Below are 72,089 nucleotides of genomic sequence, written 5' to 3'. Positions count from 1 at the left end.
TAATTGTAGTGGAGTAGAAGTAAAAGTACTGAAATTTGGAAATACTCCAGTAAAGTAAAAATACCTCAAAAGTGTACTTAAGTACAGTACTTGAGTGTACTTAGTTACTTTCCACCACTGGTACATTTAGGTCTGATAATGAGCTACCGTGTGTGTTCACATCATGTATACTTTACATTATTTCAGACCATTTTCCAAAGCATACTTTTATTTTATTTACTTACAAACCCTAACCCTTTGAAAAAAGAAAAGAAAGGGCCATTTTAACATTGAGGAGGCCACAATGTTTACCTAAACTCTTCCTTTATCCAAGAAGAACAAGACTAAAACACACAAGGATCAAACACTGCTGTGATGTACAGTAACACTTTAATGTTCATCACGTGGGAAGAAAGCGCTTATTATCCTTAATGTTTACATTACAAGTTCAACTTTTTAACACTGGCCTCTTTAAATGAATGTGATTGTGACACAATGAGATCGATGAGTTATTGTATTTATTGTCGCTGTTGGGCAGAAAACTAATTTCTCCACATTTAAGCATGATTTTTGTTTTTAATGCCCCTACTGTCCTTTGTCATACTACAGTGTCACACAAAATTAGAAAGCAATGCCTATCTACGAGCTCACTTACTGCAATTTTCTATTATATTTTTTTAAGTGGTTAAGTGTGTCTGTGGGTTTTATAAATAATTGGATCCATTGGAACGCAGGCAATGTTTTTTATTAGGTTTTGGACAAAATGTTTCTGCCCGACAACGACAAAATGATGAGAAAGTATGAAGAGAAAGGGAAATTAGTTTGTCAGTGAATAAAAAAAAACGTTTTTAAACCGAGTCAAATCCTCATTCCTCTCTCTCAGAGAGATATGTCAATTTTGTCAAGTATCCTGTGGTTTTGGTGAGTTGTTGTTCAGCAGTTTTGAGCAACTTGTGTCTTTGAAAATGTTGTTGTCGTTGTCCCTGTTGTTGCAGGGAAACCAAATACAACCACCACAGTTGTGTTAGTTATATTGTATTAACATACAGATTGGTAAAACAAATAACAGCTTATTCACATGGTGTACCTTTAAATGTGGTGATTGCTGGACTTTTATGTTTGTGTCTCATAAAACAACGAGGCTGCCATTGTTCCCGCCTCAACTGACTGGCGGAGACATGGAGTTATGTGTGACGCCAAACCAAAGCCTGGTGCCCAAAAACATGCTCTCCAGAAGGGTGCGCTAATCCCAAACATATGGAGCACACTGATACAGAAAGACACGCAATTAGAGAGGGAGAGGTCAGCTCCCCTTTGCACATTAGAACCAGTGAAAAGAATCGGTTGAGAGAAAAAGCCGTGAGGTTAAAAGCACAGACACTGGAAGAGCAGTCACATGAGACAATTTCACAGGGTTTTGCAGCTTAAGGGCCATCCAAGAGTGCATGTCTCATATGCATGGTGATAATTCCGTTTGCTGTCGGGCAGAAACGTTTTTTTTTCCCAACTTCCGTTTCTCAACAATGTCACGCAAAAGTACCACAAATAGCAGATCTACAAGCTCTGCTATATACAAGCGTCGCAATGAAAAGGCATTGCGACCTGTTGTGAGCTTGTGGATCTGCTATTTTTGGGAGAAAAAAAGGGGTAAAGTGTGTCCATGGATTTTTATAAATATTAAACCAATAAAGTATTAACAAGATCTTGTGACTAAATAATAACTACATTGGACCCATTGTGAACACAGGCTCTTTTTTTCCTCCCATTTCCCGAAAAGTAAGCTTGTGGATATATAAGGTTTTCCCACCCGACCGTGACGATTTGCCATGGGACCGCCGAGGGCCCTGCGCAGGCATCTCATAATTTCTTCTTCAAATAAACTCCGTGGCATTCAGCTGAGACTCCGTCCCGAGGCCCTGTGTCTCAGCACTCCAGGTAAATTGAGTGAACTCAGAACAAACCACATTCACCTCCTCTCCCCCAGTCCCCCGCTCTATGGAGACAAGACTGTCGGCTCGCAAACAGTTTTCAGAACGCTTGTGCTCAACCCTTTAAGACCGGGAACGCATTTCTGTGTCATTCTTAAGATTTTCTTTGGCTATTCAAAAATGGCAGATCTACAAGCTCATAGCGCGGCACCGAGTGCCGTGCTATGAGCTTGTAGATCTGCCATTTTTGAAAAATCGTGAACATTTGTGCAAATCATTGAATATATATATATATATATATATTTTTAAGCAAAATGTTTTAAATTAAATCTTTTGCTTTTAGGGGGTCCCTAGAACAAAATGTTTTGAGGTGGGGTCCGCAGCCAAATACATATCATTTTGGGGGTCCTTGACATGAAAAAAGTTTGAGAACCACTGCAAACTCATACGTTTTTTCCAAAAACTGTTAGGATTTAGAAGACGTTTGTAGATTCCCCCAGAAGCAAAGATTTAAGTTAAACATATTTAAAAATATATATATTTGGACACATTTTCATGATTTTTCAAAAAATTGGAGATCTACAAGCTTATAGTGCGACATTCGGTGCTGTGCAATGAGCTTGTATGTCTGCTGTTTTTGAATAGCCAGAGCAATCTAAAAATGACAGAGATGCTTTCCCGGATTGAATGGGTTAAAAGGAGTAGTTCACCCAAAAAATTACCCGATTTTTATCAATTATACATTCTATGAAGCCGCCAATAATTTCATGACTGGGTCATCCGTCAGTAAAAGACTCTTTGTAATTCAAATTATTTGAATTAGGAATGCGACAAAAAAAAAAGAATTCAAGGCTTTATTATGGGATGAATTAATAGGAAAATAAGTATTTTTTTTTAGTAAACTCCTTTATAGGTTTTAAAGCTTTAAGGTTCTAAAGGGCTAAGGCATTTTTAGCAATTAAAAGTGAAATATCTCTGATATTACAATTGTGACTGGCCTGATCTGGAATCGTACCCAGGACATCCAGGCCTACTAACTAACTCAGAGTCAAGCTTAAAATAAGTCTGATTATACTAAGTTGTTAAAAAATTTAAAAAGTTACATTATACTAAGTTATTATTAATTGTTTAAGTCAGACTATACTATACTCAGAGTCATAAGTTTACTAAATGTATAGTACAGTGAATGTCTGTCTCCATCACTGAAAATAACATACATGTAAACAGACATAAAACTGTTGTCCTGTGCAATTGGGGTGGGAAAAAAAACACCATTTCACTGACTTATATGTGTCTGTCTGGCCCGGTGTCTGTCTGGTGTAAGAGCCTGACTGAGAAACAGAAGGTTGTGAGTTCAATTCTTAATGTAACTTTTTTCATTTTTTAACAACTTAGTATAATCAGATTTTTAAAATTTATTTTTTACAACTTGCATTTTGTAATGCTTGACTCTGACTTAGTTAGTGGGCCTGGATGTCCTGGGTACGATTCCAGGTCAGGTCAACAATGTGGCAATGTGTGTGTCCTTAAAATGATTTGAGGCTGCTAGTTTTTAAAGTGCTGAGGACAGTAGGCATAACAGTATATATACTTAGCGAGCACACTGATGTTATTGCCACTACTTATTCCTCCCGTTTTTTGACCCCTAACTAGTCATTCAAACTTTCAGCTACAAACTCCGTTCGGCATACTTAGGACATATCGGCCAAAACAATTGTAATTTTAGAGATATTTCACTTTTAATTGCTAAAAATACCTTAAACCTTTAACACCTTTAGAATCGTAGGCCTTTAGAACCTTTAAAGCCTCGAACACTACTAATACTTTAAAATTAAAACCTTTAACACTTATACAACGATCAACACTCGATACTATCAATTTACTTATCGATCTTCTTCACTATTTATCATTATTAAGCTTGCAGCGCATGATGAGAGGGGAAGATAAAGAGAGATGGTGGGGGGGGGGGGGGGTGAGAAGGGCAGAGAGAGAGGGAAGCTATTAGAGCTGAATGCATCAGATAATATTTAGGTCATCATGCTAGCTGTAACAGCTGCTGGCTTAGATTGTAATTTGAGATTATAAAGCATCACAGAAGGCTTGCTCAGCGATTTCAACCCCTATCCCAGGGACAGATCCCAATTGCGTAGGCATAACGGACCCTTAAGCACTGACACCAGGTCAGCTGTTATGTCACACTGCACTGCTTATGGTTGGGATGTGAACAGAGAGCACTGGTTCCAGATCTGTGCTGGAGTACAGGAGAGACAAAGGCCCTGTCCTTCATTAACTGAGGAGGGAACCCTTTACTGGCTCCCTCTGCTGGTCAATCTTGGGAAATAATGTTATAATAATGAGAATATGTACAGTATGTGTGTGTGTGTGTGTGCGCGCGCACACACACACACACACACACACACACACACACACACACACACACACACACACACACACACACACACACACACACACACACACACACACACACACACACACACACACACACACACGTGGGTGCGTGCGTAGTCTGCAATTTGTATTTGTTCACTGCCACCACCCCCACTATACATCATTACATCCATGAGTATTGGCTTTGGTGCCTACCTAGGCTGGACTTGAACCTGTGGTCTTGCTCGCAGAGACTGGAATTGAACCTGTGGCCCTGGTCGCCGTGTGGCCCTATTTGCCAAAGACCACAGAGGTGTCCACCAACTATCTGCTGCCCTACGGCACCTCCACACATTTACACATGTTTCTTTTCGTGCTTTTAAGTGTTGTTTCTGGATGTTATGTTCAAAACATGCTTCAGAGTAAAAAAGCAGGATGATTTGAACCCACGGTCTTTGGATCATGTAGACAGCTTTTACTAACAACAAACAACCAACTATACAAACAAAATATATCAAGATATGCAGTTGAATTTATTTTTGTTGTTTATATATATCGTTGTTTCTTATGCTGTTGCTTGTCTGGATTGTTTATGGAGCAGTTTGGAGCACAATGGAAACAAGCCTATGGCTTTTTTTGTGATGGATCCAATTGGCTTCTGAAGAATAGCAAGTTCAATACCTCACTGTGAAAAGACACTCAACATGAGCCAAAAGTCCTGGGTTCAAATCCAACAAATAGCTGGTCCACCTTTTGAAGAATCTTGAAATGTCTTAATACTTTTGAAAGTTTTCAAATCTTTCTTATGGGGATGTGTAGTTTACATTTTTTATTATTAACTTATGACTTTCACTCCATTACATTTCAAAGACAAATATTGTGCCTTTGACTCCATTACATTTGTAGGAAGGGGGAAACATTATGAATTCCACTTAAGCCCTATTTCAAATATAATAAACATAGATCTAATATAGTGAAAATAGCTTATCTACAAGCTTACAAAACAAATGTTAGACGTGTTGTGAGCTTGTAGATAAGCTATTTTCACATTTATTTTTTCTTGGAATTTTCCCTAGATTTATATGAATCAGATTTGAATCACATTCTTAAGTGTTTGACTTGAGATTATAAGATTTCTGAGCACTCATACACTGAAGCTTGATTCATACTTTGTCATACAACAAAAAAGGGGAAATGGTTAAGTTTGTCTGTGGATTATATAAAATTGAATTTCAAGCACGTTCTGTATAATTTCAATGTTAGGTTTCAACATGGATTCAATATTTCTGCCTAACCATATTTCAACATTGATTCACTCATATTTTGCTATCTGGGCGGGCGGGCGGGCCAGACAGACAGACAGACAGACAGACAGACACAGATAGATAAATAGAGCTATCCATGGTTACAATTATGATATACCAGAAACAGAATGGAGGAGAATTGCAAGCTAATGATGCACAGATTGCTTCACATTTTAGTGTCACTTCTTCCAGTCTGTCTTTCATTGTCCACTCATGCAAACGATTAAGACACTCACAGTAAACAACAGCATGGATGCATGTGATTGAGACCAGATCAGCGCGGCCATCTGTATACTGTAGTCTGCAGGGAGCGAAAAGTAAGAAAGAAAAACTAATAAAGAGAAAGCTAATGAATTCACTTGATTTGCTGTCCGCTAGCCAAATGTACTATGAAATAGATCAGGGTGCTCATTAAGCAATGAATGATGATTGGCTATTTTAACAATTTTACAACATTTTAAAAATAATGAAAAAGGACCGGTTTTGCATTTTCCAACCGACAGCAACAGTATATTACATTTTTGTGTTCATATTTCCATATTTGACGGAATCTAGATTGAAACAAATCCTCGATTAATTCCTTTTTTGGGGGGTTGAAAAGTTGGAGAAGTGTAAATTAAAGATCACTGGCCACAATTTATTCAACATGTGAACTATCTTCCAACACGTGAATAAAACATGAGCTCTGTGGAGCAGCTGTGGCCTCCTGGCTGCAGCCGATAGTGACAACTTCCAAATCATCCGCTCCCTCATAACCGGAGGTCATCGACATGCCCGTACATGCACTAATGTGTCCGTGGCAAGACATGTCCATGACATGTCCGCGGCAAATGTTTCATTTAGGAAAAAAACTTAACAGTTATCTTTTAAGGGAACACATAAGATAATTATAATAATTTGTTCATGTAAGAGATGTGATTGAAGCATACTGATATGATTGAAATCCCAAACACAGAATAGACGTAGGCCATGCTGTATTGATGCCTGTATAAAGTTTGTGTACAGTGGCTGACTTGCCAGGCTTTCTTCAGAATAGGTAACGCACTGATTTAATTTTAAACGCAGAAATACATCAGGGGTTGACACTAAGGTCTCAGAGGTAATTCGTCCATTATAAAATGCTTCATTGATGCCTGTATACAGACAGTATACAATGAATAGACTTGGACCATGCTGTATTGATGCCTGTATAGTATACAAGCATTAATACAGCATGGTCCAAGTCTATTCATGGTATACTGTCTGTATACAGGCATCAATACAGCATGGTCCAAGTCTATTCTGGTGTATACAGCCAGTATGCAGTGTTTGACTTCAGGATAGATAGGACACTGATTGAATTAATGCAGAAATACTGTCAGTTTAAAATGTGCAGCACTGACAAATACATAGACACTATGTCACGTTAGGAGTCCACTAGTATGCATTTAGGGATAGGAGTCCACTAGTATACATCTAGGGATAGGAGTCCACTAGTATACATTTAGGGATAGGAGTCCACTAGTATACATTTAGGGATAGGAGTCCACTAGTATGCATTTAGGGATAGGAGTCCACTAGTATGCATTTAGGGATAGGAGTCCACTAGTATACATCTAGGGATAGGAGTCCACTAGTATACATCTAGGGATAGGAGTCCACTAGTATGCATTTAGGGATAGGAGTCCACTAGTATGCATTTAGGGATATGAGTCCACTAGTATACATCTAGGGATAGGAGTCCACTAGTATGCATTTAGGGATAGGAGTCCACTAGTATGCATTTAGGGATATGAGTCCACTAGTATACATCTAGGGATAGGAGTCCACTAGTATGCATTTAGGGATAGGAGTCCACTAGTATGCATTTAGGGTCCCTAAATGCATACTAGTGGACTCCTATCCCTAAATTAGGGATAGGAGTCCACTAGTATGCATTTAGGGATAGGAGTGCACTAGTATGCATTTAGGGATAGGTCTGTGTTTCTAGTCATATTATTTACCACTCATTTTGTATGTCTGTGGCAAAATAAGAAATTTGACAAAAAAATGTCCATCGCAAACCGGTGATGCAACGCATTGTGGGCTTGTAGATCGGCTATTTCTAATAGCCCAATGTACATGTAAATAGGGTTAAAGTGGTTAAACTGATGCTGTATTAACACATTTAGCTGGAGACCCCCTGGAACCCCCTCAAGGACCCCGGAGGTGTCATCGGACCACCCTTTGAGAACCACTGCACTAACTTAATGCAGTGGGTGTTGACACAGTCAGTGAGGAGAGTCCAGGCTGGCTGGTCATTCCAGGCTATCCCCCAGCCAGGAGCAGATGTTCATATCGGCTGGCAGCAGACCTGAATGCAGTCCAGTCCAATGCTGATGCACTGCCATCAAACCACAGCTGCCTGTTCCAAGCAGCACTCTACTCCCTCTGGGAGAAAGGTCTGCTTCGTGCCCCTAGAATCACAACTAAACATGGAGAAGCAGCGTTCAGTGTTTTTATGCACCACTAGGCTTTTCACAATTATTACATAATCGCAATTCTTTTCGCATAATCGTCATAATCCATGTTGAAAAACTTTGGAAATAGCCGATCTACAAGCACAAAACGCGTTGCAATGCGACGCGTTTTGAGCTTGTAGATCGGCTATTTCCACTATTCATGTGTAAAGTATAAAGTTATTAAATTATGTGAGTTATTTGCCATATCTGCCCTGTGCACCTGTTTTTTACGAAGCCTAAAAAGGCAAACAGATATAAAAATGTTATTTATAATGTTCCAATGTTCCAACGACAGAAACGCAATTAAATAGTAATTGTCATAATTATTTGAGTAAAATGTCATAATCGTGACAGCCTTACACATATCTGGAACAAACTCTCAGAAAACTGCAGGTCTACTACAACTCGGTTCTTTTAAAATCACGGCTAAACACCTTTCTGTTTGCCGCTGCCTGTCATTGAGATCTTTTAATAATTTTTCTGCTTTGTAATTTCAGTCTTATTTTTCTGTTTTATTGTATACACAGTAAGGATGCGTAATAAAATAATCTTAAAGTCAGATATGTATCTGAAAACATTTCAGGTGAGAAATAGGCATTAACATAAACATGATTCGGCACTGCCTTGTTGCATTTCGGCACTGCAACAAGGCACAAAACATTGTGGGCGCTTGGTAAGTTTGGGGGGGGGGTCCCCAGCTAAATGTGTAAATATGGCGTCACAATTATTTTAACCACTTTAACCTTTCATACTTTGGCTATTCAAAAATAGCAGATATACAAGCTCATAGCGCGGCACCGTGAAAACTTTTGCAAATCTTTGAATATATATGTTTTTTAAAGCGAACATTTGTAACTCAAATCTTTGCTTCAGGGGGGTCCCTGGAACAATATATTTTGAGATGGGGGGTCCGCGACCAAATACAGATCATTTTGGGGGTCCTTGACACCAAAAAGTTTGAGAACCACTGCCTTATAAAGGGACGATTCAAGTATTTCACGGGACAGTTAGCAACCCTAGGTGCTTACAAAGTCAATAACCAATCATAGATGAAAGGCAGGCCTACGGCAAAACGCATACTCCAGACAAGCAAGCACAGTAATGACTAAAAAAGCTTTTATGTCTCAGGGTATATATATAAACATTTAAAAATGATAAAAAGCCAAGGACACACGTTTGACCCGTGTGGGTTTTCCTCAGGGCTTTGACTAAAGGAAAACATCTTCCTTTGAATATCTGGCCTGTTTTCATGTGTCCGTTCTTTCTTTCTTTATTCTCATTTCCCTTTCCTGAAAACTGCAAATGATGGGAGCTTGTAAGAAGCATCATTTCACCCACTTTTCTTTTATTACACCTGTAAACCTGTAATGCAGTGGTTCTCAAGCTTCTCAAGACGCAAAAGATACACCTGGTGTCTCTCCGGGACCCAAAAGTACAAAATGATATTATGAAGCCCTTTTTCATTTTTAAAAAAAAATAGCGATGTGATGCATTGCGACATAATGTGAGCTTGATCTGCTATTTTCACTATCTACTTAAATTCTTTAACATGTTTTTTTTTTACCTTTTTATATATTTATTTATTTTCAAAAACTTCAAAAACTAGAAATGTAGTACTTGCGACCCACAAAAATGGGTCACTCAGCGACCCAAAAATGGGTCCCGACCCAGTGTTTGGAAACCACTGGTCTACCACTGATTGAGCAGAGAGTAACCATAGCAACTAGGCTTCCAGTGGGGCCGGCTTATCAGCCAAACACAAAGTGACATAACACCTGGAGCTACAGTACATGCATTAACACCTGGAGCACCCTGTGTGTGTGTGTGTGTGTGTGTGTGTGTGTGTGTGTGTGTGTGTGTGTGTGTGTGTGTGTGTGTGTGTGTGTGTGTGTGTGTGTGTGTGTGTGTGTGTGTGTGTGTGTGTGTGTGTGTGTGTGTGTGTGTGTGCGTGTACATAGGCTGGAGAGAGCAGAGAGTACAGCAGCTGCCAGCTCTGGGAGAGAAGGGAGAGAAGCGAGTTTAAAGACATAATGAATGAATGAGAGCACACCCGTGGTCATGAGGACATACCTCATTAGATGCCAAAACATTTGAAAAACAAACAAATAATGTTTTCTGTTCTTATGGCAAAAGTCCTTAAAAGACTCATTTTCAATTACTTGCGGTCAATTGCAAACGTACTGTGTGATGACATCATATGCACACCCTGACCCTTATGAATCATGATTTCATTCACTTGTGTGATTCCCATTGCCAGTGGTGGAAAAAATACTAAAATTTTTAACTTAGTATCAATGTTACAGGGTGAATGGAGAACCAGGGTGATTGAAGAAGGCTCGCTCGTTTTTACCCACCCAGCAATTCTGTAGAAGAAACACTAGAGGGAGCCACAAGCCAGGCTTGTGCACAAGCACATATGGCCGCGACCACCCACACACACACAGTCACACACACACACACACACACACACACATGCGCGCGCACGCACACGCGCTCATGCTTTCAATGGACTGTTAAGATACTTTTATTGTGTTCTGCTGGCTTTTGTTTTAGTTTCTCCCTGACACACACACACACACACACACACACACACACACACACACACACAGTGATCCATGAAAAGAACTATTCTGTCCCTATCGGTTTACAAATCAAACGGCGCTGAGTCGACTAGTGGAGCGTCGGCCGGTCACCGCGGGCACTCGCGCCTGGAGGCGCGAGGGCGCGCTTCCTCGGCCTCAAGCTCCACTAAGTCGGCGCGCCGTGCGTGTGAACGCGTGTTCAGCGTTCCCCTCATAGATATTATGGTTCCTGGTTGCTATGTGGGGGGGAACAACAAAAGACAGGTCTCCGTCGGCGCATCAAAGCCCCGCCTCTCCGCGCTCTCCTTCTCCTCCTCCTCCTCGGAGGAGAAGGAGAGAAGGAGAGGACGGGACGGTTTAAAACGCGAGGAGGAGGAGGAGGAGGAGGCTCCTCTTCCTCGCGAGCCTCGCGTAATAACCCCCCGCATCGCAGCGCCGTCCTCCTCCTCCTCCTCGCGAGCCTCGCTAATAAACCCTGTCTCGAAAAGCCCCGCCTCGCCCCGAAGGAGCCCCGTGCCTAAAAACGAGCGCTCTGTCTTCAATCACCCTGGATCTCCATTCACCCTGTGACATCAATACTGCAATGTAGAAATACTCCGTTACAAATAAAGGACATGTGTTCAAAATGTTACTTGAATAAAAGTACAAAAGTACTGGCATCAAAATATACTTAAAATACCAAAAGTAAATGTAAATGTACTAAAATGTACTAAAATGTTTGAAAATAGCAGATCTACAAGCCGAGCTTGTAGATCGGCTATTTTCAAATAGCCTAGGTATGAAATGAGGCTAAAGTGGTTAATGTGTGTTTCATATTACAATAATTTATATCTGCAAAGTAACTAGTCACTAAAGTTTTCAAATAATTGTAGTGGAGTGAAAGTACAATATTTGCCTCTTGGGCTGCTACGTTCTTTATCCAACTCAAGATGACAGCCAGGCGGTGGATTACTCGTTTTAAACTTAAAACACTACATTAAAATATATGAGGTGAGAAATAAGCAATACGGTACATAAACGTGCGTCAGCAGTGGCTCTCTGCACGACGAGACAAACAACAGTCAGCTGCGCTCAGAGCTGTGTTTGTGTGCAGAGCCCTTGATCCCATAGCCCGAGGGAACAGGATCATCAGCTGAGACTCTGCTGATTTTAGCCAAAACACGCATCCATTTCTGAGCCAAGCTTAGTAAAAAAAAAGTCAGACAGCCATTTCATGGTGTCTGTAAATCAAAAACCTGAGGCCCTGGAAAACTCCTATGTAAAGACAAAGATTTAACTCCAATAATGCTCTCTCTCTCTTTCTCTCTAAGAGAGATATACACACACACAGGACCACAATGGAAACAAGTTCCCTAGACCAGTGTTTCCCCAACCTTTTTGGTGCCAAGGCACACCTGGCATAGCCAAAAGATCCCAGGGCACACCTAGATATACGAGGGAGATATAGATATAGATATATATGGTGCCCGGAACCCCCCCAAAAAACTAAAAGGATTTTAGTTTGGACCTTCTGTTCCAGAGATAATGGCCAAAACATCTTAAAAACGGCCACTTTCGCCGATTTTCGATTGAGTTTTGGCCATTGTCACCCGTTTTTCTTTGATAACACGGGCTAGGGAGGTCGGACGGCGACAAACTAATACACGAGTATAAGTTCACTTTGAGCTGCATCCAATACATCCACTGCCTTTTCCGTCGGCCTTACCGTTAGGCCGCTAGGGACAGTTGAAATTTCTTTTTGGGGGGTAATTTCTTAAAGGGAACACCAAGGCATCTCAGAGGGCACACTAAAGGGCCGCGGAACGGCGGTTGGAAACGCTGGCCTAGACTTTGTGTTCCTTTTAGCCTAAATGTCTGACTGTACCTCCTGCTGTTTCTGTCTAATAAAATATTCAATCAATCCATACATTTACTTAGCTTGTAAGCTTTTTACTCACAGGTTCACATTTCATTGTAGGCCTCGTTCGCCACCGGAAACGGAATTATCCATATCCGGAGATTTTCGTTCTCTAAAGCGGAAACTAAATCTCAATTTTCTCGGTTGTTGTTTTTCTCATCGCTGATCGCTGTTTAGCATAAACCGCTGTAGCTTCAAGATGGCGGATCGCAGATCGAAACGGTCTTCGCTGGGCATCTCACACAGTGTGTGTGTGGTCGTCATGTAATCAAATGGGCTGTATTAGACTCTTTGTACTGTAAACAGTGTGTGTGAGACACAGAGAGGGAGAGAGAGAATATACCTTTTGAAGTGATGTCTGTCTTGACGTTTTAGACTGTAAGAGAGAGAGAGAGAGAGAGAGAAGGTTGGTATCATTATAACAGATCTGCATCTGTATAAGAGTGGCATGTATTTGTATTAAATCTGATGGGATAATATACACTTAATAGCCCACATTGCCTTCATTATAAGGCTCAAATTATGTTTTGGGGACAGATTTTGTATTTATGATTTGGTCCACAATGGCTCTTTTGACATTTAAGGTTGCTGACCCCTGGTATATAGCAACAGTTTTTCATCACGTAATCAAATGGGCTGCCTTAGACTCTTTATACTGTAAACAGGGGAGTCGTGTTATAAGAGTGGCACTTATTAAAAGTCACAATTATCAACACCTTGTCAATGCTCCAAATAAAAATAATGAAAAGATGCAGCCTGCAGACATATTTCCTTAATAGGGAATTGTGTTATTTAGTTTATCAGAGAATAACACAGAGAATAACACAATCAACAATTGACATAATCAAGGTTCAGTGCTTGTTTGAGGGTTACTAGCATCAGTGTTCAACGAAAGACTTCCATTACTGCAAGGGACCTCCTGAATTCTGATAACAAACTTTTAAACTACGGTAGCCATTGTAAATATGAAATGATTCAATACTGAACAACTGCATGGCCCTTTTCTCACCTAAAATATTATCAGAAACCGTTGTTTTTGTTGCCTGGAACAAGGGTCTTTTAATTCCTGCATGTGTCAAGATGGACAGAGCTAGACCCAACACCCATGTTGAGTTGTCAACAGCAGATGATACTTAAATTCTACAAGTTGGCCTATTGATTCTGTCATCTATGTTATTTCTATGGTTGGGTGTCTACAAAGCACCAACCCATATACCACCATAATAATCAAGTGATTTATTCTCTTCCTGGGGAATCAGACACAATTCCCAAAGACATTACTTTCAAAGTTTACAGTCCATGCCAATGTTGTGTACTATGAATTTGTTTTAAAATACAAAATGACTGTCCTTGTTCGTCAGGGCTGGTATGGCATGGTATTGGTATGGTATCAAGACTCATGAAGAAGAACTTTTGCTCTTAGATCCTACGAGAACACGAGAGACAAAGAGACCTCAAGAAGGTCCAACAGGATCATATTTGTTGAGATCACAAATGGAACTGAATTTGACTCCTGGTGAATTTCACCATGAATCTTAAAATGAGATTAACGGCCTCTCTTCATGTAAATGTAAAAGATAAATCTCTGACTTCCCCCATTGAAGGAATTACATACTGCAAATATATAAAATGACAGGGAGACACCAGAGATGTGTCAGTGAGCTGGTCCTTGTTGATGAACCTTCATAGCCTGTCTTCATCCGTCCTCTGTCTCTCCAGACCCTCATCAGGATTTCAACATTGAAACAGGTAAGACACAGAGACCTCTTTTAGTGACACGTAGATGGGAAAGTGTGACCTAACCAGTGACACTTCCTATGAACCCTGTCTATAATACCTTATACAGTAAACATTATAATCTGCTTATAACACTGTATGAGAACTCATAAATACGCATAATGCTTTATTACAATAATCATAGCACATTATACATAATTGAATATAGACTTTTTCAAGTACCATAATTACTGGTCACACAAAAAATCAGCATCCTACAGACTGGGGACACATTTTGTCATGGATGTGTGTCCCCTTTGAAGTTTAATCACCTGTGTGGTACAAATTGTAAACTTTTTACTTACCTTACGGTCTTATAGAAATCATGATGAGATCACAAATATATAGATGCAGATTCTAGATGCATGGTACTCAATTGACCTACATTTTCCTTCCTTTTCCATCTACTAAAGATCAGACTGATTTGTTGCAGTTAGTTAATCAAGTATAATGTATTCATGATGAGAATGTCAAACTGGGGGGACTCTACTTTGACAAAAAAGGAACTGTGCAATTGTAGTTTGTCTATGATTGCCATTGACAACCAACGTATGGCAGTGTTGATTTTATGAGAAAATCTATTGGCCAACAAAGTTCTAATTAAACAAGCTATTACAAAAACTTACATGAACAGCATTCAGCAATTAATGTACATTATGCTTCATTACTAAATTCATAACTAGCTTTATAAATTCCATGACCTAACTCAATTCAATATAGTATCAAATACTGTACAATAAATAGAAAGTTATATTCACAGGCATAATGGGAAATGTCAAACAGGAAAAACGTATTAATCAAATCTAATTAAAATAAGGGTTTGCAATATCAGTGAGTAATGTCAACAGTAATGTAATTTCCAAAAGGCATGAAGTTGCGTGATGTATAGTTATCCTAAACTCAGTTTAAGTATTGTCCATTTAACCCTTCAAGTTTAAATAGGTACAAAGTACCCTTTACATTTCTTTATTGGAACAAGGCTTCATAATATCCTCAGAAACAGCTATTTTAACACAACAAAATGACCACCATTTTAGTTAATTCAGATGGTCTCTATAAAAAAAAAAGTGACATCTGTGGTGTTAAAGGTCAAATATGTCCCGGCAGAGAAGTGTGGCTCAATTCCCCCGAAATTGTCAATATTCAATGTTTACATGTTTGAGAGTGAGAGAAACTTGTCCTCAATCTGCATTTGCTATGAGAAGTAAAATAAAGTTTGGTTTTATGAAAAATAAATGACTTTTTACCTACTATGGTATATGGGTACATTTTGACCCTTAACACCACAGATGATACTATTTGTTTCCACACAAACCAAGCAGGTGGTGCTGTCTTAATGAAGCCTAAATGTGAGAGTTGTTACTTTATTTAATTACTCAATAACTTACTTATTACACTTATTTCCACTGATAGGTTCTCCCTGCAATCAAAACACAGTTAAAGAACCACCACAACGATCAGGAGGGCCGTCTAATAATTGTCCTGTCTTCAGGTGAGTGATGGAATCTCAGTCAAGTTACGTATACCCTGCCTATTTCACCATCATGCATGTCAAATGTCACGCAATAGTTGTCTGTCGAGGCTAACATGAACAAAATTGCCAATACGCTAAATAACACAATTTATTATTACGGAAAAAGATCCACAGACCAATCTGTTAATCATTTTTTTATTTGGAGCATTTGTAACCTTTAAGAAGTACCACTCTTATAAAACGACTCCCCTGTTTACAGTATATCACAGCCCATTTGATTAAATGATGAAAACCTGTTGCTGATTGAGTTTAGAACATAATCTGTCTCATATGAATCTGATCTTATAATGATACCCCATCCCCGTCTTACAGAGTAACAAAGACAAGACAGAAATGGCTTCCACAGGTACGTTCTCTCTCGCACACACACACACACACACACACACACACACACACACACACACACAGAGTAAGAATGTTTATCATCCATGATCATATCCTTTTTTTTCTCATATCATTGAAGGAACGAGGATGGTGATGACTGGAAAGACTGGAGTTGGAAAGAGCGCCGTTGGAAACACCATCCTGGGGTTTAAACCATTTCAATGGGCATTCATGCCTGAACACATGTCTGTGACACTATACTGTAAGAAGGAAAGAGGTGTAGTGGATGGTAGAGAGGTATCTGTTGTTGACACGCCAGGATTGTTTTATGAACAGACAGTCATTAATGAGATCAAACGGTGTATATGTTTTGCTGCTCCTGGTCCCCATGTTTTCCTGGTTGTGATAAGACTAGGAAAATTCACAACAGAGGAGCAGATAACGGTGCAAATTATTCAGATGTTATTTGGTGAAATGTCAAACAAATACACCATGATTCTCTTCACTGGTGGTGACCAGCTTAAACTTAAAGGTGTAACAGTTGAAAACTTTTTGAAAGAGAGTTCAAAACTACAAGAACTGATCAGAAAATGTGGCGGTGGCTATCATGTCTTCAACAACGAAATCGAGGATCCCTCTCAGGTCACTGAGCTGCAGCTGAAAATCGACTTAATGGTGGATGCTAATGGAGGAAGCTACTACACCACTGAGATGTTCCAAGAAGCAGAGAGAGCAATACAGGAAGAGACACAGAGGTATCGTAAAGAGAATGAAGAGCAGAGATATAGAGAGCTGGAAAGAGAGACGAAAAAACATGTACGGGAGACTCTGATACAAGCACAGACAAAGTTGAAAAGAGAACATCAAGAAAAAGCCAGAAAGCAAGCTGAAACAAATAACCCCTTCCTTTCAAGCAAGAATGATAGCGTACTGAAAGCAGCAATGGCGCTTGTAAAGATGGAGAAAGCTGCAGCTGGAGCAAAAATGTGGGGGGGGAGATGTTGTATCCAATGAATGACAAAGCTTCAGTGAGATATACCAACCACTGTATATCCAAGTCAAGAAATCCACATGTTATTTAGAGGAAAATTGGAAAATTGCATGTTATGATTCATGAAGAGAAGACAAATCGTCGCCTTGCTAAACTAATGGCCTATGTCATTTTTTAAAGTTTTTCAGGAAAAATAAAAAACTGATCCAAAACAAAACTATATGATATTTCTTAATCATTTCACCCAAAATGTTTATAACAAATTATGACTATTTAAATAGAAATAACACTGTCTGTCAGTTATGTAACATAAGAGATTTAAATAGGTTTAAATAGGATTAAATCTGACTTAGGCCAATTTTTTTGGCTAAGTCACAAAACCATGTGACTTAGGCCCAAAAAAAGGCCTATTTTGGCCTAAGTCACACTAGGGAGTTAGGCCATTATACTAAAAGGGGAGTGAACAGCATGATCCTTTTCAATTAGGAGATGGGCGATTTTACCAGAGGTGGCCAGTGTCATGAGGAGCTGACTGAAAAATATAATTTTCCTCAAAAAATGACTTGCCATTAGCAAGGACGAAATGTAGCTTATTTGTTTGAAAGAAGAAGACTGTTTTTAAAATAACCTGTAATGTGAAAGGTTTGACCACTACAGCTGTTCTTGGTGTCTTGTATGAACATGCATAAGGTTTGAGCACTTTCTGTGGATGACAATACAATAAAATAATGGATAATAAATAAATGAACAAACAAGCAAATATATTAATTAGTATATAATTAATATCAATATTCAATATAGATGAATTCGTCCTAATTTAACTCTAAAGGTCATTACACACCAGCGATTATGCTTATATATGCAAAATTCGGACTCGTTCCGAATAATTAAAAGACGCTTTATCACTTTGCTTTATCGCTTTTTCGCTCCATGGAAGCTTGCATTGGCTTTATAAGGTTTTTAAAAAAAACATATTATTCGCATGGAAAAATCGCCCCCGGTGTGTAAGGGGCTTAAGAGTGTAGCTTACGTAGCTGCGTAAGAGCCGCTGCGCATTAGCAACACCGCTACGCAGTACCTTCATTAGCAGCAGCTGGTTGTGTGTTACGTGCTATCTAACTGGTTTCGGGAAACACGTCGTAGGCATTATAACTCTATGGTCGTAGGTTCTCAAGAGCACAGCGTTACGTGTATGCCAATCTGGCTTCGGGAAACCGCCAGAAGTAATTTAGAAGCTTCGTCTACGTAGTGCTGTCCTACGCAGCAGTTTGTTACAAGCGCCGCGCTGGTTCATGCTCTATGCATGAACCCGACGTTTACAAATTTTACTCTCACGGATGATCTGATCATCTTATAAAAATATTAAGCATATGCCAAGTTAACTAAAGGTAGATAGAGGATGCGGAGATAAACAGGTAAATGCAGAATGTCCCATTTCACAAATTTTATGTATACAAATATTTTGAAAATAGTAGATCTACAAGCTCACAACACACGTGTTGTGAGCTTGTAGATCTGCTATTTTCAAAATATTTATGCAAGTAAATTAATTAGAATAACATTCGATTGTGGGTTAATAAGGCCTACATATTAAATAGGATCGCTCACGTGCACGTGTATGCGCGAGCGCGCCTGATGTTGCACAACATTCTAGCAGTACTATAAAATACAAGTGTCAGAATTGACAAGGCAAGGAATAAATATAATGGCAACAGAATAAGAATAAAAACCAGGTTAAAATAACACTTGACCATAGGAGCAATTAATCCTTCGCATTATTCAGTAGCACTGTTATCTTATTTCTTACTACTATATAATTGACAAAAGCTCCGAAAGTTCGTCCGGGGTAAGCAAGCACAGGATCACTCCATTTGCCCCGAAACTTGCCACAGACTGTTGATCAGAGCTATGGCTATGTTTTAGGCACCTAATGTTGATGTCCTCAACTATAGTCACTGATTTTTCAGAATTGTGGCCAAATCATGTCCTACCAAAACATTTCAAATTATTACTTACTAGATGTCACATCTAGGCCCGATCCGAGGTCGGTCCAGACAGCACTGGCCTAGTCACTCTGCACACACGTCATGCGAAGTCCGGCCTCTCTGGCCTCTCCTCTCCCCGCTTTTCTTTGCGGCCCTAACCTCTAGTCCCAACCTCCCAACCTCGGTCATTAGGCCGCCTGTACTGTGGGTAACCATGGCCATCATGAGGCAGTCGAGTGTTGTCACAGAAGTCTTTAGGGAAGCTGTTATTGACCATGCAGGGGCTGTTAGGGTTGGCTGTCCCACAGGGTCCATGTAGCATGGATTGACGCAGAGTGGCTCCTTCTGTGGGTCAGGTATGTCTGCTAGTACACCGCCACTCTTTGAGTTTGCCGTAATTGTGATAAAGAGGTCAAACTTCCTGTATATGGTTGCTATGGCAACCTGCCATATCAGGCTGAGGGTCTGATAAGCAAATCAGAGAATCAATCAAGCCGAGAGTCTGATCACAGATCGAGGTGGGGTAAGATGCCTAAAACATAGCCATGGCTCTGATCAACAGTTTGTGGCAAGTTTCGGGGCAAATGGAGTGATCCTGTGCTTGCATACCCCGGACAAACTTTCGGAGCTTTTGTCAATTATATAGTAGTAAGAAAGATTAACGCACTAATTTAAAAAAAAAGTTGGGTGAAAATATAATCTTAAAGGATGTATTTATATGAAATGGCTACATACGATGTATACAATGTTTTGGTCTGGTTTCCTTTTTTGTTTTTTACATTTAAACTTGCCCACTGTTGCATGAAAAAATATAACATTTTGTCAACTCTGTCAGACTCTGGTCTAATAGTCAACACTTTTATATATTCCCGGCATAATATGAGAGAGAGAGAGAGAGAGTGTGAGTGAGTGAGTGAGTGAGTGAGTGAGAGAGACGCAGCATCCAGGGCCAACAGTGCCGGAGATTAGTTGTTCACGGACGGTCGGGCGGGGTGCAAAACATACTCTCGCCATGCCTTTCGGCCTGGCGGAGACAATAATAGATTAGATATATCTAGATAATAGATAGACTGATCTGCATTTGAGGTGGATCTCTGAATAAGTGAAAATAATTATGTACAGTCTAACAATAAATATAAAATGTACAGTGAATATATACATTTGTATACTGTAGTGTGTACATATATCACCAATGAATATATGAATAGATCTACAATATAAGAAGTCATGAATGAGGTACAGTCTCTGAAGGGTTATGCTTAAATGTGTTTCAAAAAATGTACTTCGTAATTTGTACTTTTTAATACTTGAGTATTATATATGTTGTCCACCACTGCATTCATCCATCCATCCATCCATCCAGATAAAGATGAGAAGCAGAAGTGACTCTTCCATGATAAATCTTTATTCACCATTACAACCACACCTAATACCTATAAGTCCACTCACTGACAAAAGATTTGTACACTTTGAACCATTTACTCAAGAAAACTGAGTTAAGCAAAAACAAAAATAATAAAACTATTCTTTATTCCTTCTTTTTAAACTCTATTAAATACACAGGCAATTACTCCTTGGCAAAAGGTATATAATTTATATATTTTTTCTCTACGTCTTTCTTTCCTCTTGGACACCTGAACATTGATTAGTGTTGCAATTAACGACACTTGAGTGGTAAGGAGGTGGGTGATTAAGGAGAGAGGGTGTGTGTGTGTGTGTCTAAAATGAATAATTGGCATGCTAATTTTGTTCTAGAAAATGGGGGGTGGAATGCTTGTCAGAGTTGCTATGGTAACCTGAGGTTTCTTTTCAGTTAACTTGTTGGTTCACAACACACCGAATCCTAATTTATCCATGGTTGCATACCGAAAATAGCAGATCTACAAACTCAGGGCGACGTGCAGTGAGCTTGTAGATCGTCTATATTCAATCCGCGCCACTTGTGCGCAACCCAAGTACAAATCAGGATTTGGTAGTGGCAGGTGATTGGCTAATATGAACCTTCATTATGCTGCCATTGGTTCTTATATTCTAATGCCTATAGACTATTGATTGGCTCTTTTGGTCTGTGCAGAGATACTTGTGTGGTAGAGGGCGGGAGCTTGGGGCTCATCACTCTCAGGTGATTGGCTGGTTGTTTGGATGGATTGATTGACGTTTTCTGTGGTCCAATGGGGAGGGTCAGTGTATCGCTGTAGGGGTGGGGTCAAGCGTCCCCACCCAATCACACACATCTAAGATCAGTTTCCATTTCTTTTCACCCCAGAATGGAGTGACATAATGCATTATTAAGTTCAGTTGTGTTATAAGCTGTTACGCATAATTATAAACATTTATAAAGAGTGTTATGAAGCCTTATTAGTGCATTATAATGCATTATAAATGGGATTATAAAGCATTATAGACCCAACCTTTAAGTCAAGTGTCACCCGGTAGTTATAATGTGCTGTTCTGCGGAGCATTATGACCAGCACTTACTTCATGAACCTTGTTATGCATGATTATAAACATTTTGACGTGTGTCATAATGCCTTATAATGCATTACAGACCCAAACTTAATATACAGTCTTACAATTTTTCTTTCCATCTTTTAAACACCCCAAGAAGCCTTGATTTCAGGGAGATTTTGTTCTGTCGCATTCCTGAATGAAGAATCCAAAAATGAAGAGGATATTATTTTGATGCATTCAAGGAAAACGAGCTTGCCACAGAGAGCCAGGAGTTTGGACCCCCAAAGAATTTTTCATTTGGCCCGGTGAACATATTTTATACCAGAACCCCTGGCATAAAATATAGCTGATCTACAAGCTCACAATGCATCACAAAGCGACACATAGTGAGCTTGTAGATCTGCTACTTAGGCGAGGGTTGAAGTACGGGTCAGAATGTTTTTTTGTGACAATCTTTTGATATAGTTTGGCTTAACAGCAGCAAAAAATATATCAAAAGTCATTTACAAAAACAACTCACAGTGAAACCAAGTGCTGGAGGTTATGAATAAAGATTGTTTTGATATTAATTTGTCTGTTGTTAAACTTGGACCCCTATTTTCTTAAATTCATCGAATATTCTCTTAATTTTTGTGTTCTTCATTCAAGAACCTGACAAAAACTAAACGAAAAAATCTCCATGAATTCTAGGCTACATGGTGTTACTAACTGATAGAAAAAAATATTTGGGTGTCAAGTACACCTTTAAAGCCACATTTCTGTCGTAGGTACGAAAGCATAACTGATTGTCAAGCTAACAATGCTAACGAGTAAACATTTAAGCATTATAGTACAGCCAGCGCCAGCAGAGAATGTAAAAGGTGGAATGCTGTCATCGATACGAACGTCCTCATGCAATTCCTTTACAACGTTGATGTCAACTGGCTAAAAACTCGTTATAATAAACCGTTCTTTTCGAGGAACCCCATTACTCTGAGAGTGCACAAAATCGTTCCAGTCATGCACTCCCAGAGTTACAGACCCCCATAAGGAGTCCAATTTGGAACGCCCTCAACGAACACATGAGGGTAACGGGACCCTCAGGATAATAAAAAAAAGGAAAAAAAAGAACCTTGAACTCAGATGTGTATGTGTGGTCGGGGGTCTTTAAAGCGTGGTCCGTCCTCAGCGTTTTGCGTGGAAGGCTCAGCCGGCGTGACGTCGGCTGAGCCGTGGTGGTGGCTGGCCGCGCCGTGGTGTTGGCGTGGCGTGCGGGGGCGGGGCGGCTAGCTCTCACTTGCGCGGCTGGTGGATGTGGCCGCCGTGCTGGCTGGGGGGCATCTTGCAGCAGGAAGGCTGGGGCTTCTGGTGGGCCACCTGGGCAGCCGCGGGGGTGAAGTCCTTGTCCCCCTGGAGAGAGAGAGAGAGAGATAAGATAGCAGGGTGCACGATTAAATCGGTTATCGTTATTTGTATCGGTAATAACGGCATTGACTCATTGACTGCCAATGAGGGGATTTCTTGTTATTTCACTCCAAGGCTCAGACCGCCAATAACAAGATTCTCGTCATGTGGCGTTTTCAGTGGTTTACCATAGAAGGTCTTCCGCAGCCTGTGAATGATCATGAGGATGATGATGAAGAGTACACCCAGAAATCACGCGATCACAACAAAATGAAGCTGGTTTCGTTTAGTATTACAGGATTAAAAAATATATATTTTCTCTGCTTTCTGTTGCTTTTTGGCAAAAACAAGCCACAATCAACTGCCCACAACTATGGAATGGATTATCGCGACGGCACGCCTTTTCCCCTGATTCACAGAGACCCCCTACGTCTTTTGAGGCCATCGCCGGCTGGATCCTTGTGAAGAATAACATTCTATGATTTTTCATAAGTTAGTAAACGCGCTCGAAATCGCTGCCAAGGGCAGCTATAGACGATGTTTTAACTCTGGCAGTTAGAGTTAAAAATGGCAATATCAATGTCGAAACAATATTTCATTTTACGTGGTTGAACGTGAAGATGGAAACAGGCTTTTGTGATCATGAAGGCTGCTGATTGGAATCTGTGTTTTCTGGAAAAGCTTTCAAAAGCAGTGGTTCTCAAACTTTTTCATGTCAAGGACCCCCAAAATGATATGCATTTGGCTGCGGACCCCCATCTCAAAATTTTGTTCCAGGGACCCCCAGAAGCAAACATTTGAGTTACAAATGTTTGCTTTAAAATATATATATTCAAAGATTTGCAAAAAAGCACATCTACAAGCTCATAGCGCGGCACTCGGTGCCGCGCTATGAGCTTGTAGATGTGCTATTTTTGAATAGCCAAAGTATAAAGTGGTTAAAATGATTGAGATGCTATATTAACACATTTTGCTGGGGACCCCCTGGAACCCCCCCAAGGACCCCACTTTGAGAACCAATGTTCAAAAGGGTCGACAAGAAAAGATTCAGACCCCTGGTCTAGTGATGCCAGGCTAACCGGAGACAGGTTCCAGACAGAGAGGTAGCCATGTTTACAGCCAGCCAGGAGACGAAGAGCAAAACATGTAAATCTGTGCTCAGCTATGGATCATCACATTGTGACACCGGCCGCATTGAGAACTGTAGACCTAATACGCATGCATAATAACGTTAGCTGCAATACAGGATTTATCGCACTGCTAAGATGTTGGCCTCTTTGTGTTTGTGTGTGTGTGTGTGTGTGTGTGTGTGTGTCAGTGGTGTAAAGTAACTAAGTACATTCACTCAAGTACAATTTTGAGGTATTTTTTACTTTACTGGAGAACTTCCAATAGTTTTACTTCTACTCCACTACATCTCAAAGGCAAATATTGTACTTTTACTCCACTATAATTATTTGAAAACTTTAGTTACTTTGTAGATTTGGATTATTATTACAAAACCACTCCAGACCTATGTATGTATTTGTATGTATGTATGTATACGCACACACACACTTTGGCAATTGGAAAATAGCCGATCTACAAGCTCACAACGCGTCACTTTTGCGAGTAAAAAAATGTGAGTACTTGTATTGAGCGTTTGTACTTGTATTGCTATACTTGTGAGGGCCAAATGTGTGTGTGTGTGTGTGTGTGTGTGTGTGTGTGTGTACACAATACATGCTACAGCATTCTAAATCCTTTGCGATAAATAAAACGGTGACAATGGGGGAAATCCCCCTAAAGCGGGTTGGACTAACGGCGTCCGTGTACTTTGCGGTCTGACCGAGCAGTCTCTCTGTGACCTCCGCTCTGCTCATTCCATTCCAACGTTTAACCACAATCTCTTTATTCACAAGAAGAAATCACAATAGCCGCCCGCCACAAAACACTCATTTAAATAACATCCATATCCATTCTAATCCCATCAAAGCATTTGGCTTGGTTCCCATTTTATCAAAAGGAGAGAGAGAGAGAGAGAGAGAATTTGTATGCACGTGTTAACGGTGCTGAAAGAAGTACTCAGATATTTTTACTTAAAGTTGTACTAGGTAACTTTTTCAAAAAAACTGCAGTTAAATTGTATATATTTTGTGAATGGCAAATGTTTCACAACACCCACTGCATGAATTTCACCCCCGAAAGCCTTTTCTATTATAATGATCCGAACCCAAGATATCATTATCTGAAGATTTGCAGCTCCATCCACTCCTTGTTTAACTTATAACTGAAAAAGGCTGTATCTTCCTAAGCACTTTTTTTTTACTTAAAAAAAAAAAAAAAAAAAACGCACTGACCAGAAATAGCCAGAAATAATTTGGGCACTCAATGAGTTAAGTAACATTGTCAATACAGGACTTGTACTTGTTTTTCACTAGACAAAAGCGCTACTGAACGGTGAACGTGAACAAATTATTTGAACGGATCATTGCATGAACGAAATCGTTCATTCACTGAAATGAACGTTTTTTTCCCCCACCACTAGGAAATGCATCGTCTGTTAAACTAAAGAGCTGGAGAGACAAGGAGACTCCTGTTACTGAACGAACACTCAAGAGCAATGAGTACTAATAGAGAATATAGGATTCGAACCCACAACCTCAGCGGTGGTCGGCAGGAACTTTACCACTGCGCCACCCTCCACTCTCTGCTTGCTCTCGTATGGTAATACAAGTACACACAAACGCACACAGCAGATTAGGGTCAAGCAAGGATGGGCTGGGCGATTTTGTGTATGTCTGTGTAAAACCCTCCATCTGGCTTCCCTAGGTATCAGACATTATGAATCTGCCATCAATCATCATTCATAATGTACAGAATGCTGTACTAATAACGTTCCGCAACATTAATAAACAGAAAGCCAGAATGAGGCTGCAGCTAATTAGCCGTAATGAAAAATCATAATGAAATAAAAGCGTGATGTTGCATCAAAAGTATGAAATCTCTAGATGCTAATCCATTTACAATCATTAAGGCTAGATAATGAGGAAGAGGTGCAATCCTTGTGAGCTTGTAAATCGGATATTTTCATGAAACGTTCACCCCGGATGCTAGGGTGCATGCTAGGGGTGATGGGTTCAAGTGGTTTAAAGCAGTAGTTTTGTATTGTATTGTAATGTATTTGTGTGTAAAAAAAAACAAGCTAAATTATTCCAAATCTGCACAGTACGTAACATTCACTTTTCATAGCCGTACTTTGGATTGGAATAGATATATCAGATTAGACTGCAGTTTAGTGATCCCAAAGGGACAAATGTACTCGTTATAATACAGCAGCAAAGATACATAATAAGTTTACAGGCAGCCGTGTCTGTCTGTCTGTCGCAGGAACAGCCCACCCTCCCGTCATGTGTAAGGGGGGCTTGAACGAAAGCGCGAACGTAACAGTTTCAGGAAGTGAACGAGTTTGTTCCTGTTCGTGGTTCTTTTGAACGAATCCATCATGAACGACCCATCACTAGCATTTTCAGGTCAAGGTACCAATTTTATCTATTCAGGAGATAACTTGCACAGGATACAGGATAAGCAAGTGAAATTGAAAGTGATGACACAATGAGCAGAGGAAATTTTAACGGTAACTCTATAAAAACTGAACCTGATGAATGTGTACTCTCTCCTGAATTGCTGATGTTGGCAACCTACCTAAAAATATATTTTCCGTTTATTAAAGAGCTGGAGAGTTCTCTGTTACTGAACAAACACTCTATAGCAGGGGTCTTCAACCTTTTCAGGCCAGGGACCCCCAAACTGATGGGGTGATGGAGCAGGGACCCCCTACCTACCTCGTAGGGTAGGGGGTAGGCTACCACATATTAATATATATCGTATATTTATGTATAAAATTGAGTTTTATATGTATAAACATGAAAAAATGGTTGCCTGCTCCTACGCACAGGTTGTCCCAGTAGGTGTGCAAAAGGACCTCGTTGTCTTTTCTCTTCAAAATATGTATAAACATACCATGTTATTGTGCATTCAATACTAAGCTATTCAAATATGTCATGTTATGTTTAAAGACAAATTGACATTTTTTGAAAAAATTAAAATAAAAACAAGTTTTTAAAAACAAAAATATTGTTTAAATCAAACAACAATTTCGCGGACCCCCTGCAGTACCTCCACGGACCCCCTAGGGGTCGCGGACCCCCTGTTGAAGACCTCTGCTCTATAGCAATGATTACCATCAGAATATAGTGCTATAACCTTTTAACAAAAAAAAACATTTGTTTTAACCAAAAGATATCACTTGCACTGCCTTTTAACCCATTAAGACCTGGAACGCATCTGTGTCACTTTAGATTTCTTTGGCTATTCAAAAATAGCAGATATACAAGCTCATAGCACGGCACCGAGTGCTATGAGCTTGTAGATCTGCTATTTTTGAAAAATCTTGAAAAAAAATGTTTTAGATTTTTTTTCAAAAAGCCGTTATAGGATTTAGAAAACATTTTTAAGAATCGCCTCTTAATGGGTTAAATTAACACTTGAAGATGTAACAGTGTACTGTAGATTGGAGTCCCAGAGACCCACACATAAAGAGATAGAATACACACACAGACTGGCGCGCGCACACACACACACACACACGTTAAGTTGTTTCGATTAGCCCCCTTTGTGAGTTTATTTTTTTGGGTGGAAGCCTGTGGCTTTGATGGTGTGATAAGGTGGAAATGGGAAGACAGCAGGATAAATGGGATCTCTGCCGCTGTGTCCATATCAGCACAAATCTCACACTATCTGCGCACACACACACACACAACCCTGCAGGGCAGGCTGACCCTCTCAAGGACACTTTTCCAGGTGCACATGCGCACACACACACACACACACACACACACACACACACAGTGTGATGTTGCTAGGCTTTCAATGTAATTGGTCCTGGGACTCAATGGGTGGTCTATTAGATGGGTCCCGGTGACATCTTATGAGTCCCAGGGAAAGCCAACGAGTCCTAATAGAATGTGTCATTTTTAACAAAATGTAGCGTGTATGCGTTTGATCTTATATGATTATATTCATGTCTGAAAGAAATAAACAAAATTCCAAATCTGACAACTTTAAAATCTGTTAAATAAAAGTATATGCAACCATAGAACAGTAGACTATTTAAAGTAAATGGCATCAAAATAAAGTCATGCAAATTAAATACTTAGTGGCATTTATGGTGGCAACAATCACTATGTTTTAAATTTACAAGAAAGGTCGATTTAGGCGACTGCCCACGGCAAAAAGACATTCACGTTTCAGCTCCAGGTGTTATACTAAAAAGTGTGACCCATAAATTCAGCTCACAGCACAGCTCACGGCACAGACACGTTGCTCCAGGTGTTATACTCAATCAAACGTGTGACCTATATAACCTACAAAAGAGTCTGCACAAAATGGCGGTGTCTCTTTTTCTATCGTGTTTTTTAGGTAATTTCTATGTGAATGTTCACATAACGTAGGATAAAGTAGTGCAAAATGTCGGTGGATTATTATTATTTTTTACCACAATGTTTCTTAACATGGAATATGTTGTTGACAACTGTAGAATGCTTCTTTTCTTAACAATATGAGTCAGAGACGCAGGACGCAGGCCTATCAGCATCACCGCAATGACATAACAAAACAAACAGCAGCGTTCAGACTTTGACCGGCATCAGCTGACATTTGTGACACATATTGGAACTGTCAAACAGGTTCACACTCACAGCCAATTTGAGATTGGCTAAATCAAATAAAACCATGCCTAACTATGTCCACTTGTCCAGTACAATCTAAATCAATCTAACTATGCCAAACTATGTCCTGTACAGGTCCATTATGGCTCCAGAGCAGTGGTTCTTAAACCTTTCTGTATTTAATTTATTTAAAATCCATTCTCCTCCGACCTGGCCTCAAGATAAGACTTGAGGCCAGAGCAGGAATTTCACGGCGGCCACGGCTCTCGGTGCTTCTCAGTTTGGCCGTGTGCCCCTCGAAAAAAAGACATGCCCCACGGCCACAGTGGCCTTAATGCTCTGCCTGTTTTCTCCTTAGCACTATATCGCCCTGTCAATATGTTTTTTGCCACCTTTGTGAGGCTTTTTTTCCCCCGGGTGGAAGCCTGTGGCTTTGATGGTGTGATAAGGTGTAAATGGGAAGACAGCAGGATAAATGGGATCTCTGTGGTTGAGATTCTAAATTCTTATTGGACAAAATCAAGTGAAAGGTAATTAAAATGACACAGATGCTTTCCTAGTTTTAATGGGTTGAGAAGAATCAAGAAGGTGTATTTGCCACTGCTCATATAGGTAAAAGCAGTGAAAACCATGCTTAACTGAATAATGACCACATGAACGTGTTGATGTTCAAATTAACCTAGACTAGAGGGTATATATATATATATAGCACAACTGAACCGAGGGAAATTCAAATGTATTAGACCCGGTCTCTAGACCAGTGGTTCTCAAAGTGGGGTGCGGGGACCCCCAGGGGTCCCCAGCTAAATTTGTTAATACAGCATCACAATCATTTTAACCACTCTATCCATATTCTATACGTCGGCGATCAAAAAAAACCAACTAGCCGATATACAAGCTCACAGCTCGTCACTTCGTGCCGCGCTTTTGAATTTTTCCAACAGAAATCTTCTCTTCTGGGGGTCCGTGGCCAAATGCATATCAATCTGGGGGTCCTTTGTTTGAGAACCACTACTACTAGACCAGTGGTTCTCAAGGTGGTCCCTTACCTAAAGGACCCTTATAGAGGGTATGCGTGTGACATCATCATCAAACCAGGAAGTTATGCAGGAATGGCTACTGAGTGTCAAAAAAATACTTTCTGGCCTTGACAGCCCATGCAGCCAAACAGAAAAGTCATATCTGATTGCATTAAACAATGTTAAACTCACTTTGCATGTTGCTTTGCCACTCGATGTGCCATTCACTTTAAGCATGCGCATACCCTCTATTACCAAGTCTGTAATTCTGACTACTACTGAGTACTTGTTGTTTACCTCTGTTCTCTCTCTCCATCTGTCTCTCTTTCAGTCAGTAAACAGCCTCTGCCTTCTTCCCCTGTGGACTCCATGTCCCACAATCCCCTGCTACTAAGTAGAGAGAGTGTGTGTGTGTGTGTGTGTGTGTGTGTGTGTGTGTGTGTGTGTGTGTGTGTGTGTGTGTGTGTGTCTCTCTCTTACCTTTGTAACCACTCCAGAAACAATGACAGTGGGCTTTGGAGGACTGCAAAAAAAGGACAGGAAAGAGAGAGGGGGAAACAGGGAGAGACAGGCATGTTAATATTTGTGTCAAAACCAGTCATTTTTCGATTCGAGTCAATTTGAATGATAATATAACATTAATACATGATGTGTGTTTTCATACCGATAAATAGGAACTTAATACTCGTGGGCCCTGATCCAGAAAAAGGTTGAGAACCACTGTGCTATAGGCCTGTTTCAGTGTGTGTGTGTGTGTGTGTTTGTTTCAGTGTGTGTGTACGTGCAGCCGTCCAGACATTGTACAAGAGACCTCTGGAAACTCAGGGATGTTTCCTGCTAAAACACCAACTTCCCTGCTGTCACACACACACACACACACACACACACACACACAGGACCTGCCAGCTGCTTAAATGGTCCCATTCATCGTGACCAACGCTGGGGGACATCCTATAAACTAGGAAAAAAGAAAAGAGATGAGAAAGCTAGACCTGAGAGGAGCAGGTAATAAGGACAGAGAGGTGGGGACATGGTGACCGGAATGAGGAGGCACAGGAGATGTGTGGAAGAGAGAGAGAGACGAGAGAGAGAGAGACAGACACAGAGACAGAGACAGAGAGAGAGAAAGAGCGAGAGAAAGAGAGAACGAATAGAGTGTGAGAGAGAGCGAGAGGAAGGAGTGAAGCAGAGGTGTGAAGAGAGGGTGAGGTAGAGAGAGAGAGAGGATGATAACAGGTATCCAAAAATAATAATAAATCGCATCGCGAGACTGAAATGTCATTTTAACGTTCGCACATCTGCTGCCGTTTTTATAACGCTGGATATGTTTTCCAGCTGCACAAGAAGCATTTCTGTTTATCCACTGCTGTTTATGTTTTAATCATGCACCTTATCTATGTTGGACTTTGTATATATCGCTGCTGTCGGGCAGAAACCTTGTATTTCCATCCATATCATGTCACACAAAATGAGTGAAAATAGCCGATCTAAAAGTTCACAACGTTGTGAACTTGTAGATCGGCTTAGAGTTCTCAAATTCTGCCTGAACCCGACCCCTACCCAACGTTTTCGGGGCCGGGCCTAAAATGTATGCTAATTAGTAAAAAATATATTAAACTATTACCCCCAAAAAACTGCCCCTAGCGGCCGAACGGTAAGGCCGACGGAAATGGCAGTGGATGCATTGGAAGCAGCTTAAAGTGAACTTTACTCAGTTCGTCGCCGTCTGACCGTCATAGTCCGCGTAATCTTAAAAAAACTGGCGAAAATGGCCAGAACATCGAAAATCGGCGAAAGTGGGCGTTTAAGATGTTTTGACCATTATCTCTCATCTCTCTTATCCAGTCTGCTCAGTTCAAAGCTTGTTGGATGCCACAAGAATGTCACATCAAAGCAGTGTGCTTATTTCCAAAACATTTTAATAATAAAGTTAAAGTGGTTAAGTGTGTCTGTGGGTTTTAAAATAATAAACAAATGAAAAGTATTAACAATGAAGAGCATTGGAACACAGTTTCTTTTTTTTCCCCCATTTCCTGAAAAGTAACAAGTCTTGGACATACGAGGTGTCCACCCGACAGCGACGTTACCGTTGTCGCTGCAACTGTCACAACAGCGCCGGGTGGATAGTAAGCAGCTACTCCAGTTTTCACACAAAGTTTAACCCATTCGATCCGGGAACACATCTGTGTCACTTTAGATTTCTTTGGCTGTACAAAAATAGCAGATCTACAAGCTCATAGCACAGCACCGAGTGCCGCTCTATGAGCTTTTAGATCTGCTATTTTGGAAAAATAGTTAAAATTTGAATATATTTTACAAATTTTTGAACATTTTTTGGGGAAAAAACGTATGTTGCTATATCAGTGGTTCTCCAGCTTTTCCATGTCAATGACCACCCAAAATGAGAAGTATTTGGCCGCAGACCCCCACCTCAAAATATGTTGTTCCAGGGACCCCCAAGAAGCGCAGATCGGAGTTAAAAATGTCGCTTTAAAACATATACATATATATATATATATATATATATATTTTTTTTTTAGATTTGCACAAAATTTCAAGATTTAAAAAAAAATGCAGATCTACAAGCTCATAGCACTTGGTGCCGCGCTATGAGCTTGTAGGTCTGCAATTTTTTTTAATAGCCAAATAAATCTTAAATGCTGGATGCGTTCCCGGTCTTAATGGGTTAAATAACAAGACAAGTGGGGGACCCCATACAGTTTGAGTGCACCGGGCGCTGTGCACCGCTGGGGATCTATTCATAACACTGAGCCTTAGCAGAGCCTCGTGCTGGGCTGTCACCACTTTATCTGTGTGCTGAGTGCAGGGAAAAAGTGGAAAATCCTCGCTGTCGGGTGGAAAACTTGTACGTCCAAAACCATTACTTTTCAGAAAAATGGAACAAGGCATCACATTGCGACACGTGCTTGACACTCTTGTACGACAAGGTAGGGCATCAAAATCTACATGAGCTAGATTAAGTCTATGACTTGGTTATTGGTTCTAAATATCGTTTTTCAATATCATTTCGGTTAATTGCCCAGCCATAGGCCCCAATACCAGACTCTCTGTATGAGGAGAGAGAGAGACAGACAGACAGACAGAAGGCAGACATTATGATTCAATGAATGACACAGATTAGCCTGTGGTTTTGAAAGCTATTTAATGGCTCTACCATGACTGTGCTAAACAGGCTCTGTATTCTGTCACTGAAGGGATGGAGAGAGGAATGGTGTGAGAGGAGAGCGAGAGAGTGAGTGAGTGAGTGAGTGAGTGAGTGAGTGAGTGAGTGAGTGAGAGAGAGAGAATACAACCACCTTAAGGACTACTAATCGTATATTCCTGACCTTTGACATAGAACTACTTTGGTTTACATACAAACAGAGCAACTGAACACATCTGAAAATCTGCTGCTGTTGTGTGTTCCATTTTGAATACTATTGAAAGATTCCTGCCATTTGTCTAGAACAAGTGACTGCAAAAATCCTGGGGAAAGAATTGCTGCCATTCGTTTCAAAAAGCTCTGTTCCCAGCTACCCCTGCCTACATGTGTACTTACATATAACTATTCCTAACGGCAAATAAAACACGTTTGTGTATAAGCTGGTTTTTCCCCAGGTGCAATGTGTCTGTGACACTCTGTTTACACATTCATGTATTCCCTTTAATTGTGCATACATGTGTTAGTTTTCAATTGTTTTTACACATGACACATGCTTTGGCAATGTAAGCATAGTATGTTTTCTCATGACGATAAAGCTCTTTTGAACTGAATTGAGAGAGAGCGAGAGAGAAAACCACAGATAATTTGCCCAGAATTCCGGTATAAGTATAACAGAAAGGGAGAAGTTACCACTTCTTCTGGGGGAACAGAAAGAATGTGTAGTTTTGGCTGCAAAATATGTCAATTTCTGTCACACAAGAAAATGTTATGTTGTTTATGTCATAATTGTAATTGTGCTTTGGCAACACTTGCCAAATGTCATGCCAATAAAACCTGTTGAATTTAATTTAATTGAGAGAGAGATAATCAGTACTGTGCAGTGGTGGAAGAAGTACTCAGATATTTTACTCAAGTAAAAGTCTCAATACCACAATATAAAAATACTCTGTTACAAGTAAAAGGCCCGTGTTCAAAATGATACTTGAGTAAAAGTACAAAAGTATTGGCATCAAAATATGGGGGTGGGAGTGTGCAGAGACAAAAGCAACCTGCAGGGGGCTCCAGCAAGCTACATGGAACGTAGAGAGGGAGTAATGAGAGGAGATAAGAGAGGGAACTGGAACTGTTTATATCAAGAACCTAATTAAACAGTCGGATGATTTGCATAAATCATACATTTATATTTGTCATCTGGTGGACATTTATTATCAATAGTATCCGTCGTTGTAATTTTTCCTTTTCTTATTTGAAGGCCAGGAATGTCTCACACATAAATAAGTAATGTACACACACCAGTGGTGTAAAATAACTAAGTACATTTACTCAAGTACTGCACTTAAGTGCAATTTTGAGTGCACTTTCCAATTTCCAGTACTTTTACTTCTACTTTAATAACTAGTTACTTTTAAGATTTTGATTATTATTACAAAACATACATTAACCACTTCAGCCCTATATACATTTCGGCCATTTGAAAATAGCCGATCTACAAGCACAATGCGTCGCGACGCGACGCATTGTGAGCTGAAATGGGACATTCTGCATAATGAGTACTTTTACTTGTGGTACTTCAAGTACATTTTGATGCCAATACTTTTGTACTTTTACTCAAGTAAATATTGAATTCCGGACTTTTACTTGTAACAGAGTATTTCTACATTGCAGTATTGATACTTTTACTTAAGTAAAGAATGTGAGTACTTTTTCCACCACTGCGTATAGTAATGTACACACACACACACACACTTTAAATTCCCACTCCACCCATGTCTCTGCTTCAGCAGAGCAGAAAGTGTGTTGCCTCGGGAGATGTTTACCGTTGTCGCGGTAACAGATGCTAGTCACCTGTGATCTGCTCTTAATTAGCTACCTCAGGTACAGAGCAACAACTGCTGAAGGAATGATACATTATGATACATTGTTGCTGTTGCATTGGAAACCTAGTATGTCAAAAATACTTTACTTTTCAGGAAGGGAAAACAAAAAAAAAGAAGAACCTGTGTTCCAATGGGTCCAATGTAGTTATTATTTAGTCTCAAGGTCTTCTTAACTCTTTCATTGGTTCAATATTTATCTTTGTACACCTTTTTCTCCCCAATTTTCGTCGTTATGCCAATTAATTCCTCCCTACACACATTTATCCACGTTGTCACTGCTGTATACTACTGACTCACCTGAAAGTGAGGAGCCCCCACCGGGAGGACGTCAGAGCAGGGGTCTTCAACGTTTTCAGCCCAAGGACCCCCTAGCTGAGACAGAGATGAAGCAGGGACCCCCTCTATATTGTGTAGGCCTACAATTGTGTTTCAGATTAAACTCGTTTTTTTTTTACCGTTCTTTTTTCCCTCTACACCTATTTGCCAAAAATAGCCGATCTACGAGCTTGTAGATCTGCTATTTTTGGCTAAAGTTCTCCTCAAAAAAGGTAAAAAGAAAAAATCATATCACACAAAGATTTGGCGGACCCCCTGTAGTAGCTCTGAGGACCCCCTAGGGGTCCCGGACCCTCTGTTGAAGACCCCTGCGTTAGAGCCTTTGCCCAACACTCCCTGCTGACAGGTGCCCCCCCCCCCCCCCCCCAGCCCATAGGAGTGACAAATACCACCCTCCTCGCCAACACGGGCCGATTGTGTTCGGATGCACCGCTGCGGTATCGAACCCCCAGCCTCCGTGGTTGTGGGCAGGAACTTTACCACTGGGTTCGTTGATAATATCGTTGCTGTCGGGCAGAAACAACTTACAGTATCTCCATATTCTAACTTTTGGTGTTTTTTCCTAAATTAACGCCCAGAAGCATCAAAAGCAGCAGACCGTTTTGGACATGTGAGGTTTCTACCCAACAGACGATATATTTGAGCACATATCGACTTCTTGTGAAGCAGTTTATACAGTAGGTGAACTATGTAGGCAACACAAGGCATCGGCCAGTTTAGGCTGGACTCTAAATGGACACATTAATCACCAATAAGAACAAACCACTTCACAATAGCAATGTTGGGGTGACTACGGAGATAATCCATTTCCTGAAAACTAAGGGTTATGGACATACAAGGTTTTCACCAGACAGCGACGACGTACAAGATGAATCACTGACTGCATTCACCCGTCAGTCAGTGCTCCCACAATGAGGCTGGATGACTGCACTGCATTAGTGAACGCTAAGAAAATCTTTCTCTCTCTGTCAAGTATGTTTTACTATACTTGTGAGGACATCAACATTTTTGGATAGTGATTTTATGAACAACATTTTTTTTATACATTTTGCCATTTTTTATCATAGGCCTAAAGCATCTCTACAACCTCACAACGTGATGTTATAGATCAGCTATTTTTCAGGGTATGACACTGGCACGCAATTTAAGTACAAATCATGTTAACGCTTAATTCCAACCCTTAAACATAACCTCTAAATGTCTAATGCTAACCTGAATCTTTTCGTATCTCTAAAAATCCCATTTAGACCTGAGGCCGATTCTAAAAACGCCTTCTAAATCCTGCCTTAAGTTTTCTGAAAAAACTTCAAACATCTATTCAAACATTTAAAAAAAAATATGTTGCTATATACTGTACATAGCAACAACAACCCCAAAAGAGGTTCCCGGATTGAAAGGTAGTTCTGTATAGGGGTTCCCGGTCTACAATCTTTCTTGTGAGGACCAGGAAAACGGTCCTCACGTCCATTTCTCAAATTCTAGTATACTTGTGCGGACATTGGGTCCTCACAAGTATGGTAATACAAACACACACACACACACACACACACACACACACACACACTGACAGGTATGTATGGATACATTTTGACGTTGGCAGCAGTCAGTGGAGCGTTCAGGAGGCAGGTGTCAGGAGAACAACCCGTCTCCCACAACCAGTCAATCCTGGATCTGATTTACCATGATGGACGTTTTCAAGAGGGAGAGAGACAGACAGGGTTACAGTGAGGAGAGAGAGAGAGAGACAGACATGGTTACAGTGAGGAGGAGAGAGACAGACATGGTTACAGTGAGGAGGAGAGAGAGACAGACAGGTGATGAAAGGATAGGAAGGTATAGGCATTACAGCAAAGAGAGAATTGTGATAAAAAAAACAAGGAAAGAGGTAATGGAGAGGATGAGTATCACGAGGAGAGAGAGGAAGAATCGACCCATTGTCAGCCTTCTGATTGGTCCCTTACTGACTAACCAGCTGGCTCTTTCTGCCTTGTTCATCCCTGGTTCTGCCTCATGACTGTTTATGTGGAATTTGCTAAAACATTTATAAACATAATTTATGCCCAGTCACTATACTGCACCTGAGATGGTCCTTTTTACTGAGACCAAGTTTAAAATAAGAATTGAATACACTGAATATCAATACGAAGCAACTGAAAACCCAGTTATTTCAATGTTACTTTTCAGCCGTTGCCGGCAGTGCAGAGGCTGCGCATCCTCTCGTCTCTAGTAAAAATACACTTTCGCTACCCACCAAAACAAAGACGGTTTTAAGATGTTGAAAGCCTAGTACTTTCCTTAGTGGGAACACTCAGAGCCCTCCCAACTCACATCTAAAATACACAGCTCGAGCCCGGCTCGAAGACTTTTTATTTATTTATTATTATTAATAATGTTCGAGCGTGCGCTTTCACTGCTGCGCGCAGCAGCTGCACTCTCAGCTGCGCTCTGATAAAAAAACAAAGCCACAAGAAGTCAAGAACACACACATCACACAAAAAAAGTAAGAAATCGTCCTCCAGCCACCGTTGGGAATGATCTTACGTCCTCGCAGCATAATTCCACACACTTCTGGTGACTTGGGATTTTGCATTGTAGCTGGCACTGGCTTGGAAAGAAAATCAGGCATTGATAACTGCCAGCTTGCCGCGTATGGTTACCAAACCGTCCCGTAAAATACGGAATCGTCCCGGTTTTTGGAAACTAAAAGACGCGTTCCATATTGAACTGATACGGGACGCACTTTGTGAATGTGAATGACGGGGCGATTTATTTAAGAAATGGCAGTGATTCTGCTGTCCTGCTCCCACTCTGCTCTCTCTCCCCCTCTCGTTGCGGTGTGTGTGACTGTCAGGGAGCTTTGGGAGTTGGGTGTCTGGAAAAGCCCTCAGACACGACCAATGAGAGTTAGCGCTTTCAGTGTTGCTAAGATACGGTCTCTGCCCCATAGACTGTAGGGTGCTGCCTCACACACACAGCCCCTCCATTCAAGCTATAGCGCACATGCTGAGACAAAATGTTTACCTTATTAATATAATGGGGTCTGTGAGTCCGAGCCCGGCCCTGGGCCCGGCGGTCAAATACAGAAACGGCTGGGCCCTGGTCGGGTCCCGACGGGCATGCAGGGCTCCAGTCTGCATGCTGATGCCTGCAGTATCCAACGTGCTAGAAAAAAGTGCTGGATCGGACTACTGGAATGGAGTGCTTGGATCGGAGCGTTTGGATCGGTCTTTTTCACTGCAAACGGATCCACGTCTAATCTGAACCAGGTTTTTTTGGCTGATATCGAGCCGATATCCGATCTGAAAATCGGATCGTGGCATCCCTAATCCTAGGGGGAAACACTGAATAACAATACTTTTCTAAAGTAAATAAATACATACGGTACAGACTGAGACTGTACTTAGTTACTGTCCGCCACAACAGTATAGTATGTTTCTTATGGAAAGAGACCTTGGTCTCAGGAGTCTCTCTTCATAAAGGTTTTACATAAACACACAATACATACGTCTGACATTGACCAGAACTCTTGTCCACAACTTTTGGGGAAAAAACATGAATGAGCCAAAATTCAAGGATCACTTACAAAGTGAAAGTATGCTTACTATGCTCGGAATGCCAGTATTATTTATTATTGTCAGTAATAAAAAAGGTAAAACCTCATTAAATAAATAATATAAGTAAATGGTGCATTTTTAGCACCTTTATCCAAAGCGCTTTAGAATGTGCCTTACATTCACACACCGATGGCAAAGGAAACCATGCAAGGCAGTGTAGGCACCAACCTGCTCACCACCAGGAGCTTAATTTTGAAAACATGTTCCAATGTTCAATGCCAAAAACTAATTGTTAGGCGCAATTATTAGTATGACAGTTCTTCGTAAAGCAGATTGTCATGATCGTGACAGCCCAACTTGCAACACAAGTGTGCTGTGTGCAGTCTGTCTCTTAGAACATTGGTTCTCAAAGTGGGGTCCGGGGACCCCTAGGGGTCCTTGAGGGAGTTCCGGGGGGTCCCCAGCTAAATGATGGATAGTTAGGAACCAAATGGACCCTTATGGGTCCGTAACTCTGAGAGTGTACAAACGGAACCAAATGGACCCGTCATTTGTACACTCTCAGAGTTAAATTAACATTGACTTTACAATATAAATTGGGGTCCCAGAGATAGAAATGCCATTAAATGGGGGTCCGTAGCCCTAATGAATGTCAAACTGGAGGTCCTTGAAATTGAAATGGTTGAGAATCACTGCTAGAGAGGTAAAAATCTTCTCTTCTCTTCCCTGGCATATCTTTTCAAATGGGGGTCTGTGGGGCACGGGCTAATAAGGGTCAATTTGGGGGTCCTTGACATGAAAAGGTTTGAGAACCACGGTCTTAGAACACCTCCTCTGCAGCAGTGATAGTACGTTTGTCTTTAGCATAGCAGAGGCAGTCATGGAGATATTATTTTTTTGGAGGTATAAATTATGACTCAATATCCCACAAAGCATTGCGGGGGGAAAAAATGAGGAAATACATGTTCTCTCAAGCTGGGATCCCAGCCACACCCATGGCAACACTCCAACACACAGGAAACAACATACAGTACAGCTCTCCCTCTCCCTCTCGCTCTCTTTTGCACGCTTGCTCTCTCTCTCTCTCTCTCCAATTCAAAGGGCTTTATTGGCAAGAGAAAACATGTTTGCATTGCCAAAGCAAAGGTGGAACAAAACCATAAAAACATGGCCCGGATCGCTGGCTTAGCCGTCCGGGCACTTAGGCTCTAACATAGCCTGACAGCGCGTCGCAGGTTCGAGTCCCGTTCCCGTTCCCGACGACCTTTGCTGCTCGTCTCTCCCCATCTCGCGCTCTCCCTCTTTCCTGTCCATCTTCACTTAAGGTGGTTGTATGCTCTCCCTCTCTCTCTCTAGCCTTGACCCTGGAAAACTAGGCCAACCTTGTGAGAGCTTTTTGTTCTCATTATCTGCCTATCTTCACCTTCCACTTCTAGGTCTCCTGCTTTGTCTTTTCTGTTGTTAGATCCAAAGAAAAGAGCAGGGGATCAAGTACAAACTAAATGGCTTTTACAGTCATTTGATACTACAGTACTCTACCGTGACTTACAGCCAGAGACAGAATGTATGTTTTATAAAGGGCCCCAACAACAAGCCATGCTAGAGGAGGAACATGCAATGTAATAATTTAGCTTAGTGTGTTTGCGTGGACAGGACTCCTTCAGCACTAGGGAAGGGGACCGTCCATTTAAAATAAATCTATTTCTATCCACTTATCGATCCTGATTAGATTCCTTATTGATCCCACTATTGATCCTTTTCTATTATTGGTAGTTGGTTCTAATCTGGGGCCCTCTGTCACTTTCATTAACCACTTGAACCCCAGCCCCCCCCCCCCTGTTTTGGGGAAAACATTTGTCAGAAATAGCAGATCTACAAGCTCACAGAAGAGATTTGGTGTAGAACAGCTTCAACTGACAAACATTGATGTAAAATGCGAGTCGTTAAATTCATGTTCCCTGTTTTTTTTTACCGGTAGTTGGCAAGAAATTCAACAGAAGCTTTATTATAACGACATGTTTGACTTCAATGACATGACTCTCGGCTCTTGAGACATAACATCACGTCCCGCTAGAATCAATAGGACAATTGATAAGCCAAAGCGATATTGATTTACAATTCTGAACAACTTTGGAATCAATTCCACACACAGGAACAAAACATTCTATATTCCCAGTACACACACACACACACACACACACACACACACACACACACACACACACCCCCCCCCATGGGAACTAGCCACCTGCAGGGCCCAGTGCTTTTAGAGTAAAATAAGTGGAGGAGACCTCACAAGTACACAAAGACCATGTTAAACACAAACACCCATTATCTTATTCATGATTGAGACACAACGACAAAAACACTGTGACAATAACTTTACCACACGATGCCTTCAACAAGAAATAATAATAATTATTATTTATTTTATATATATTTTTAAGGTGCAGTAAGTGAGATTAATGATAAAAGATACCTGCACACATGTTTTAAAGCACAAAAAAACTCTGATCTGTGCTTCTGGGGGGTCCCTGGAACAACATATTTTGAGATGGGGGTCCATGGTCACATACAATGATGTTACAGGGACCCCCCCCCCCCCCCCCAGAAGCAAAGATTTGAGTTACAAATGTTCGCTTTAAAAAAATATTCAAAGATTTGCACAAAATTTAATGTTCACGATTTTTCAAAAATAGCAGATATACAAGCTCATAGCGCGGCACCGAGTGCCGCACTATGAGCTTGTATATCTGCTATTTCCCAGATTGCTATTTCCCAGATTGAATGGGTTAATGTGATAATGTGAAGCAACGTTTGCGTCGTGAGAACCTTTCTCAGGCATGCCACACGACCAAAACGTTGCTTCACATTAAATAACCTCTCTATGAACGTGCAAGTGGCAGACAGTGTGCGGGTATCTTTTATCATGGATCTCATCTACTGTTTGTCATCTACGCACCAAAGTAACTCATCTGGGTGTGCGGAAGTTCTTTTTCACTAAAAAAGGTGCAGTAGGTGAATTTATTTAGTTAAAATAAGTGATTTCAGCACTATAGTCTGATCGTACTCATTGCTACAGAGTGTTTGTTCAGTAACAGGAGTCTCCCTGTCTTGCCAGCTTTTTAATACACATAAAAATACATTTTGAGGTCGGGATACAATTTTATTCAATCAGGAGAGAGAATTCATACAGGATACAGGCTAAGTGGAAATGGAAGTGGTGACAAAAAAACATGGACACATTTTCAACTGGGACACTATTATAAAAAATAAAGCTGATAAATGGTACTCTCTCCCTGATTGGCTGAAATTGGCAACCCACCTGAAAATAGATTTCCTGTTCATTAAAGAGCTGGGGAGACGGGGGTTGTAGTGGAATAAAAAGGTACAACATTTTCCTCTGAAATGTAGTGGAGTACAAGCAAAAGTATATTTGCTCAAGTAGCCTACAGTACATAAGTAGTGTACAAGTACTTAGTTGCTTTCCACCACTGAAGAAACATGGCTGATTAGGGGTTGTTTAGAGGTAATGCTGCAATTACAGTAATTATGTTGTTTAGACAATTAAAGGGCAAGACCACTTTGGTAGAGGTTTGGGTTGTGTAGTTACCTTGCCATGATGTAACTCCAAAGGTGGGCAAGAAATAAAAAATAATTGCTCCATTGATTAGAAATTGATAATTCAAAATATGCTCCTCATTGACTTACATTGTACGGTAAAACAGCTCTCAAAGTCACTCTTTTAGCAAAAAAACGAACGCAAACAAAGTTGATTCAGACAATATAGAACATCACCAAACCCAGTACTGTTTTTTTTTTTAATAAAAATGTCAACTTCCTGTTGATTTTGCCATTTTTAATAAGTAGAAAACCCGGACTGGATCGGCGGATCCGGATCCAGATCTTCAAATAGTTAAATCAACAGGAAGTTGACATTTTTATTAAAAAAACAAACTGGGTTTGGTGATGCTCTATATTGCCTGAATCAACTTTTTTGGGTTCATTTACGTGCTAAAAGAGTGACTTTGAGAGCTGTTTTACCGTACAATGTAAGTCAATGAGGAGCATATTTTGAATTATCAATTTCTAATCAAAGGAGCAATTATTTTTGACTTCTTGCCCACCTTTGGAGTTACATCATGGCAAGGTAACTACACAACCCAAACCTCTACCAAAGTGGTCTTACCCTTTAAGCAGCATGGCAGACATCACATGACAATTGCCATGGACTGACACTACATCATTCTACGTGTGTGTGTGTGTGTGTGTGTGTGTGTGTGTGTGTGTGTGTGTGTGTGTGTGCGCACGCATGCACATCAGCAGCGCTCAGTTTTGCACCACATATCTAGGACAAACTCCCATTAAACTACAGGTCTGCAACAACTCCGCTATTCCTGCAATAACGTGTCAGTGTTTCTTTTGCTTGTTTTATGTAAAAGCACATTGAATTGTACTGGCGTTGAGATGTGCTCTACAAATAAACGCCTTGCCAAACTCGATGACAGATGATAGTGGGCCGCTAGATTGTAGAGGTGGTCCTGATCTGAACTGTCCACGTGTAAACACAACACAAGCTGTTGCAACAAGGTTCACTGTCACTTCTTTGTGTGTGTGTGTACTTGTGAGGGCCAAATGTCCGCAAGTATAGCAGAATTTCAGAAATAGACATTGTGAGGACAATTTTCCAGGTCCTCACAAGAGATACGGTTGTTTTATGGTTTATGCATACAAATAAAAATAACCTCATTTGGGATTATGCCTTATAGTTGGATGCCTGTGTCATGCACCAAAAATAGCCGATCTGCAAGCTCACGATACAGTGTTTTGTGAGGTTGTAGATCGGCTATTGTCGGCTTTAGGGTTTAAGTGTGTGTGTGTGTGTGTGTGTGTGTGTGTGTGTGTGTGTGTGTGTGTCCAGTACCTGCTGCTGGTCTCGTATTCCTCGTCATCGTTGTCCTCTTTGACGGGTGGGGGGGGTTCTGGTGCAGTCGGCTGGTGTTTCTGCACTATCCTCATGCCTCCTGCCTTCACTATAACACAAGTAGGGATATTCACAATCAATACACTGTTGATTCATCTATCATTAACCCATTAAGACTGCCAAAATAATCTGTCATTCTAGATTTTAGCTATAACCATTATTTTATACTTTGGCTATCCAAAAATAGCAGATCTACAAGCTCACAGCACGTCACTTCGTGCCGTGCTGCCAGCTTGTAGATCTGCTATTTTTGAAAAATCTCAAAGATGTGCGCAAATCTTTGAATATTTTTAAAGTGAAAATGTTTTACTCAAATCTTTGCTTCTGGGACTCCCTGGACTCCCTGGGACAAAACATTTTGAGATGGGGGTCCGCGGCCAAATACATATCTACAAATGTTTTCTAAATCCTAATATTATGTTGCTATATCAGTGGTGCTCCAACTTTTTTCATGTCAAGGACCCCCAAAAATGTATTTGGCCGCGGAACCCCATCTCAAAATATGTTGTTCCAGGGACCCCCAGAAGCAGATCTACAAGCTCATAGCGCGCAACACACACACACACACTTGGAGCTCACAAAACAAAACCACAATAGTTGACATGCTTAGTAGGTCACATCCCTACCCTCACCTCACCCATCTATTCATATGATAGCAACGTGGTGTAACCTTAATTCTCATTATTAACCACATGAACCCCGCCTTGCAATGCGTCCCACACCTGGGGGCAAAAGTTCAATGAAAATAGCGGAAATATGAGGCAACAACGTGTCACGCTGCAACTTTATTGTCACATAGAAAGGTTTGTAGATCGGTAACTTATTTTCTCCATTTCTGAAATTGGATAAAGTTATTAAGGGTACTGGTGTGTGTGTTTTTTCTTATCTTTATATATACAGGATGGTCACCCCATTTAATCCCAGGGCTCCAGACTAACCTTTTAGTTGGTTGCACGGGTGTGCCCAACCTTTTCAGGTGCACCGGCATATACTGTAATTGAGGTGCACCCACACACACACACACAGACAGACCGACTAAATGTAAGGTGCACTGGTGCGGTCAGTGAAAAGTTTTAGTAACACTGGACAGATGTTTGGGTGCATGTGCGCTAAAAATGGCTGCACTCAGGAGCCAAGATCACGTAGATCAGCTATTTTTGACAAAAGCAAATCACAAATCGTTGCTTCTGGAGGTCCCTGCCTCCTGGCACAAAATATTTTGAGACAGGGGTCCTTGGCCAAATACATATCATTTTGGAGCTCTGACTCCTTGACATGAAAAGGTTTGAGAACCACATATATGTAAAAAATGACAGGTTAGTGCAGGGCATGTCCTGCCAGCATGGATCATAGGGTTCTCTCTCTTATCTTAGTAGTGATTATCTTACAGTGCTGGCCTACTTTAGCTATGTCCACGTACACCTTATCTGTTATCAAAGCACATGTAGACAACCTGCAACACAGAGAGACGCCGTGTTAGGCCTGCTAGTTAGAACCACCTGATAGCTAGTGTGCAAACATTTAGACATTTAAGAACTGCGTGGGGCGTGACCACAAACATGCTGCGATCCATGTTCTGTCGCTACAGCTCACACAGGTTTTGCGAGGACATCAACTAACTATTTTATGACAGGGATTTTATGAATGCCACTTTTCTTTTGCCATTCCTAACCTGGAGCGCAAAGACTAAAGACAAAAATAGCCGATCATGTACAAGCTAACAGATTGGCTATTTTTGGTGCATGGTGTGGGCATGTAAGGTAAGCCTTGCCAAGCCATGAGGCCCATAGGGGCAGGAGCCTATCTCCCGTTTCTGTAGTGTGAGGCAGCTTGATGTACAAGACAAGTACACCTCCTCTAGACATGACATTAGTATGTCGCAGGGACATACCAATCCAACCCTTGATGCTGGGTGCCAAGCAGGGAGGCATTGGGTCCCATTTTTAAAGTCTTTGATATGACTCGGCCAGGGATCGAACCCCGACCTCCCAATCTCAGGGTCCAGGCGGACACCCTAACCACAAGGCCACTGAGCTGATATGGGCATGTGACCAAGTATAAATCAGACATAACTCCAACCATAAACCCTTAACCTAACCTGCATTTTTCCTAATTGTATGCCTAACTCCCCCAAAAAAGTCACAATAACTATTTCTCAAATTGTACTACACTTGTGGTCCTCACAGCATCAGTAAGACCACACCCACACACCCACCCACACACACACACACACACACACGCTTCAGCAAGTGCAGAGAAATTACACATTCACCAATTATGTCCAATAATATCTGCAACAAATAAGAAATAACATGCAAATGCCAATCATCATGACCACATGCATGTGGCGCCATCACGTCATGTGTGGCTTCGGTGGTCATGTAGGGTTTTAATGGAGTTTTCTACTGTAAATGTCTTAGCACTTGAACCCTAATATATGTCGGCTATTTGAAAATAGCTTATCTACAAGCTCACAACACATAGTGAGCACAAATCTTGTATTGGGGGTACCCTGGCATTAAATATTTTCAGATGGCGGTCCGCGGCCAAATACATATTGATGTGGGGGTCCTTGATATGAAAAAGTTTGAAAACACTAATGTCTATTTACACATGTGTGAATCTGTGTTAACATGTCTGCCTCTTGGCCCAGTGCACACTTGCAAAAAGAGACTTGGATCTGTTTAGCCTACTGGTTAAAATAAAAGGTTAACTGCAGGTTTAAAAACACAGGCCAATATCTGTGACAAATCACCTGCAATGCTATGTGGTCACGACTCCCACTATGTGTCAACCACATGGTTTAAAGCTAAATAGAATCGCATGGCTGAAAACTGTTGTTAGGCCATGTCCCAATCTGTGATTTGTGAAACTGAGTGTTTCCTAAACAATCAGCAAAATATGTAGAATTAATTTATGATGTTTCGTTTGTTCATATCGTTTTAAATCTATGTTCTACACCCCAGTTGAAGAAATAGCAGATTGAGGCTTGCTTGCTTTTATGAAATATCTGAGACCATTAAGGTATAGCTAGTTTGACCAATTCAACTCTTCAATATAATCTGTTGCTAGTTTGAACACTTCTACTCTTTCAGTTTCATCTTAAAATAACTAATAACCAAAAATAGCAGATCTACAAACTTGTAGATCTGCTATTTTCGGTCCACGACATGATTCCACGAAAGAATCCAAATGACTGAAATCATGTCGTGGCGACATGAGATCACTTTAATCCATGCAACCATCATGCAATCAAACAATCAAATGTTACCGTCACAATAAGTCACAACACAAATAGAGGTGTAAGCCTACAAGCTAGATAAAACTCTTGTGTATGCAAGGCTTTCATCATGTCACGTTGTCACGGTATTAATATGTGTGACTGAAATCAAACATACAGGCCACGTTTATGAAGGTTTGGTAAACATTAGCCCGCTCTGATACGTGACTGTCAGTCATGGATGAACTTCACCTGTTATTTTTACACTTTCTCCCTTTTTGCTCCATACATCTACATAAACGTTCAGATTTCAAATATAAAGTGCTTACCTCATGGCCACGGATGTTACAATTATGTACGGGCTCTCAAAAGTACCCGTATCCTCCATATTGTTCAATAAAAAACATTTTAATCCAATCGGTGGCCATTCTTTTTATTTTCTCCATACGCTTTCAACCACGCAACCCTATTGGTTGGGAGGTGTATTGCACCTTCTGATACATTATAACTATGCGAAAATGGCCACCTGTCAGATTAAAATGCTTTTTATTGAACAATACGGAAGATACGGGTACTTCTGAGGACCCGTACATAATTGTAACATCCGTGGCCATGGGGTACGCACTTTATATTTGGAATCTGAACGTTTATGAAGATGTACGGGACAAGACGGGAGAAAGTCCAAACACCAGGTTGAAGTTCATACATGACTAGACGACCGTCGTGTGGATCCGTGGCTACTAGGTAAATATCAAACATAAATGTTTCTATACCTGCAGGTGCGTGTCCTGCCTTGGTCTCCATCTTGTCGCTGGGCGGTGATGACATGTCTGACAACACAGTGATCTATAGATCAACAGATCGATCTGTTCAGTGGGATCTGGTTGTTGTAAGTATAAGTATTGATAGTAGAAGTGATCGTAGCGTCTCTCTCTCTCTCGTCAACGTGGCTTTTTCCTGAATGTTGTTTGGGCATGGATGCGTGATGACGTCACGGCACAGATGCGTGGGGACGTTAGTGACGTCGGCTTAGACCAGTGGTTCTCAACTTGTGGGTCGGAACCACCAGGGGTCCCCACAAGATTTTTTGGGGAGGGGGGGGTTACCCAGATGACAGTGACTAGTGTCAATTTAAGGACTTTCAAAACCTTTTTAATACCAAAAAAATAAAAAATAAAAGAAAGACCATTAAAGTAATCAACAAACTAATTGTCAAATAATATAAGAAAGAGGCAAAAATTGTGGAAAATAGCCGATCTACAAGCTCACAACGCCTCCCAACGCAGACAGTTCATTGTTATTTTGGGGGGGATCGCGGCCTGAAAAAGTTAAGAACCCCCTCACCTGGGAGAAGCTGGCCAGACTCTTTAACATCCCGGACCCTGGCTGCCCGAGATGCAGCCAGACCCCAGCTTCACTGGGCCATATTATGTTCTGGACGTGCCCCTCCCTCAATACCTACTGGGGACAAATATTTGAAGTATTCTCCCATATGTGTGGAACAGTAATAACTCTTTCTTTTCACACAGCAATTTTTGGCATAACTCCCCCTAACACATCTCCACAAGCAAACGCTTTGTCATTTGCCTCCTTTTAGCTCGTAGACTGATTCTCTTTAATTGGAAGTCCGATAAAGCACCCTCTTTTTCGCAATGGCTAAAAGAAGTCCTTTTCTTTCCTACCTCTAGAGAAACTTAGATATAGAGTGTGTAGAGCCCGCAACAACTTTGTTTTAGCTTGGAGTCCCTTTGTAGATTTTGTTGAAGAATTTTCCTTCAAGCAAACTGTTTCATTACATTTTTTACTCTATTTCATTTATTTATTTTGTCTGTGTCTGACTTAAGATACTGTTTCTGATGTGGAAAACTGGATGTGGAAGTCCCTGTTATATAGAAATGAGGAGAGGAATCTCTATCTAAAATTGTGTTTTGATTTGTAATTTTAGTCCCACTGCTTTGTTTTGTTTTTTGCTTTGTTTGGAGCCTAAAGGGGGAGGGGGGAGGGGGGGATTGTATGTGTGTTTATGTGGTATTTTGTATGCTATGCCTATGTGTGTTTTATGTGATCTTTTTGTTTGATATGCTATGCCTATGTACATGCTTATAACATGAAAACTGTAAAATAAAGTTGAAAAAAAAGAAAAAAGAACCCCTCACCTAGACCAACGTCGGGTCCGCGGACCACCATCCGGTCCAAATAGACCCTTAATCAGGGCTGCCAACATTGGACTGTCAGAATCCAGGAGCCACACGACCATAACTTTTTAAGGAAACATCCAGAGACAAATAAGGGACCCCATAAGGGTCCAATTTGGTTATTATTAAGATTCAAGCACAGCATCTTGACTCTATATTAGGCTACAGGACAAAAACAGCACCAAAAAAAACTGAGCTGAAAATGTTCATATATTTCTGTTTTTACTAAATAGTTCCAACCAATTGCATTGTCTTAATCCTTGAAGTGTGTATTTAAGATTCTGCCATGTACCAGACGGAAATAATGTCCCACAGGCTTAATTTTTAACCCTATGTTACACCCAAAAAGGGAAACATAGTGATGTATATTTTACTGCACTTTTGTAGTTGCCAACAACGCCATATTGTAGATAATTTGTTGTTCCAGTGGTGAGAATGAATGGTTGTAGAATGAATTTGAGTCATCACTCCAGCAGTGAGGTTTCTTTGCTTCCATTTATTGCATAGTACAAACAGCTTTCTATGGAGACCCTGGGGTCCCCACCACACAACAGCCTGACGGCCGCTGAGTGACCCACACTTAGATACATTTCGGTACAGTTTATATAACAGAGAGATCTAAAGAAGATGCATATGTGGGTGTGTGAGCTTCGGAAGGTGAGACCCCACCCACTGGCCAAGACATTTGCAAACTGTATAGGCCAGGGAGGGGGATGCCAAAACCTTCTGTCTCCCAGGTCTCCCAGGTAAACAACAAAGAGAATGTTAATTTTAACCCCACACCCCGCCCAGACCAACCGGCACCTCTCTGACTCAATCAACTCTCCTGTCTGACTGTAGGCTATTTGTAGACTTGTGAAGTTAAATAATGCTAACAAATGTGTATGTTATGTTATGAAATATACTCCAATACCCCCCATGGGAGACATTAAACGTCTTCCACAAACACGTATATTTCAAAAGAACCACAAAGAATCCGCCCCCCATGAAAAGCGACTGGAACCCCAACCAGGAAAAAAACAAAACATTCAGGAAAACCAAAACAGCAAACAACATCATACAGAACAATGCATATACAAAAACCAAGATTACATAGTACAGCGACACGGTGAATTACATCAAATAGACACATCCCCCAAAACTAATTAGCGTGCAGGATCCCTCTGTTAGCCTTTTAAACTCCAGGATAAAACATTACACAGCCACCACCCAGTGGAAGCTGACAGCATACAGTCGAATTACGCTCACCAAGCGATAACACCACCCCCCAAGATCAATGTCCCCCCCGCCTAGTCACCAAAATATACTCAAAGATAGCCTAATACTTATCCCTAAGTTTTACACCGTACCATCAAGCACATATGACAACTACCACGGAAGTGCCCACACGGATAAAAGAAGGCAGTGTACCCCCAATGAAACAATAACCCACAAAGCATACTCACATTAAACACAAGAGACCAGAGAGTATAAAAAATACCCTCGCATCACTCCCCATGGCAGCCATCGCCCCATAGTTCAAACCACCCTTATCACAAAAACATAACCCCAGGTCCCATATGCGCAGTGTTCCGCTCGATAATGTCTCTCTTGTAGTCTCCCTCAATGTCATCTTCTCACCCAGCCGTGCTCCAGCGCCGTACCCAGATTGTCCAACAGATAGCTGCATTTTAACAACAGAGCGCTCTACTAGCGACCGCAGGAGACGTGTCACCACACTCCCCACGAAGAACCCCTCCATCGCAAGTTCCCCACTCTGCTGGCACCCGCTGTCCCCAGTCCTCCTCACAACATACCCGCTACGAAGAACCCCGTCCATCCACAGGTTCCCCGCTCTGCCGTCCGCACCGCAGCGCGCTCCTTTAGCGATCGCAGAAGACAAGTTGTGTAGCCAGATGAGTCGTGCAGCCGTCCAAGATCTGGTCACGAGGCCCTCTCCTTGTAGATTCTCGAAAAGTTGTCGTCATGTCGTGCCGATGTCCATGACGAACCTCCACGGTGGTCCCCCCACGCCTCAGGAAGAAAACACGATCCGTCCACCCACCGCAAGGCAAAACTCAGACATCACCGCCCGCCGCATGTCCTTTCGACGCCTGGCTCAGTATCCCTGGAGACTTGCGCCCCCAAAAAAACAAACCAACGCGACTGCCGACTTAAACGCCATATGATGTATATTTTACTGCACTTTTGTAGTTGCCAAGAACGCCATATTGTAGATAATTTGTTGTTCCAGTGGTGAGAATGAATGGTTGTAGAATGAATTTGAGTCATCACTCCAGCAGTGAGGTTTCTTTGCTTCCATTTATTGCATAGTACAAACAGCTTTCTATGGAGACCCTGGGGTCCCCACCACACAACAGCCTGACGGCCGCTGAGTGACCCACACTTAGATACATTTCGGTACAGTTTATATAACAGAGAGATCTAAAGAAGATGCATATGTGGGTGTGTGAGCTTCGGAAGGTGAGACCCCACCCACTGGCCAAGACATTTGCAAACTGTATAGGCCAGGGAGGGGGATGCCAAAACCTTCTGTCTCCCAGGTCTCCCAGGTAAACAACAAAGAGAATGTTAATTTTAACCCCACACCCCGCTCAGACCAACCGGCACCTCTCTGACTCAATCAACTCTCCTGTCTGACTGTAGGCTATTTGTAGACTTGTGAAGTTAAATAATGCTAACAAATGTGTATGTTATGTTATGAAATATACTCCAATAGCAAATATCTGGAAGTATACAACATACAAACAAACAAACACATATGGTATTATTAAGCATATATTGACTCCATGTTAGGGCAAAAAAAAAAAAAAAACTGAGACAACAATGTTCAGATCTATATTTGTCTTTTTACTAAATACTTGTTGATAGTTTTCTTGCCGACTATTTTCTCATAATCCTTGGAGTGTGTATTTAAAGATTGCGTGTGTGTGCGTGTGTGTGAGTGTGAGTACACACGTGTGCGTCCCTGCATTCCCAGTAGGCTATGAAGGCTTACTTTGTGGTTCCTAGAATCTCGACCTATAGAGAACTTTCAACTATCAGGCTCCTCTCCTGTTGGAACCATCTTCGAGGTTTGGTCCAGGAGGCAGACACTGTTAGTTTAAGGGCAGGCTTAAAACTTAAAACGTTCCTTCCATTTGGGGAACAACAGCACCATCACCATCCATAGTCTCTAATGTCGTCATAGCCAGTGCAGTGCATGTTTGATTACCTCATTAACACATGACGTGCCTGGTGAAACATGTTCAACAACACTTATGAACGTGTGGTGTGGTGAAGTAAGTAAGTATGTACATCATATTTCTACAGTATATAACACTTCTCACAGAGAGAACTCACAAAGTGCTTGACATACAACAGAAATAAAAACACAGCATGAAACATTCAAATGATTAAAAACAACAAAACACACAAGCAAATCTAAGACATTCCACAAGTGGTTCTTAAAAATGTCCAGAGGCTGCAGCTCTCAAGACCTGTGGAGGGCATTCCATACATTTTAGTTTTTTACCTTTTTTTGTCCCGGGGGGAACTCCTCCTCCGCCTCCTCCAGCTTAAAAACAACAAAAAAACTAAAGATCTAAGACATTCCACAAATGCTTGTTTAACCCTCTAAGACCCAGTGATGCTTTTTGGCAACAATTATATTTAATAAAGAACGATGTTTAATTATTTTCTTTCCTGTTATTTTTTCACCTCTAAATCCTCATTGGGTCCTATTGTTTAGTCTTACAATGCCATTGGCCAGGATATTTGCATATAAATACCCCCCACAGAGCTGGAATCATCACAACTTGAAAAATCTCTGTTGGAACAGCATCTCTTTTTTCTCTGGAAGATATTCCTCACAAAAACGTAAGTAATATGCCTGTAATATTTGTTTTGGTGAACATTACAATGTCTAGAACATGTACATAATTATGTTATTATTGTGAAATATATGTCCCAAATTTAAATTAGAGCATGATTCATACTTGTTGCTTTTGGTCAATGTTGGGCCCTCTTGGTTGCAAAAAATACAAGATTGATGATTTAAAAATAGGGCTTATTGGTGTTATTATTCATAATGTATACTGTTCTGAGGCCAAATATTATTCATAATTGATCTGAGGCCAAATAATAAACCATATAAATGAATCATTAAGTTGTTTTAGTGAAGTAATTACACATTTGCCATGTTATCCATAAAAATGCCCTATAGGAAATTTTGCTATCTGATAGACCCAACGTTGCTATATGTCAACATTTGCATAAAAACATTTTTTTAAAAACATTATATTTTCCTCTTCAAAGTACTCCTACAAAACCATCTGAAAGGTTTTTTAAAAAAATTGCAAGTACAAATATATCCGGGTCTTACAGGGTTAAACAGTAATGTTTGTAAGTGGTTCTAAAAAAATCCACAGAGGCTGCCCTTTTTTCGTTCCAGCTCTCAAGACCTGTGGAAGGGCATTCTTTTTTGTTTTGTTTTAACTTTCTTCATCTCGTGGGGGAATGCGGAGGGGGAAGCAGTTAGGGGTTAAGTGTCTTGCTCAAGGACACTTCGAACCTTAGGCTTCCCAGCCATTCAACTATGGCCGCCCAACCTGGTACGAGGAATGACCAATAGACTCTGGACAGCTGACCTTAGGGTCCTGCTGGGCGCATAATATTGTTGTAGCAGGTCAGTGAAGGGTCCTGGACAATTGGACTACTACTTATGCTTCAAATGAGGCTCTACTGGCAGCAGTGGTGGACCAAAGTACTCAACCCCAGTACTTGAGTCAAAGTATAGATACTCCTGGTGAAACATTACTCAACCACAAATGAAAGTATTCAAAAGTACATTTTCTTTTTAATATCAAAGTGTAGACACTTTACAATAATTTATTTGTTTCCAGAAATGTAAATACAATATAAATAATATAGCAGCTCTACAAGCTCACTGTGATGCGTTGTGACCTTGTAGATCTTCTATTACATTTTTTAGTAAATGGGGCTTAACACTCGCATGACTGAAGTTTCATTCTCCTCCACCAAGCCTGAAAAAAGATCATTTTGATCCCCAAATCAGGCTATCCTATTGGCCACTGTCTCCCCTCTCTGCTCCAGACTAGTTCACACTTTCTCCCCCAAACAGTGGGGGGTTCCATTGTCTTCTAAAAAGCTGAGAGTTGAAAATGGGTTGCCAAATTTTGAGAGAGAAATAAGCAGGCAGGTCTATGAAAGTGTTACTGCATGCGTTGTGCACACTCACACACACCCCCTTTTAAAGTTGCAGCCGCGCACGCACACACACAGTCACACCACCGTCAAATGAATGGCAGGAGGATTCAGATTTCAGAGCGAAACTTTACAAAATAAAACTCTAAAATGCTTTGCACGGGGCTCGGGAGAAAGAGAAGAGGTGATATGGACACATTTTCGCTACATCGATGTGGAGAACAAAACACAATGCTTGATTTTATCCTAAGGCAAACAATGTGGGAAAAACACAACAACTTGAAGAGACACAAGCGTTCACCACAAAGAGATCGAGTTATAAGTTAACAAAAGGTTTGGTGGTGGTTGTTTACAACGTAACATTAAACGTGGTGTTGCGTGTCGGCTTAATGTTCCAACAAAAACACTAATCCGACCCCAAAGTGCCCAAACTAATGCTGACGAACTTACATTAGCTTCTTAGCATGTAGCGATAAACTTACACCTGGTGTTTGCACTTTCTCCATTTACAGCCCGTACATCTACACAAACGTTCAGATTTCAAATATAAAGTGCTTACCTCATGGCCAGGGATGTTACAATTATATTCGGGTAACCCATAAGTACCCATATTTTCCGTATTGTCCAATAAAAAACATTTTAATCCGATCGGTGGCCATTTTCTCCGTATTTTCTCCATGCTTTCAACTACGTGACCCTATCGGTTGGTAGGTGTAATTGCACCCTGATACACTATAACTCTATGAGAAAATGACCGCCAATCGGATTAAAATGCTTTTTATTGAACAATACAGAAGTTACGGTTACTTATACCCACCCGAAGTCAATTGTAACATCCGTGGCCACGGAATAAAAACTTTATATTTGAAATCCGAACGTTTATGTAGATGTACGGGCTGTAAATGGAGAAAGTGCAAAAAACAGGTTGAAGTTTCGTCATGACTGTCATAATATGACCGTCATGTGATGCTGCTTTAAATTTAGTAGCAGCAAGCGAACTATAGTAACTTGTAAACAACCCAGTGACAAACCTATATTATTATTATTCATAATAATAATATTCACATTATTGTCTGAGCGTAAAGCTCTCATTCTATCAGCTGTCCACGTCGCTGACAAACGCGTCTCCTCTCCTCCTCCCTCAGTGCAACAAGTGAACACAATGCTATGTTCCACAAATGTGCTTGCTCAATCCTGCGCAAAATATCTGATCTTCAAGCATAAAACAGTTGCTGCGTGACAAGCTGTATGCTTGTAGATCCTATCTTTTTCAACCGCTTTGCAGTGAAAGGGAAAGTGGAAAATGGGTCGCCAAATTTTGCGAGAGAAATAAGCAGGTCTATGAAAATGTTACTGCATACTGCATGCCGAGGCTAATTTGCAACACCAGTCCCTGGTTAGACCTTTCTATATAAATATATACCTAATAAAAATGCATGAAGCTCTAATCTAAACAAGTATGAAAAGATATTTATATCTGCAAAGTAACTAGTAACTAAAGTTTTCAAATAATTATAGTGAAGTAAAAGTACATGATTTGCCTCTGAGCTGTAGTGGAGTAGAAAAGTATTACCATTATAATGTAATTATATATATAATTATAATATTAATAATAATAGAAAGACGTGAAAAACAAGCCCAAAGCCGCTTATAATAAGCAGACATGGCAACATAGACTTGCATAGACTCGCTTCGCAGCTCGTCTACGGGCCGCTCTGCGGGGGGTCTAGAGGTGTCAACTGCTCTTGCCTGGGGGAGAGAGGGGGAGAGCGGTCAATTTAGCCGAAATATAACGGTTGGAATGGTATATATGGTATATATTTCATATTTATAATACGTTTCAGAAGAAAAAAAAAACGGAGATGATTTGAAACAAATATTTAGGAAAAGTCATGAAAGGGGAACTTTCTCAGAGCTTCATGAGAGAAGATAATCCACTTTAAATTCTCAAAATCGGTCATATTGATAGCTTAGTCATGCAAGTGTTAAGTGTCAAAATGTCGCAGAGCAAGACACTTAACCCCTAACTGCTCCCCCCTCCGAGCTCCTCTGTGGGCAGCACCTATAGTTGAAAACGGAAGTTCCCCCACGGGACAAAAAACGGTTAAAAACAAAAAGGTATGGAATGCCCCTCCAAAGGTCTTGAGAGCTGCAGCATCTGTGGACATTTTTAAGAACCACTTGTGGAATGTCTTAGATTTTCGGTGTGTTTTTGTTGTTTTGAATGTTTCATGCTGTGTTTTTATTTCTGTTGTATAGCACTTGATATAGCACTGTGAGTTATCTCTGTGAGAAGTGTTATATACAAATACAATGTACATACTTACTTCACCACACTACAAGTTAATAAGAGTTGTTGAACATGTTTCACCAGGCAGGTCATGTCATGTGTTAATGAGGTAATCAAACGTGCACTGCACTGGCTATGACGACATTAGGGACAATGGATGATGATGGTGCTGTTGTTCCCCAGATGGAAGGAAAGTTTTAAAGGGCAAGACCACTTTAGTAGAGGTTTGGGGGTTGTGCCATGATGTAACTCCAAGGCTTGTGACACGTTGTGAGCTTGTAGATCTGCTATTTTCAAATAGCCAAAGTTTAAATAGTGGTTAATGTATGTTTTGTAATAGTAATCAAAATCTTCAAAGTAACTATAGTAACTAAAAGTATTCAAATAATTGTAGTGGAGTAAAAGTACAATATTTGTCTCTGAGATGTAGTGGATAGAAAAGTAAAAGTAGGCTATAGAAAATTGGAAATATTCCAGTAAAGTACAAATACCTCAAAATTAAGTAAGTACAGCACTTGAGTACATGTACTTAGTTACTTCCCACCTCTGCACATACTAGATGGGCAGAGGTGTTGGTAGGGTGAGGTGTTGTGTGTAACACTTCTCTGTCTAAGTGCTGAAGTGTGTCACTGGAGCCTGTGACAGTCAGCGTTGCCAGATCGAGAGAAATAAGCAAACAGGTCTACAAAAACAAGCCCATAAGAAGAAAATAGGTCTATACAGCCTGCATCGGCTATTTCAATACAGCCCATCTACGTACAAGCTCACAAGGCGATGCATCACTGTAGATCAGCTATTATAAAAACTAAATCTTGAAAATGTTTTGAAAAGTGTGGAACGTTTTTGAAACATTTTAACCGTCCGGGGGTCCCTGGCACAATTTTTTTTCAGATGGGGGTCCAAATACACCACTGGTTTTAACAACATTAGGAAGCAAGCCAAAATAAGCAATTGCACTTTAGCAACAAGCCTAAAAAAAACGCAACATGCAGCTTCCAATATTAGCGACTTTATAGAAAAACAAGCCCAAAGTCGCTTGTAATAAGCAGACATGGCAACACTGGTGGTGACAGGCGCTCATCAGCACAGTCTGTTCACCAACTGATTCATTATGTCTAAATACAATGTTAACCAGTGGTGGACAAAGTACTCAATCACAGTACTTGAGTCAAGCATTGGGGACCACTAATGCTTATTGTAAGATTGCATAATTTCTGTTAGAGATGTCCGAACAAACACATTTAATATTGAAAAATAGAGGGTTAGGGTCGGTTTTTATTTATAAGTTGAAGTAGTTTTGGTGAAAAAAACATCCCTAATTTCAGTCTACTCGCTCCTTGTCTTGTCTTGTCTTGGTGGGCTGTGGACAGTTCAGAAACCTGCCTACCAGTGACATCATCGCTGGGGATTCCAAACTAATAGAAATTACATTTTCTCCTCCTGGAAGGTATGCTGCAATACAGTAGAATTGTTCTTGCATACAAATACCTGCCTACTGAAGATGTCACTGGTAGGCAGGTTTCTGAACTGTACACAGCCCTTCTCCATCCGCCATCTTATAATGAACATTAGAGAGGACCAATTATATGAAAATTAGTGTAGTGCTCCTTTAAGTACGTACTCATGTAATTTGTTACTGTCCACAACTGGTGATGACAGCATGTCAGAGGCTGGGGGTTCGGCTGGAGGTCACACAGCAGTGTCTGTTGATCAACCGATTTGTTGTGAAGTCTAATTACGGTTACTAATTAATGTTCTGCACGTTAGCCCCTGTTTAATTAGACAGCCTAGACTACTGTAAGAAGTCATTCTTAATGACAATAACAGCCTGCGGCGGTCAGCGTCAGTGGTGTAAAGTAACTACATTTACTCAAGAAAAAAGGGTTTGTTTGTCAAGTTGCAAAATTCTAACATCATAAAAAAATATTAAAAAAAAGAATATACAATGAAAAAGAATATACAGTAATGACAAAATACTGGATGTGATGTAGGGTCTTGTCCTAGACAGGTACACTAGCTTGTCATCTAGCAGCAGTTTTGGAAATGTGCAGGCATAATGTGCAGATACAATAATATCTAATCAATATAGCAGCAATGTTCAATCAAAATAATGTGCAAAGAGGAGCCTAATTACAGTTAACCCCTATTTAATTAGACACTGACTACTGTAAGAAAAGCCTGGGGCAGTCAGTATAACATAAGGGAAGAATAACACCAGGCACATGTCTGTCCGTCTGTCCGTCTGGTACAGGAAAATTACTCCCTGTCATTGCAGTGACAAGGTCGAAGGTGTGGGAAAATTAGATGAACCGACACTTTGACGAAAATGAAGGCCCGCAGCAGCCGAGTCGGACTTCAGAGGGACCAGTAGTACGGCTGCCCCACACTGGCTGGGTCGGAAACCGGACAACATCAACTCCCGGGTGCTGATGGTGTGTGCCGAGCAACTTGCTGCCCCGGTTAGTGGTTACGTACCTCTTCAACCTCTCCCTGAAGACGGGGAGGGTGCCTCGGCAGTGGAAGCGGTGCAGTGCAGTGGAAGCCTTCCTGCATTGTTCTGACATGGTCACGAAGACCTTCGAGAGGCTGGTACTGCATCATCTGAGACCGCTGGTGAGTGACTACCTTGACCCCTTCAGTTCGCATACCAGGCGGACATTGGGGTTGAAGATGACTGTACTCAGAATCAGAATCATGTCTTTTGTCTTCTCTACTGCCATCAACACCATCCAGCCACAGCAGCTCGTGGAGAAGCTTGGGGTGATGAGGGGGGATATGGGTAGAGAGCACGTGAGACTGCAGGGCTGTCAGTCTGATGTGCTTTTGAGCTATATGGGCGCTCCCCAGGACACCCGGCCTTCCTGTTCACCCTCTACACCTCCGACCTCCACTTCCACTTCAAGACATTTCACCTATAGAGGTTTTCTGACGACAACTTTTTCTCAGCTGCATCACAGGTGACAACACTGAGGAGCACAACGGAATGGTGAAGAACAGTGGAATGAGGCGAACCGCCTCCAGCTCAATGCTAGCAAGACCAAGGTGGACTTCCGCATGTCCAAGAGGGTACCGCCGGTCCCCAGCACCGTCCACGGGGAGGTTGTGGAGATTGTGGACGAAATACAAGTTCCTGGGAGTGCACCTGAACAAGTTGTTGGACTGAAAACAATGCAGGGCGTACATTGTTGCAAAAGTTATATTGGCGCGTTCGGGCTTTCATAGTGAAAATAAGGCAGGGTGTACATTCACTTAAAATAAGGCAGGGTGTACATTCACTTAAAATAAGGCAGGGTGTACATTCATAGTGAAAATAATGCAGGCCGTACATTCAAGCTGTCATTGGTGAAATCCTCTGCAGAAGTCAGTGATCTGAGCACCTGCCCATGGCTGATATGACTCTCTCTCTGTGTATGTGTGTGTGTGTGTGTGTGTGTGTGTGTGTGTGTGTGTGTGTGTGTGTGTGTGTGTGTGTGTGTGTGTGTGTGTGTGTGTGTGTGTGTGTGTGTGTGTGTGTGTGTGCGTGTGTGTGTGTGTGTGTGTGTGTGTGTGTGTGTACGTGTCAGGAGAAGACGGCTCTCTCTCACTGACGGCTTACAGAGAGACAGAATGAGGACGTCACAGATGAGTGAATTTGCTCAAACTGACAGGCGAGCGCGTGGACTGCGGACGCACACGCGCGCACACACACACACACACACACACACACACACACACACACACGCACACGCACACGCACACGCACACACACACACACTAACCTTGGTCTACCTTTCACTCTTTCGCTGACAGACGTCCTCCTACACACTCTCTCTCTCTCTCTCTCTCTTCCCCTCTCTCCTGTCTGTCTGTCTCTCCCTCTCGCTCTCTCTCTCTCTGTCTCTCTCTCACCTTCTGTCTGTCTGTCTGTCTCTCCCTCTCGCGCCTTCTCTCTCCTGTCTGTCTGTCTGTCTGTCTGTGACTGTCTCTCCCTCTCGCGCCTTCTCTCTCGTCTGTCTCTCTCTCTCTCTCTCTCTCTCTCTCTCTCTCTCTCTCTCTCTCTCTCTGACACACGGTGATGTCACAGTGTGGGAACCATCTGGGTCGTCTACAGCAACACTATCACGCATGAATAACCCAGTCTGTCTAATACATGACACACTGCCGTGTGTGTGTGTGTGTGTGCGTGTGTGTGCGTGCGTGCGTGCGTGCGTGCGTGTGTGTGCGCGTGCGTTTGTGTGTGCATTTGTGCGTGTGCGTGTGTGTGTGTGTACCATTGTCAAAAGTGAAACAGGATGAGGACGGAGGAGCAGAGGAAGAGAGGGAGGAAGGAAGGGTGGAGATAAAGGAAAGGAAAAGAAAGGAGGAAAGGATATTTAGCAGAGGGATGCTATGTCCTCATGGAGGTGTGGAAGACGTATCAAAACCACGACATAAAAATACCCTTTTACAAGTACAAGTACTGTATTCAACATTTTACCAGAGTAAAAAGTACACAAAATATCGTCTCTGTCGAGTGGAAACCTCATGTCCAAAACTGTTACTTTTCACTTTTCACGAAGCGACGCGTTTTGACCTTGTAGATCTGCTACTTGTGATGCTTTTGTGTGACGCTGCAGTATGCCTACGATCAAGTGGATAATAATATGGACGATAATATGGAGATAAGAGGTTTCTGCCCGACAGCAACGATATTTAAAGTTACACCAAGTAGCTTTTTCTTATTTTTTACCACTGAGCTAATAGAGCCTGCCTGCTTGCTTGCTCAGGGGAGAAGTTGCATGTTGACTTTCACGGATGTGAAACTGACGACATTCCTTTTTTATGTCATTATAGGCATTTATTTAACTTTTTTGTATGTATACATTTCTCAAAGGAGCAAGAAGAGTCGATCTTCAAGCTCCCAATGCGTTGTGATCTTCGACTCGTTCAGAGATTTGTAGAGTAGTAGTCGGGCCTCACAAGACTATTATTACTATACCACCGTCAATAAAAGGTCATGGCCAAGAGAATGAACAACTTGACAACAACTTGCCTCAGCCTGTGTTCACTAAGGAGTAAGAGAGCCAACGCCGCGAGAGAAACGGCGAGGAACCGAGGCCGTCGCATGATGGACCAGGATGGCCTTCAGACCAGACGTGTCTCTGGGGACACTGATGACACCTATTGTCATGCTACATTTAACAGTGGTGGAAAGTAACTGATTTTCTCAAGTACTGCACAATTTTGACATATTTTTACTTTACTTGAGTATTTCCAGTTTTCAATACTTCACTTCTACTCCACTACATCTCAGAAGCAAATATTGTACTTTTAATCCACTATAATTTTTTGAAAACTTTAGTAACTAGATTTGTATTATTTAGATTATTACTACAAAACCACTTCAGACCTATACTTTGGCAATTTGAAAATAGCCGATCTACAAGCTCACAAGGCGTCGCGAAGCGTCCAAAACGGTTTCTTAAAGAAGAAAAGAGAAAAAAAAAGAACCTGTGTTCCAATGAACCCATAGTTATCTCAGTCACAAGCTCTTCATATTTTATCTATATGCTCTTAGTACGCTATCGACAAGCTCACAATGACTCACATCGCGACACTTTGTACTTTTTTTCCACTTTTGTTTGACCGTGTAGTTTGACGAAGTAGGTCATTAATTCATAATATCTTGCGGTCCCGTTTGAATTTTTTAAAGACCGGTGGTTGTTGCAATGACCTGCACTTTTAAACTTCACCATATGCTGCGCTATGACGAAATAAACCCATTAAATGTAACAACGTGTACGTTCTGTAATGCAATTCCAATGGTGAAAGCTGTGTTGTTTCACCCCAGGCGGATTCGGCCACGGCCCGAAATACCCGTAGAGTTATAACATATCTAGAGGGCGGATTGCCCCGCCCCCAGCTATTCATTTCTATGAAAGTCACTCAGTGGCGTTTGAAGCACCCGGAAGTCTGCCGGAAGTTTAAAATTGGGTCCATTGGGTCTAATAGAATCTGTCTGCCGGAAGTACCAATATTGGGTCAAATAGGTGTGACCATAGAGTTATGAGCAGGCGCACTAGGGTTTCAAACGGTAGAAGCATGCGCAGTAGCATTTTAAATGCGGAAGTGTTGCATTCTCAGATTGACCACCAGGCGACGGCCGCTTCACTGTTCTACCGCGGCTCTGGGGGCTTGAAAATACCCGTACGTGTGTCTCAAAGAATAGGTGGTGAACAGCATGAAACATTGGTGAACAGGTAGCGTATACCTAATGAACCTGGAGCCTGTGAATGTAAACTACCTGAAATAGTGGCGATAAATAAATAAATAAAAAAGGTACGTCAATTATCCATAACACTTATCTTTGATGTCTGTCCTCCTCTCTCATCGAAATAAAAAAACGTAAGACCCCGCGGTGGAGGAATAAATTGCACGGCCTCAGATCTCTTTTAATATTATTAATGCGAGTCTTAACCGCATCCCATTACTGTCAGACTGGGCTGGCATCACAGTGAGATATAAAAGTAGGCTGTCACGCTCGTACTTGGTAGCCGTCAACACGCTGTAAGCACATTAACCATACAGCCAGGGAGAGAGACGCACGGCCTCTCTTGTGCTTAAATAACTTAAGTACAAGTAATGTACTTGAGCACAATTTTTAACTTTACTTTACCCGAGCATTTTATTTACTCGATACTTAATACTTCTACTCCCCTACACCTGAGAGGCACATGTTGGGCTTTTACTCCACCACTGTTATTTGACAGTTTTAGTTAGTAGTTACTCAATCGGAACACTATAGTTATTAGGGAACACCTGGTAACACTATTTACAAGGCAACACCTGGCAATAAATTCATGTCTTTCTCCTGTTGTGTCAACTTCCTCAAAACCAATCAACGAGGAAAGATACAGTAAGGCTTGATGCACTCGCTTGAGCTGAAAATAGCAGATCACACCACGGAACATGTCGTGAGTTTGTAGATCGGCTATTTTCAAATAGCCGAAGTATAAAATAGGGCTTTAACTGTATGTTTTTTTGTAATCATCTAGATCTGCAGTTAATAAAACATCAACTGGTGCACAAACTTGGACACATCATCAGTGTTGTTACCTGGAGTCACTGGGTGTTTCGGGTCTCGCAACAGACATCCTCCTCCAGGCGACCCGACCGAGGCTGATCAGAACCCGGGCCTGTGTCCAAGTGGCATGCTACTGCCCCCACTGTCTCCTGGGGGTAGTTAGAGACAGTGCTAATTAGGGGGTTAGGGCTATAGCCTGGCACTAACCAGACCGACAACGCGGATCCACTCACACATGGAATGTATGTGAGTGAATCCCACGCCATTAGTCCGGCCAATGCCAGGCCAGGTTAGGTGAGATGCAAAGTAAGTAAAGCTATATCTAAAAGCAGCTACTCCAATACTTTAACTGGAAACAAATTTGACTGAGCAACTTTCATTTGTAGGTGAGTAATGTTTCAACAGGAGTATCTATACTTTGACTCACCAGTGCTGCGAGTAGAGCCTCACTTTGAAGCTATAGTGATGTCCAGGACCCTTCACTGACCTGCTACAGTACAACAACACATGCCCAGCAGGATCCTAAGGTCAGCTGACCAGGGTCTATGACTATTGGTCATTCCTCGTACCAGGTTGGGAGGCAATAGTTGAATGCAGAGTGCCCCTGAGCAAGATACTTGCCCCTAACTGCTCCCAAAAACAAAAAGGAATGGAATGCACTTCCATAGTTTTTGAGAGCTGCAGCCTCTGCGGAAATTTTTAAGAACCACTTAAAAACACTACTATTTAAACAAGCATTTGTGGAATGTCTTAGATTTTGTTGTTGTTAGTTGAATAGTTAGTGAGCCCGCCTGGGAAGCCTAAGGTTCGAAGTGCCCGTGAGCAAGATACTTAACCCCTAACTGCTCCCAAAAACAAAAAGGTATGGCATGTACTTCCACAAGTCTTGAGACTGCAGGATATTTTTGTGGAAAATTTTAAAGCATTTTTTGAGTTCTCTCTGTGATAAATGCCATACAAATAAAATGTACATACCTACTTACTTCTGTCGTAAATTGGCCATGATCAGACAGGAAAAAACACTATTCCCTAAGTGCAAGAATGCACAAGAATCCAGCTTGAAAGAGGGTTTGTCCACAGAAATGTATTTATTTCCATAGACGTTGACATCTGCATTGCCAATCACAGAGTGTACTTAGATCACAACTACATTGTATTTTATACAGAAAGACATTTCACATAGGACCACCTCCTTGTCCTCCTCCTTGACCACTCATAAACAAACCCTCCAGAAACAACAGGCCCCTTGGCCAGCCCCTTCTCAGTCACACAATCTGTCTTGGTTTCAACACAGAACACTTATCTATCAACCTGCACTTTTACACAAGCTCATAATATGAAATCCTTGTTTAACATGTTATTAGCTTCAATATAAGACCACACACATATGTATTCCACCTTGTATGAAATAGATGATTTAGACAAAAAGAGATGATACTTTGAACAGGTCTAATCATAGCAACTGGTTGTGTCAGCTGTTTCTTGTGACTTTGCTCCAAGACCCCCCATCTCCGTTACTTTCTGTGACCCACCACACTGTTGTTGTTGTCATCAGCTGGTGGTCAGCTAATTCCAGCCAAGCCCACCCCCTACTCATCACCTGGCACTCAGCTGTTACTCTGTCATTCTTGAATATGTTTGTCATTCTGCTGTCTCATCCTTTTGACTCCAAAATGTCACAGCTTCATTTGCAAATTCTCATACTAAATGATAGTATTCATTTAGACTTCCTAAACCATGTTTAATAGATGCTTTAAGTCCTGGATATACCATATAACTTCCCCTCTTGGAGGATGATCAATAATCCTCCATAAAAAGGGATATCCAGAGACTTATCTCAATCTTTACTTGAAGGTGATCTCCAAAATCTTTTTTAGACAACAGATTTTCCTGTGTATTGGTTTAGCATAATAACGACCCCTCTTGTGGGTTATGGAACTAGTAACAAATCAACGCTTATTTCTCTGTAAACAAATGGAAATGAAAAGCAATCTTCATAGGGTTATGGGTCAAAACACATCATATAACATACTTTAACATGAAATGTTCTTAGTGTTCACGCGCACAGATATGATCTCTGTTCTTTCTTTTTTCGCTTATACTAACAACGCAATGTTTCTGGTAAGCCTCCTTCTTTGAATGTCCATGTTTGCACCTGTAGAATGATCAGTCATTAAAACAAAAGCTGTTCCTCATTGTAGAAAAACTGAAGCCACGAAAAAGACTTTCAACAAGCCACTTCCTTGAAATCACTGCCTTTTTGGGTATGCGCCCACAGCTATTTTCAGCGCTGGACGTAGACAAAGAACATATGGGATTATCCACCCGTGTGTAGTAACCTTCATTCTGCAGATGAAATTCTGTTGAATCTCAAAGGCCAGTAGATCTGGATTCTGAAACATAGCCGTCTGCTTGACGTCTGTGACTCTATAAACCTCCGTCATTCTGCCATCCTATATTGTTGCGCTGAGCTGTCAAACCGGACCTTGTCGTGGACGTCTGCAGAGCTGGGTTCAGAAGTTGACCCTCCTGGCACCCCCTCTCTGCTGATACGATGACACAGAGCTGTGTAGATGATGTCGGATTGAAACGGTAGATCTCATCTCAGTAGAAGCAGTGGAGATGCAGTGCAGTGCAGATCGGAGAATCATTTGGGTAGAGCAGCTGTCCTAGCGATATCTTTAGCGTGCTCCTTTTGACATCTCACCGACTCCTCCTTGCTGCTATAGACACGTCCACTCCACCATGGTCCCCCCTGGACTATCAGCATCTCCAAATTCCTCCAACGCCATCATCAGTGTCTCCAACGTTCTCCATCTCAATCTGTTCTTAGTTTATAAAAACACTTGGAAAAAACTTTCCTACAGAATCTAAACATATGACGGTGTAAAATTCAGCCTCTTGCCTAACAAGGTGTTATAATCAGTACATTGTAACCATGATCTAGTAATTTTATTCCTACATAACATTAACTCAATCTCATATTATAATCTACTTTATTGCTTTATTCTAATATTTTTCCTCCTTGTTATATTTTACAAACAATGATTCTCATTTATTACTCATGGACCAGAACGTTAGCATTTTCCTAATAGTACAATTTTTCACAGTTTTAGCAACTTTTTAACTATTTTCCTAACAATACTTCAAAATGTGTAGGCCTACCATAGTAATCCCTGTATAAGCGTTCCCCTCTGGATCCTAAATTTTATAATAACAGAACTTTCACTCTCAATATTTTCAAAATGTGTACACTCCTTAAAGCATACTAAAATCTATTTTACTTAAGTACAGATTTGCGAAGATCAGTGCCGGTGATGACTCGTCACAAGGGCGTAGAGCAGCTTTACACAAAAATGAAGCAGACCCCCCTTTCTGTCTGTCAATTATTAACTAACTTACTACCTTAAGCCTATCGTTGGCTTCTTGAGCATGAGGATAAATTCCCCTCCAGACACAGATTGTGGCCCTCAAGGTCTGCCAAAACTATACTAATTACTTAGGTCTGCATCAGAAAATTACTCTTTCCACCCCTATAACTCACATCAACCAACATTTACCTTAAATCTGTACCCTGTGGTCAAATTCTCTTTCTTTCCCTGGCTCCTAGCAAAAACAAACGAACAAAAATGTGGTAATTTCAAAAATGGCACAGAACATCTCCTATATTGCATGCTTAAGTATTATAAATATTATCTATTCCTTGAACAAAAAGTTTCAGCTTATTTTTAGCCCCAGTGGTGAGCCATTGAATTAGGTTTTTAGCTCACCATTGAAACTCTGAACATTACTCAATTTGTGATATATAAAAGGATATGACTCAGACCGGGAACTGTTAACAAGTTGTCACTCAATTTAAGGCAAAGTTTTATCTAACATCCAAGCACAACAAAGAAAAGTCTGTATCTTTTCAAGAAAACCTGCAAAGAAAAGGTGTAATACCCCCTCTTAACCATCAGAGGTAAACAATGGTTCTCACTTAAGTCCTTCGGATCTCCTAAAAATAAACCAAAATCTAATGCATTTATGCATTGTAACAAAATATGGATCACACAGAATCTCTCTGGTGCACATGGCTCAATCCTCCAGTTTAACCTCTAATTATATCCAAAACCTTAATTTTAAAATCAGCTCCATCCGTGCATCACTCATGAGTCAGTTCAACTAAATCATTTGTCTATTAATTAAAGCACGCATGTGTAGCTAATACATCCGTTCCTCAATTTCTAGGCACCTTTTAACAGATCCAAAATATGGCCGTGCCATGCTATCCCAGCTGTGATCAACCTCAGCTCCCTCCAAAGAGAATACAAGATTCTGTTTCTGAGTAACAGAAATGTTCCAGGCGTGCACACCCAGATTTGTAATCTCCCCGAAAAAGGCCTCGATCTAACACCGACAGGAACAGCACATCACAACAATACACTAGACCAGTCAAACAATTAAAACTGCCATGAATAAGCACAAAACAGACCGGAATCGTTTCTATCTAATAAAACTTTAGTAGTATTCAATTAAATATTTTTCACACGGATATCAACAAGGTCTGTAGTCGATCAAATTTAACCCTTGCTTATAATATTCCAATTATATTCCTAAATTCACTTTTTACTGTCTTCTTTGTAGATTACTTTAACAGTTCAAAAATATTACTTTCACTATTATTTAGACTATTATTTTGACTATTATTTTGAATAGTTATGTTTCTGTTCATCAATTGAATATCTACACAATTATTTCACATCTCCCCCCTCTTACAACACATATTCTACAAAAAATGTGTTGTAAAAAAATGAAACCCTCCAACCCCAAAAAACAGCACTGGGTCCAAGCTATCACAAGCACACATCGGCACCAAAAAACTCTCAACATCCAGGCGTAAAAAAAACAAAACAAAATAAAATAAAACCACCTAACCTTCCCAAGACACAGATCACAACAACCACAGACCGCGCCCCCCCCAGGGAAAAAAATCGCGCGTGTCAACAAACAACACACACACACACACACACACACACATACACACATACAGTCACCTCTCCTAAAACACCAAAATAATCACATAACTTTCTGCAAAAACACCTTTGGATGGCAGGCAATTGTTACAAGCACAAGTCCTGCTTTTACAACCGAAAACATAATTAGATCAGTTAAAGCCGATTTTGTGTTCTATAAATAACAATACTAGACTTCTCAACAACACAAAGACACACGCAGTACAAGACCAACATACAATGAGACAAACATCACCTTCTCCTCACACACACTCTCACAGACACCCAAAACTGACATTACCAACCACACAACAAAGACACAAAACAACATTACCGCGTCACCACCGCCAGTAAACAAACAAAGACAAGACCAGCTTCACAACGTGAAGAACACCAAACACAGAATCAACATCAAGCTAGCATCAACACTGCCAATTTGAAATGAAATAGCATTACCACGAAAGTGACAATTGAAGATAAGCAGTACACAGCCGAAAAGCCATGACACCAAAGAGTCGCGTTCACCAAGAAGGCCGAAAAGCCACCACAAAATGAAACACAGAAGTCAGGAAAATCTACTCCACCCATCACCAGAAAGCAAGAAAAAAAAAGAGATGAAAACGCCTTCTCACCGCCAATCAAAACAAGTCAAAACACCCCTTATCATCAACACCATCATTTAAAAAGACATTTTAGTCGCTCCAGAAAAATCATCGTGTTTAACCAGGGAGCCGGTGCTATAAATGCCTGATCAGAGCAATTACCAATAACCGGAGTCTTTGCTTTAATTCCATAAACATAGCAACATTTTTATAAAGTGTTGACTAAAGGTTGGAAATATATTGGCCCTAAAGAGCCCTGTCTCCCATCCGTTCTCTTAAAGGCCCACCGGATATAAGAGATTACATAATCAGTAAAAGTACTACATCAAGGCTAGGAAGTGAAGCCACGTAATCAATTTTGTCGCGTAGACATATGCTTAATGCATCACATATATCTAAGCGACCCCACCTTCCAAAACCGGAACCTCGTTGCACAGGAAAATAGTGAAGTGTCCCGTCGGATCCAAAAAGGACCAAAATACAGATTCTTTGTCCACCGATCGACGGGAGAAATGGACACCAGTTTAAAAATGAGTCCACTCTCCGGAAGATACAGGGCCCAGTGTGGTTGCCAATTATGTCGTAAATTGGCCATGATCAGACAGGAAAAAACACTATTCCCTAAGTGCAAGAATGCACAAGAATCCAGCTTGAAAGAGGGTTTGTCCACAGAAATGTATTTATTTCCATAGACGTTGACATCTGCATTGCCAATCACAGAGTGTACTTAGATCACAACTACATTGTATTTTATACAGAAAGACATTTCACATAGGACCACCTCCTTGTCCTCCTCCTTGACCACTCATAAACAAACCCTCCAGAAACAACAGGCCCCTTGGCCAGCCCCTTCTCAGTCACACAATCTGTCTTGGTTTCAACACAGAACACTTATCTATCAACCTGCACTTTTACACAAGCTCATAATATGAAATCCTTGTTTAACATGTTATTAGCTTCAATATAAGACCACACACATATGTATTCCACCTTGTATGAAATAGATGATTTAGACAAAAAGAGATGATACTTTGAACAGGTCTAATCATAGCAACTGGTTGTGTCAGCTGTTTCTTGTGACTTTGCTCCAAGACCCCCCCTCTCCGTTACTTTCTGTGACCCACCACACTGTTGTTGTTGTCATCAGCTGGTGGTCAGCTAATTCCAGCCAAGCCCACCCCCTACTCATCACCTGGCACTCAGCTGTTACTCTGTCATTCTTGAATATGTTTGTCATTCTGCTGTCTCATCCTTTTGACTCCAAAATGTCACAGCTTCATTTGCAAATTCTCATACTAAATGATAGTATTCATTTAGACTTCCTAAACCATGTTTAATAGATGCTTTAAGTCCTGGATATACCATATAACTTCACCACACTACTCGTTGTTGAACAAGTGTAGCATTCGCCCTAGCCTTGACAACCTTGCAGGCTTATGCAAAGGCTAAAATGTAATGTAGACATATGCCAGGTTCATTTGCAGACCTGGCATGCTATAGTGCATATAGTTTCAACATACAGATTTTTAGCTATTATACTGTTTAGACTGATAGACTTATTGTATTTACATTTCTGAAAAAGTTTTGGAAAGCGTCTACATTTTAATACAGCATGCTTTGATATTAAAAAGTTACTTTTGAATACTTTTTTAAGCATTTAAAGTGTCTTTAAAGTGTATGAACTACTGATTTAGAAGGCATTCGTTGAATCGGCCTGGGTTAAGTGCAGTACTCGAGTAAAGGTACTCTGTTACTTTCCACCTCTGGGAGGGGGGAGTAGAGAGGTCACTATCAGCAGAGCTGCTACATTGAGTTGATAGCCGAGGCATTGTGATGCGACGGTCTCTCCTGAATGCCTGTCAGTCACAATCCCCAGCGGCAGCGTCTATAGCGTGTGTGCGAACAGACGCCGCTATCAAGATGTTAACAGTGTTGCTTGTCAGGGGAGACGCCACTGGCAATTATCTGTCTGTTTATGTATCGGCCGTGTAGAATGTAATGTACAGTGGCGCTTTGCTATTTCTGCACCACAGACAATGTGGCTATATATTATTATACCTTTGAGCGCATGTAACAGATATGGCCTACTGAAAAATAATAGTCTGGAAGATACAGTTGTGCTGCCCCCGGCACACAAGAAAATGTGACTATATATTATTACCTTTGAGCGCATGTAACAGATATACTGAAAAAAAAATGTCTGGAAGACTTGGAAATGGCCGATCCAAGCTGGCTATTTTCCCTATTTGAAGATGTTGAGTTTTTATTCTTTTTTAATTAAAAAATATACTCAGTACAAGCCTTATGTTTCCTCTTTGATTGCTCTTGAGGGAGTTGACACGACAGGAGAGACTGTCTATGTCTTTCTTTCCAGGTGTTCCCTAGTTTCCAAACTTGCAGAGAATATGTGCAAAAAAAGAATTAACAGCACAATGCAAAACAAGGAAGACACCTCAGTGGTTTGCATACACAGGTTCTTATATAAATCACTGGATGATGATATTTTATAGGTGGCTCGGCAGTGGTGGAAAGTAACTAAGCACATTTACTTGAGTACAATTTTGAGGTACTTTACTGGACTATTTCCAATTTTCAATACTTTTACTTCTACTCCACTACATCTCAGAGGCAAATATTGTACTGAAAACTTGAAAAATGTAGTTACTAGTTACTTTGTAGATTTGAATTATTATTACAAAACGTACATTAACAACTTCATCCCTATTTAAACTTTGGCTATTTGAAAATAGCCGATCTACAAGCTCACAGCGCGTCGCAATGCGACGTGTTGTGAGCCACTGTGGGTCGGAAACCTTGTACACTATATGTCCAAAACTGTTACACACTTCAGGAAATGGAAATTACCTGTGTTCCAATGGATGCAATGTAGTTATTACT

At 41.0% G+C, this 72,089-nt stretch overlaps 2 protein-coding genes across 2 annotated transcripts in view; one reads left to right on the top strand and one right to left on the bottom strand.

Moving 5' to 3' along the window:
• Positions 1 to 784, top strand: part of ankrd33ba (ankyrin repeat domain 33ba) — a 40,002-nt gene extending 39,218 nt beyond the window's left edge. Inside the window, exon 8 of the mRNA XM_080418254.1 lies at positions 1 to 784. This exon is cut by the window's left edge and continues 2,856 nt beyond it. The gene's annotated coding sequence lies outside the window, so the exon portion shown is untranslated.
• A 19,767-nt stretch (positions 785 to 20,551) lies between these two features.
• On the bottom strand, positions 20,552 to 47,826 carry dap (death-associated protein). Its single transcript, XM_080417715.1, has 4 exons — positions 47,637 to 47,826; positions 43,584 to 43,692; positions 30,210 to 30,252; positions 20,552 to 23,008 (listed from the first exon to the last, which is right to left on the bottom strand). The coding sequence occupies exons 1-4, from the start codon at positions 47,689 to 47,691 to the stop codon at positions 22,892 to 22,894; spliced, it is 324 nt and encodes a 107-aa protein (XP_080273841.1). The 5' UTR covers positions 47,692 to 47,826; the 3' UTR covers positions 20,552 to 22,891.
• Positions 47,827 to 72,089: the final 24,263 nt, after the last annotated feature.

The sequence above is a fragment of the Gymnoscopelus braueri genome, assembly GCF_963280865.1.
Source record: "Gymnoscopelus braueri genome assembly, chromosome: 21".
Classification (NCBI taxonomy): Eukaryota; Metazoa; Chordata; class Actinopteri; order Myctophiformes; family Myctophidae; genus Gymnoscopelus; species Gymnoscopelus braueri.
The sequence above is the reverse complement of the archived record's forward strand: the minus strand, read 5'-3'. Positions and strand labels throughout refer to the sequence as shown.

Excerpts from the sequence above, each read along its gene's own strand:
- dap (XM_080417715.1), bottom strand. The coding sequence starts at position 47,691 with ATGTCATCACCGCCCAGCGACAAGATGGAGACCAAGGCAGGACACGCA. Across the intron at positions 30,253-43,583 it reads GAATACGAGACCAGCAGCAG|TCCTCCAAAGCCCACTGTCA; the intron begins GTACTGGACACA and ends CTTTTTTTGCAG. Across the intron at positions 23,009-30,209 it reads TTTCTGGAGTGGTTACAAAG|GGGGACAAGGACTTCACCCC; the intron begins GTAAGAGAGAGA and ends CTCTCTCTCCAG.